Source organism: Gopherus flavomarginatus, chromosome 6, assembly GCF_025201925.1.
Source record: "Gopherus flavomarginatus isolate rGopFla2 chromosome 6, rGopFla2.mat.asm, whole genome shotgun sequence".
Lineage (NCBI taxonomy): Eukaryota > Metazoa > Chordata > Testudines > Testudinidae > Gopherus > Gopherus flavomarginatus.
This window is the reverse complement of record NC_066622.1, coordinates 123,166,145-123,238,233: the sequence shown is the minus strand read 5'-3', so window position 1 is coordinate 123,238,233 and position 72,089 is coordinate 123,166,145. Positions and strand designations below refer to the sequence as shown.

At 43.5% G+C, this 72,089-nt stretch overlaps 1 protein-coding gene across 1 annotated transcript; it reads left to right on the top strand.

Moving 5' to 3' along the window:
• Positions 1-30,447: 30,447 nt before the first annotated feature.
• Positions 30,448-54,909, top strand: BAG3 (BAG cochaperone 3). The gene is made up of 4 exons (XM_050959002.1): positions 30,448-30,723; positions 46,832-47,188; positions 49,168-49,554; positions 53,619-54,909. Exons 1-4 carry the CDS (start codon positions 30,547-30,549, stop codon positions 54,375-54,377), a joined length of 1,680 nt encoding a protein of 559 aa, XP_050814959.1. The 5' UTR covers positions 30,448-30,546; the 3' UTR covers positions 54,378-54,909.
• Positions 54,910-72,089: the final 17,180 nt, after the last annotated feature.

Here is a 72,089-nt window from a genome sequence, read left to right as displayed (position 1 = left end):
CGATGAGACCTTACATACCCAGATCTCTCTTCTTATGAGTACCAATTCTCTCACACCATGGCAGGGTCTTGCAGAGAGACCTCTCTGCACAATCTGAAGTCTGGGTCCGAGAAAGGGGTGGAGACTTTTAGTTGAAAGGCACTCTGCCAAAAAATGCAACGTAAGAAGAACCAAAAGTTTGCCACCTTGTTTAATATCATTTGTGCAGACATTAAAAATGGCTTCAGTTTTAGAGATTTTGAAATACTCTTCAAATTGCAGGCCAAAAATGGCTTTAATCAGTTGTTTCGCAGCATATAGAAGGCTGGGAGGGAGAGGAAAGAGCGAGGAGGAGGCATGCTTGGGGAGGGAAAAGGTGGAGGTGGGGGAGGAGAGGGGACAGGAAGAGGCGGGGTAGGGGTGGGACCTTGAAGGAAGGGGTGGAGTGGGGGCAGAGCTTTGGGCACAGCTGGTGGTCGAGCTACCCCCAGCACATTGGAAAGTCAGCACTTGTGCCCCTAACCGCAGAGGCGGCTCTAGGTATTTTGCTGCCCCAAGCACGGCAGGCAGGCTGCCTTCGGTGGCTTGCCTGCAGGAAGTCCTCGGTCCCGTGGATTCAGCAGCATGCCTGCGGGAGGTCCATCGAAGCCGTGGGACCAGCGGACCCTCCGCAGGCATGCCGCCAAAGGCAACCTGCCTGCCGCCCTCGCAGCGACCGGCAGAGCGCCCGCTGTGGCTTGCCGCCCCAGGCACGCACTTGGCATGCTGGTGCCTGGAGCTGCCCCTGCCTAACCGACAAAAGTTTCACCAAGAAAAGCACAGTGTGACAGTGCTATGCCCCTCACCGAGCTGGTTTTATGATGTTGATGGGAGAGCTCGGCATAACGGGGCTACATGAGCGCTTTTACAGTGCCACAGCTGTGTCAGTACAGCCGTAAGCTTGTAATTGTAGACATGGACTGGGAAAACTTCCTTTATCTTCACTGAAACATTAGACTTGGGATTTGAGCCAGATGATAGTATCAAATAAGAATAACAGCAGCTTTAGGAGTTGTGAGGATCAGGAGAGAAGAACTCCAATCAGCATTGGTTGGCCTGAATTTAGATGGTACAGCAGTGAATATGAGCTATTCAAAGGGTGTGCAGGCCATGTTTAGGCAAGATACACTTGAGCTTGCTATACAGTATCTCAAAAATGTGACCCCTGTTTTAAATAGTTATACTTCATTAAGTTTTAACACTGAAGAGTGATAAAAATGTTATAATTCAGCTGTTGCCCATTTGAACATAACACAGAAACTCAGTCACGGCTGTCACAGCCCAAGCTAGGGGCATTCTATTCAGTCAAGACAGGGAAATTTGTGAGGGAAATTGTATTTCATTATGACTGAAGCCTCTTTTATTTTTCAAGGAGAGCATCTCTCATGTGTGAAGATTCATGATTTTGGCACTTACAACAAGGAAAGACATCCTGGCCCCTTTCTCTGCAAACTTATTCTTGCAGATGGTAAATCTGAAGAGAGAAACCTTTCTGGGCCTCTAGAGTATGTCTATGCTGCAATAAAAGACCCGCAGCAGTGAGTCTCAGAGCCCAAGTCAACTGTCTTGGGCTGGCAAGGCTTGGGCTGCAGGCCTAAAAATAATACCGCTTGGAGTGGAGGGGGGTCTTTTGGAGATAAATCTTCAGGAAAAAAAACAAAACCAGAAGCTGACTTTGAACATATGGGTGTCAAACTTACCAGGATCTAGTAACCACCATTCATCTGATTTCTTTGTGCTGCTGAAGCCGTGCAAACTGGACAGCCCAGGGACCAGGAAATGCCTTGAGGTCACCTTCAGCACTGCGCACTGAGCATTTTCACAGCTGCATGTCACTATTTAAATTCATTGCATAACACGTAGCATTTTATGGCTTCAAAACACTATTCGCTCATTAATTAATCCAACAAGACTCCTTCCAATTAGGTAAATAAGTGTAATTAACTCTGTTTTACAGATAGGGAAACATACAAAAGGCTTAAGTGAATTACCTGAGCTCACGCAGCAAATCAGTGCCAGAGATGAGACTAGAACACAGAATGTATTCAGCTGTTCTATTTAAATAATTATCAGTTTGTTTGGTGTGGTTTCTTTCTCCATTCTCCCCTTTTAGCTGGAACAAGGCTACTGAAAATCAAGTGCACAGAATCTTCTGTGTGATTGAGATCCTTATTCAGAAATGTCTCTAATCTCCTAATTAAATGGTGATATCTGTGAGAAAGACTTCTTCCATGGTGGATGTATCATCAATGTATCATGCTGAACCTTCGGCAGCAGAAGGCAAGCTTAGTTTCTAGGAAGCTCAGTTGGTGGTCAGCAGACCAGTGCTTCAGCGAATCAGTTACTCTGACTAATCCATGTCAGTTAGTTCTGTTTCTGGGACTAAATAAGTAGTTAACATAGTCCTGGAAATGTATCAGTCATCCAGTCCTACATGCATAGGGCCACACTGTAATATCAGTTGTCCAGCACCATTCCATATTGATTCCAATGGAAAGCTGATAGTTAAGAGTACTGCAAATCCAAAGATATCCCTGTGTGCAGATGTGGTTGTATTGTCTACCATCTTTGCGGATCGGATGCAGATCCAAATGTTTGTATCTGTGCAGGGCTCTAACGGTGATATAGAAAGGGTTCTGATGCAGATACATATAAAAGGTGGAGCAAGGATGGCGGGTCGGACAGAAGTTAATTATTGTGGATGTGGATCCAAATTATTGTATCCAGCAGGGCTCTACAGATAGTACAATAAGCCCCACTTGGGGGTACCTTCACTGGCTGACTCTACTGGGGAAATCTTATGAAGTAACTTCTTGATTTCTCTCTTTATATGTGCAGTTTAGATTATAAAACTTGTCAGGCTTCTACGCCCTCATTTTTAATTATATCTTTACCCATGGAAGCTACTTTGCAATTGTGAAATTTTGGGATGAGATGATTTCCCAGCTCTGATATCTTCTTAGTTTTCACCTCATCTCTAAAAGTGAAATGTTTGTTGATGAAACAGACACATTTCTGGTTTATGGAGGAAACTGACCCACTGCGAGGAGTTAATGTCTTGATCAAGACCTCGGGCTGGAGGCTGCCGCCCTGACATTGTCCAGTTTTTACTGCTGAGTCAAAGGGGACAGAGAGATGCCCCAAGAGAGAAACCTGGAATTCCCTTGATGTCAGGGGCAGGGGTGAAAGTAACTTAAAGGACTTACCAGTACGCTGGAATCTGGATTGGAGGTGTGGCCTCAACCAGAAGAGGCATGGCCTCAACTGGAAGAGGCGAGGCTGTTCAAGATTTAAAGGCTCTGGGGCTCCAGCTGCGGCTGGGAGCCCCAGGGCCTTCAAATTACCCCAGAGCTACCAAGCTGCAGAGGTGGCTGGGAGCCCTGGGGCTCAGGGGCAAATTAAAGGGCCTGGGGCTCCAGCCGCCGTGGAGCTCCGGGCCCTTTAAATCACCACGGGAGCCGACTGCCAGAGCTCCAGTGGCTCTTTAAAGGGCCTGTGGCTTCCCACAGTGGCTGGAGCTCTGGGCCCTTTAAATCCCTGCCCGAGCCCAGCTTCCGGAGCTCCAGTGGCACGTTAAAGCGTCCGTGGCTTTCCGCAGGGCTGGGGCCCTGGGCCCTTTAAATCACCTCCGCGGAATCTGGTCTAATCTGGCACAGCGTATTGGCTCTTGCTGGTATGCTGTACCAGACTGTACCGGCTTACTTTCTCCTCAGGGGAATCCTCAGGTGGCACAAAGCCAGCAGAGCCTCTACACCATCCGCTTCCCTCAGGCATATTGAGTGAGCTGCAGGTAAGAGGGGATGGAGTTAGAGTGTAGTGCACTTTTGTGATTCCTAGCCAGGGGAGTGGTCTGTAAGGGTCCACTCTAGCAGGCATAGTAGTGGGACTACTCTGAGGGTACTATACTACGGGATTATTCCGATTTTACATAAACCGGTTTTGTAAAACAAATTGTATAAAGTCGAGAGCATGCGGCCACACTAAGCACATTAATTCGGTGGTGTGCGTCCATGGTCCGAGGCTAGCGTCTATTTCTGGAGCGTTGCACTGTGGGTAGCTATCCCGTAGCTATCCCATAGTTCCCGCAGTCTCCCCACCCCTTAGAATTCTGGGTTGAGATCCCAGTGCCTGATGGGGCAAAAATCATGGTTCTGGGTAAGTGTCGTCACTCATTCCTTCCTCCGGGAAAGCAACGACAGACAATCATTTCACACCCTTTTCCCCTGGATTGGTCTGGCAGACGTCATAGCACGGCAACCATGGAGCCCGTTCAGCTTTTTTTTACTGTCACTGTATGTGTACTGGATGCCCCTGACAGAGGCCATACTGTGGCGCTACACAGCAGCATTCATTTGCTTTTGCATGATAGCAGAGACGGTTATCAGTCGTTCTACACCGTCTGCTGCCATTGTAAATTGGCAATGAGATGACGGTTATCTGTCGTTCTGTACCAGCTGCTGCTGTCATGGGTGCCCCTGGCTGAGGTCTGCCGGGGGCGCAAAGGGAAAAATGGGAATGACTCCCTGAGTCAATCCCTCCTGTATGATATCTAAATATAGAGTCAGTCCTGCCTAGACTATGGGGCAAGTGTACTAGAGAACCAGTGTACCAGAGAACCAGAGAGCACAGCCACTTCGTGTCAGATCCTGCAGAAATGATGAGCTGCATGCCAGTCACGGGGGGTGCCCCTGCAACAATCCCACCCATTGCTTCCCTCCTCCCCAACCTTCCTGGGCTACCATGGCAGTGTCCCCCCCCCACACACACACATTTGTGTCATGAAGTTATAAAGAATGCAGGAATAAGAAACAGTGACTTGTTAGTGAGATAAAATGAGGGGGAGGCAGCCTCCAGTTGCTATGATAGTCCAGGCAGGACATTAAACGGTGGCAGGGGAGAGGAGCCCAGCCTCCTGCTGCTATGATAGTCCAGGCAGTACAGAATCTTTTCTTTACACAAGAAAGGGAGGGGGCTGATTGAAGCTCAGCCCCTAGTTGCTATGATGAGTACGGTTACCAGCCGTTCTGTACCATCTACTGGGAATGACTGGGAGTCATTCCTGTTTTTACCCAGGCGCCCCCCCCCGGCCGGCCTCACCTGAGGCCAGACAGGAGTACTCACAGGCAGATGATATGGTACTGCAGCAATCAAGCATATTGTACCATCTGCCACTGGGGAGGGAAGAGGAGCAGCTACTGCTCTTTACTGTCGCAGCATCGCGTCTACCAGCAGCATTCAGTACACACAGAGTGACATTAAAAAAAGTCAAAAACCGATTTTTTTCCCTTTTCTTTCACGTGGAGGGGGGGAGGGAGTAAAATGATGAGCTATACCCTGAACCACGCCGGACAATATGTTTGAACCTACAGGCACTGGGAGCTCAGCCAAGAATGCAAATACTTTTCGGAGACTGCTGTGGATTGTGGGATAGCTGGAGTCCTCAGTACCCCCTCCCTCCCTCCATTAGCTTCCATTTGATTCTTGGGCTTTCCGTTATGCTTGTCACGCAGCACTGTGTAGCCTGGAGATTTTTTTCAAAGGCTTTGGCATTTCGTCTTCTGTAACGGAGCTCTGATAGAACAGATTTGTCTCTCCATACAGCGATCAGATCCAGTATCTCCCGTACGGTCCATGCTGGAGCTCTTTTTGGATTTGGGACTGCATCGCCACCCGTGCTGATCAGAGCTCCACGCTGGCCAAACAGGAAATGAAATTCAAAAGTTCGCGGGGCTTTTCCTGTTTACCTGGCCAGTGCATCCGAGTTTGGATTGCTGTCCAGAGTGGTCATAGTGGTGCACTGTGGGATACTGCCCGGAGGCCAATACTGTCGATTTGCAGCCACACTAACCCTAATCCTATATGGTAATACCGATTTTAGCGCTACTCCTCTCATTGGGGAGGAGTACAGAAACCGATTTAAAGAGCCCTTTATATCGATATAAAGGGCCTCGTAGTGTGGACAGGTGTGGCGTTAAAACGGTTTAACGCTGCTAAAATCGGTTTAAACGCATAGTGTAGACCAGGCCTTAGACAAACTGAGGACTAATTCAACACCAGGTTAATCCAAGAATCCCCTTTTCTTCCACCCCAACCTAAGTCCTGTACCAACTGAAACTAGGCTGGACCTGGGGATCTGGCCCTTTCTCTTAAGCCTAATTACTTGTGTAGATATTCCCTTCCCAACTGAACTATCCTCTTAAAAGACACCACATGCAATGAGATATAACAAAGCTCTGATAAGCAGCAAAGAGTCCTGTGGCACCTTATAGACTAACAGACGGATTAGGGTTAGTGTGGCCGCAAATCCACGGTATTGGCCTCCGGGCGATTGGCCCACAGTGCACCATTGTGACCGCTCTGGAAAGCAATCTGAACTTGGATGCACTTCGTCGGATGTATTCACGCATGAAAGCTCATGCTCCAATACATCTGTTAGTCTATAAGGTGCCACAGGACTCTTTGCTGCTTTTACAGATCCATACTAACACGGCTACTCCTCTAAAGCTCTTATAGTCTGTGAGATCTCACAGTAATAAAAAAAAAAATCTAGTGCCTGAAGTCCTTACATTGGTTTTACTTAGTCCGTATTCACACACACTTCTATGGAAGCTAATAGGAGTTTACCAGAGTAACTATGGAGTAACAACAGAAAGGAACTTGGACTTGACCTCTAATTAGGAAATTAAACTCTGTATACACATCCTCCTCCTCTTCTACTGCATACAAAATGATCTCTTTTTCTTGATCACACTAAGAAATCAGAATGCTTGATTTAAATCAAATATCTTCTGAGATCAAATTTATGCTATATGTTATTCAAGTTAAAGGCTGACATTTCTCTAAAGAGTTGGGGCCGGTAGCCTGTGATATTTCATTTTTGCAGTACGCACGCAGATACACACACCTCTTCTGAACTAATTGCTTTCCTAAATGCAGGTGGGTAGGAAGTCACAGCTGGGTCAGAACATGGAACTGAATATTCTGAGCTGATTAGCATTAGTGCACAAGAGAGGGGGGAATTAATTTGCAACTGTTTGAAGATTAAAAAATTTAAAAACACAAGAAGGGTCCAAACTGCTGCCTGCAGGCACTGTTTTCCTTTTGCCACCAATTACCTTTTGCTTTGAGGAAGAAACTTGTCTATAGAGCAAGGCCAAAACAAGAAGAATCATAACTCTTCTAAGTCATCTGGCCATGATGACAGATAGCAATGAAAGCTGCAACGTGGACAACAAAAATTACTTTTGGATCTTATGGTTTAGGTTCAGGTTCCTCCAGACATCCCACAATACATAGCAGGAGTCTGTGGAGAAGACACAGGATCTTTGTCTCCTGGTTATATCTTACATCTTGATTTTAGTAAAGCTTATGACACAGTCCCACATGACATTCTTATAAGAAAATGAGAGGGAATGTGGTCTAGATAAAATTACTCTAAAGCATGTGCAAAACTGGTTGAAAGACTATAATCAAAGAGTAGTTATCAATGGTTCTCTGTCTATGTCCTGAATCTGGTACTATTCAATATTTTCATTAACAATTTGGATAAAATGGAGTGGAGCGTATATTTACAAAATTTGTGGATGGCACCAAGCTGGGACAGGTTGCTAGCACTCTTTGAGGACAGGATTAGAATCCAAAACAATCTTGATAAATTGGAAAACTGGCCTTAAATGAACAAAATGCCATTCAATAAAGACAAATGCAAAGTACTACACTTTGGAAGGAAAAAATAAAATGCACAACTACAAACTGGGGAATAACTGGCTCGGTGGTAGAATTGAAAAGGATCTGGGGGTTATAGTAGATCACAAATTGAGTATTAGTCAATAATACAATGCAGTTGCAAAAAAGGCTAAAGTTGTTCAGGTGTATATTAAGGCGAGTGTTGTATATAAAACATGAGTGGTAATTGTCCCACTCTACTTGGCACTGGTGAAGTTTCAACTGGAGCATTGTGTCCAGTTCTGATTGCCACGCTTTAGGAAAGATGTGGACAAACTTGGGGAGAGTCCAGAGGAGAGCAAAAATTATAAGAGGCTTAGGCCTGGTCTACACTATGCGTTTAAACTGAATTTAGCAGCTTTAAACCGATTTAACCCTGCACTCGTTCACACAATGAGGCCCTTTATATCGATATAAAGGGCTCTTTAAACCGATTTCGGTACTCCTCCCCGATGAGAGGAGTAGCACTGAAATCGGTATTGCCATGTTGGATTAGGGTTAGTGTGGCCGCAAATCCATGGTATTGGCCTCCAGGTGGTATCCCACAGTGCACCATTGTGACCACTCTGGAAAGCAATCTGAACTTGGATGCACTGGCCAGGTAGACAGGAAAAGCCCCGCAAACTTTTGAATTTCATTTCCTGTTTGCCGAGTATGGAGCTCTGATCAGCACGGGTGGCGATGCAGTCCCAAATCCAAAAAGAGCTCCAGCAAGGACTGTACGGGAGATACTGGATCTGATCGCTGTATGGAGAGACGAATCTGTTCTATCAGAGCTCCATTATAGAATACGAAATGACAAAGCATTTGAAAACTCCAGGCTATGATAGCCAGAGGCCACAGCACATTGCTGTGTGACAAGCATAACGGAAAGCCAAAGAATCAAATGGACGCTCATGTGGGGAGGAAGGGGGTACCGAGGACTCCAGCTATCCCACAGTCCCCGCAGTCTCTGAAAAGTACTTGCATTCTTGGCTGAGCTCCCAATGCCTGAGGGGTCAAAAACATTTTCCTGGGTGTTTCAGGGTATAGCTCGTCGATTTACACCCTTCCCCCCCCACAAAAAAAAAGGGAAAAAAATGTTTCTCGCCTTTTTTCAATGTCACCCTATGTCTACTGCATGCTGCTGGTAGATGGGGTGCTGCAGCGCTGAACACCAGCATCCTCTTCCCGGTGGCAGACCGTACAATATGACTGCTATCCATCGTCATCGTCATCCCGTGAGTGCTCCTGGCTGGCCTCGGTGAGGTCGGCCGGGGGCGCCTGGTTAAAAATGGGAATGACGGTCATTCCTGGCAGATGGTACAGAACAGCTGGTAACCGTCTTCATCATAGCAACTGGATGCTGAGCTCCATCAGCCCTCCTCCCCTTTCATGTCTAAAGAAAAAATTCTGTACCACCTGGACTATCATAGCAGCGGGAGGCTCGGCTCCTCCCCCCCACTTTAATGTCCTGCCTGGACTATCATAGCAGCTGGAGGCTTCCTCCCCCTCATTTTATCTCACTAAAAAGTCAGTGTTTCTTATTCCTGCATTCTTTATTACTTCATCACACAAATGGGGGGACACTGCCACGGTAGCCCAAGAGGGTTGGGGGAGGAGGGAAGCAACGCATGGGGTTGTTGCAGGGGCACCCCCTAGAATGGCATGCAGCTCAACATTTCTGCGGTATCTCTGGGGCTCTGACATGGAGCAGCTGGTTCTCTAGTACACTTGCCCCATATTCTAGGCAGGACTGACTCTATTTTTAGACAAAACATAAATAAGGGAATGACCCAGGGAGTCATTCCCATTTTTGTCCATGCACCCCCGACTGACTTCAGCGAGACCAGCCAGAGCACCCATGACAGCAGCAGATGGTACAGAACGACTGATAACCGTCATCTCATCGCCAATTTACAATGGCATGGCAGATGGTGCAATAGGGATGGTAACTGTCTCTGCTACCTTGCAAAGGCAAATGAATGCTACTGTGTAGCACTGCAGTACCGTGTCTGTCAGCAGCATCCAGTACACATAGATGACAGTGACAAAAAGCAAAATGGGCTTCATGGTTGCCATGCTTCATGGTTGCCAGGGCAATCCAGGGAAAAAGGGCGCGAAATGATTGTCTGCCATTGCTTTCATGGAGGAAAGATTGAGTGACGACATTTACCCAGAATCACCCGCGACACTGTTTTTGCATTGGGATCTCAACCAAGAATTCCAATGGGCGGGGGAGACTGTGGGAACTATGGGGTAGCTACGGCATAGCTACCCACAGTCAACGCTCTGGAAATCGACGCTAACCTCGGTACATGGACACACACCGCCGAATTAATGTGCTTAGTGTGGCCACGTGCACTCGACTTTATACAATCTAATTTACAAAACCAGTTTATGTAAATCGGAATAATCCCGTAATGTAGACATATCCTTAGAAAACCTGACTTATGAGGAAAGGTTAAAAAACTGGGCATGTTTAGTCTTGAGAAAAGAAGACTGATGGGGGATCTGACAGCAGTCTTCAAGTATGTTAAGGGCTGTTATAAAAAGATGGTGATCGATAGTTCTCTGTGTCTAGAAGGTAGGACCTGACATAATTGGCTTAAACTGCAGCAAGGGAGATTTCGATTAGATATTAGGGGGAAAATTCTAATTATAAGGATAGTTAAGCTCTGGAACAGGCTTCCAAGGGAGGTTGTAGAATCCCGTCACTGGGAGTTTTTAAGAACAGGTTAGAGAGACACCTGTCAGGGATGGTCTCGATTTACTTGGTCCTGCCTCATTATCGGGCGCTGGACTAGGTGACCTCTTGAGGTCCCTTTCAGCCCTACATTTCTATAATTCCATGACTGTTTCCAATACCAATTTCCTCATCACTGAAAGTGTTATTCAACAGGAAGTATAATTTAATAAGGAAACATCTTCTAAAGCCTTTATGCCTCTAAAGGTCATTCCACCAAAATAAACATCATGATTTTGACAGTGTAAATGAAAGTTGTCTGTGCTTTGGTATCTACTGCTTCCAATAACAACAACCCCTCTCCCCAAGACCCAGATCCCACAAATTACACAATACCTTTTGAGATGCAGTGTTGTCCCCATCTGATCACAGCCTACAATTTGGGGAAAAAATTAACTTGGATGCAGAGTTAACAGAACCAAAATGTGATCTGCCAAAATCAGTGAGCTAAGTATATTAATAGACTGGTGCACTTTTGCTTTCCTGAACGTAAGAAAAAAAAATTGCAGGACCACATGATGAGTTTCTGCCTTAACAGATTTCAGGCTCCTTCTGTAGCATTAGCCTAGTCTCAAATATTAGCAGGCTCACAGTTCTTTAATTTATTGTTTTGTTAAACCCAACTAAAACAGTCTCACAGCACATGATCCCCTGAAAATCTTGGTTCTCAGCAGCACATCTGCAGAAATATTACTACAGATCTATTTCCAACTAATGGAATATGGACCAGATCCAAAATAAAATCTCTTATTTCAGTGTACAGCTACTAAAATCCTAATGGCGTAGGCCAGTTCTAATATGATCAGAACTTAGATGTGGACTGCTGTAACCTCATGTTCTTGGCTCTAGTTTCAAGTAATCCTTGCCACATGTGCCAACATCTGGCATATTATTTCTCCAAGTCTGATTATAAAATGTACATCTGATATAACCCCAATCCCTTTGAAAATCTCGTGACACTTGATCTGGATATTGATCTTCTTAGCCCTTCTCTTCGAAATGTTCCCATATCTTTGGATATATCGTTCTACTGATTTTTAAGAACTCCCCATTGAAGTCAATAGTATGATATGGCACTGTAATGAGATATGCTCTTATTTGATTTTATTACACTGTTCAGGACCATTCCCCAAACTCCCAGGTTTAAACCAAGATAAGTTTAAAAGGAGACTTGTATAATATGTAATATTTATCAAATGGATTTGTTTCTATCATGTGTATTTCATATTTGTTCTTGCCATTTTTAATTATGAAAAATGTTTGTAGCATCCAAAGTGCTGTACTGAGTTCAATTGCCTTAGTTATACTCCTTCCTGATTAATCCTGCAGTTAAAAAGTAACTGGTGATTCCATTATTCCCACAAAGGCAGGTACTGTAATATTATAAATGCATCATATTGGGCCAGATCCTAAGATGGCATAAATCAGCCATGATTCCCCAAAATCATGCAGAGGTACTGGCCTTGTGATTTCAGTGCTGGATCAGGCAGAAAGAAAAGCTGGGTTGTGAGGGAAAAGGCTTTAAAATGTACACAACCCAATGGCTTACAAAATAGAAATGGGAGCTTAAAACGTTTCTGGCATTGTTCTGTGTATGCTATAAAAGCAGCTGTGTTAAGAAAGCATGCAGCTTTCATAGCTAAGCACTGGAAAGTCAAGGAAAGCCACAACTTCTAGTTATCCATGTGCAGCATCTTTACTACTCCCTGAAGAGGCACAGGGGTAAAGTTACATGGAACAGCTTATAGGATTGGGGCCTTAAAGTCTTGATACTGTTACCATTGATGTCAACGGCAAAACTCTCATGGATTCAGTGGTGCAAAATCAGGGCCTTAATGCGTGATTTTCAACAATGCAAGCTAATACTTCATTCAGTGCACACCTTTGGAAATGCACAGTTATAGAGCCCATCTTCTGTGAATACTTGTGTATTCAGCTAAATTAGCCACACATACAGAGCACCCTTTCCTTCCTAGTGCTCAGTGACCATTACCAATATCACTGTCATAAAAAAATTACTGGGCATGCAATTTTCAAAGGCTCATAATTCAGTTGTATTATAACTTATGTATACTTCACACTGGGTTATTTCTCTGCCAAACTTAATTTCTCTGCCATTTTGGTGCAAGAGCTTTTTTTTAAAAAAAAAATCATCATTTTTATTTATTTATAACAAGGAAGATTATTTTGTAACTTCTTTTGTAACAGCTGAATCTTTTTGGCTCCAACTTTAAATAAAAAAATTCAACTTCAGGCAGAGATAAAATTTGGTAAATTTCAATCTTCTGGTCAAAAGTTTTAGAAAATTATGAATGACTGAAAAGATACAATGGATATATTTAGCAGCTTTAACTATAGCTGTTACTAGGGCTACAACTATAACAAATATTCTCTTTTCCCCCTTAAACTTGTCCTTTTGTGGAAGTTCCTCTTAAATATATTTTGGGTTCCTTCCCTTGTTATTGACTAAGGCCTTGTCTACACTGAAGGGAAAAGTCAATCTAAGCTATGCAATTTGAGTTACATGAATGGCGTAACTCAAATCGATGTAGCTTAGATCTACTTACCGCAGGGTCCACACTATGCGATGTTGACGGGGGATGTCAACTCCCCTTACTCTTCTTGATCAGGTGGTGTACAGGAGTTGACGGGAGAACAATCAGTGGGTCTCCCACTAAATCGACCGCCGATGCAACGATTGCCACAGTGTCAATCCTCTGGTAAGTGTAGACAAGCCCCAAGAAACTGAAATTGGTGGGACAAATAAAGTTGAATATATTCTAGGGCAGATCCTCACCTGGTGGTAAATCAGTATGCTGCCATTTTGTTCAATACAGCAAAGTTAATTTACTCCAACTGTATGAGGACTGGGTTCTCTGTCAGTGAGCTGTGCACTGCTGTACAGAGTTTTTAAACACATTTTTCTGAGAACAGAGCAATTCAAGAGGAGGATGAAGCAGTGAAAAAAATGAGTGAATGTTTGCATTAGTCAAAATGATCTTGACAAACTGAAGACATTGACTGAAATCAATAGGATGAAATTCAGTACGGACAAATGAAAAGTATTACACTTAGGAAAGAATAATCAATTGCACAAATATAAAATGGGAAATGACTGCCTTGAAAACATTACTGCAGAAAAGGATCTGGGGGTTATACTGGATTACAAACTAAATATTAATCAACAATGTAATATTGTTGCAAAAAAAAAAAGTGATCATCATTTACTGGGATGTATTAGCCAGGGCCGGCTCCAGCAGGGCCGGTGCAACCATTTCGGCAACCTAGGCGGTCGCCTAGGGCACTGACATTTGGGGAGCGCCATTTTCTTCAGCAGCGACAATGGTGGCCGGATCTTCGTCCGCCCCGTTCACCACAGGCATTTAGGCGGAGGGAGCTGGGCAGGGGGCTGCAGCAAATAAGAGGGGGGCGGGGGGGCGGCACGCAGGGGAACTCCCCTCCCCAGCTCACCCCTGCCCCGCCTCCTCCCCGAGCACGCCGTGGCCACTTCACTTCTCCCGCCTCCCAGACTTGCGGCACCAATCAACTTAGGCGCTGCAAGCCTGGGAGGCGGGAGAAGTGAAGCAGCCATGGTGTGCTCGGGGTGCTCGTGCGTGGAGCAGGGGTGAGCTGGGGCTGGGGGGGGGTGCCTCAGGACAGAGGGTGGGAGGTGAGGAGCTGCCGCAAGGGGGGGTGCCTCAGGGTGAGTGGGAGAGCTGCCGTGGGGGGGGGCGCCTCAGGGTGGGGGTGTGAGGGGGGGAGGGCGCAAGGTGGAAGTTTCGCCTAGGGCGTGAAACATCCTTGCACTGGCCCTGGGCTCCAGGCACCAGCTTAGCAAGCAGGTGCTTGGGGCGGCCACTCCAGAGAGGGGCAGCAGGTCCAGGTATTCGGCGGCAATTCAGCGGATGGTCCCTCACTCCCGCTTGGAGTGAAGGACCTCCCGTTGAATTGCCACAGATCGTGATTGCAGCTTTTTTTTTTTTTTTGGCTGCTTGGGGCGGCAAAACCCCTGGAGCCGGCCCTGGTATTAGCAGGAGAGTTGTAAGCAAAACACAGGAAGTAATTCTTCCACTCTACTCAGTGCTGATAAGGCCTCAACTGGAGCACTGTGTCTAGTTTTGGGCACCACACTTTGGGAAAGATGTGGAGAAATTGGAGAAAGTCCAGAAGAGAGCAACACAAATGATTAAAGGTCTAGAAAACATGACCTACAAGGAAAGACTGAAAAAATTGGGTTGGTTTAGTTTGGAGAAAGGAAGACTGAGGGGGGACATGATAACAGTCTTCAAGTATGGAAAACGTTATTATGAAGAGGGTGATAAATTGTTTTCCCTAACCACTGAGGACAGGACTAGAAGTAACTGGCTCAAACTGCAGCAAGAGAGTGTGACACTGTATAAAAAGGAAGTTGACCATTTCCACTAGTATTTTTACTACTATCACACAATTGCATTAAATCTTGTACAAAATGTGCCATATAAGGTATCACTGGAAAAGTTGTGATCTGTTGAACAGTGATATCTTGTTGAAATGGGTATATCATCATTGGATATGAAGTAATGAAATTTTCCTGTTTGCTTGTTACTAAACATATTGTATTCGTGGGTACACTCACAAGACAGATTTACATCAAACTAGCCAGCCATGTGTTGATGGACCATTAAGGAGAATCAGGGCTGGCGCTTCCATTTAAGTGACCTAGGCGGTCGCCTAGGGCACTAGGATTTGGGAGGGCGGCATTTTGCCACCCTTGGCGGCAATTCAGCAGCGGGGGGGTCCTTCAGTGCTTCAGTGCTTCGGGCCTTCGGCGGCAATTCTGCGGCAGGTCCTTCACTTGCTCCGGGACCCGTCGCCAATGTGCCCTGAAGACCGGGAGCCGCGGAAGGACCCCGCTGCCGCAGAATTGCCGCCAACGACCGGGAGCGCGGAAGGACCCCCACCTAGGGCTCCAAAAACCCTGGTGCCACTCCTGAGGAGAATCAACTCTTCCAATGGGCCCCTTTTGAAGACACCTCAGGCCATGTCTATACATAGAGCACTGCAGTGACGCAGCTGTACCAGTACAGCTGCACACTGCAGCACACGTGGTGAAGATGCTCTATGCCTACGGGAGAGAACTCTCCTGTCAGCATAAAAAAACATTGCCAGTGGCTGGAGCTATGTCAGTGGGAGATGCTTCTGTGCCAACACAGTGCTGTGCACATGAGCGCTTATGCTGGAGTAATTTATGTTGCTCAGGGGAGTTCTTTATTCACCCGAGTACATAAATTATGCCGTCATAAACTGTAGCATAGACGTCGCCTCAGAAAGCACAGAGAAAATGGATACTCCATGACTCAGCAAGGTATGCAAGACATGTGACCTATGATGCCATGTTTGAGCCACTAGTTTTCTGGGACTATACACTGGGGATGGTGTCATCACTTCCTTGCCTCATTCCTGCTCCACATTTCTGGACTGTGATTTCTAACAAAAGGGAGCTTTGAATAATGGACTGAGGATCCCAATATTTAGGCGGAACTTACTGCAAGTTAGCAAATTTAACATCACTGCTGTTACCCTGAAATCAACTGTAATGTTTATAACTCACTTTAACCTTTTAATAGCTCTCTTCTCTTTTTTATATTAATACACCTTTATTTTTTAGTTTACTAAAGGATTGGCTAACAGCATGGTTTTTGTGTGAGCCACTGAGGACGTGTGGCCAATGGAGCCGTGCCAACAGACTGCGGTAGGAAATAGCTCAGGGGAACCAGACATTAGGCCAGCTGTGCTGCTAGGAAGTGAGTCAGTGGCCTTGGCTACACTGGCACTTTACAGCACTGCAACTTTCTTGCTCAGGGGTGTGAAAAAACACACCCCTGAGCACAGCAAGTTACAGCGCTGCAAAGTGCCAGTGTAAACAGTGCCCCAGCACTGGGAGTGCGGCTCCCAGTGCTGCAAGCTAATCCCTATGGGGAGGTGGAGTACCTGCAGCGCTGGGAGAGCTCTCTCCCAGCGCTGGCACCACAACCACACTCACACTTCAAAGGGCTGCCACAGGAGCGCTCCCACAGCAGTGCTGTACGGCTGCAAGTGTAGCCATACCCAGTGTGTTTCGGCTGTCTGACCTACTCACCCTAGACCAGAAGGCCTGTGCCTTGTTTGTGGCCTATCCCAGCCAGGAGGCTCTGGGCCCCTAGACTGTGATTGCTGTCTGCTCTAACCCAAAGGCTGAATCTAAAGACTGCTTGCTGCTATGCTCCACATAGAGGTCAGAGCCCCAAACTATTACTTGCTGTCTGCCCCAGGCAGGAGGTTTTGGGCTGAAAACTGCTCCTTGCTCTCCCCCGCCCAGGGGGCCAGAGCTATAGACTGTGTGATGCTGTCTGCCCCTGCCAGGAGGCTTGGGCTAAAGACTGTGTATTGCTTGGCCCTGCCTAGAGGGCCAAAACCGCTAGATAATATACTGGCTGTTTGCTTTCTGACACAGTAAGGCAGAGTGGCTGCTCTCCTAGCCTGATAGTGAGGGACCGCTGAAGTCAGTATAGGTAACATAATTTATTTGGATTGTAAATAGCTGATAAATTCTATCATAACCGACTATTCAGAAAAATAATCACTGTGTAAGGAACAGTCTTGTTGGGGATTAAAAGCCAATTATGCACTGAAAACATAGAGAAATTGTACTGTGCACTGGATTGTAGAAAGGACTGGATCATGTTACCACCATTTATAATAACTGTAGCTCTGAAAGCTAAGATAAGGGTAATCTAACCTGCATGTTTCAGCGAGTAAGTTCATTACTAGGGTCAGAAAAGAATTCTTCCCCTGTGTGCAGCAGTGAACAATCAGCCAGGTGAATTAGCAAAGCTTTAGTCTGCCCTTGAAGCACCGGTTATTAGTCACTGCCAGAGATAGGGTATGGGCCTTGGTGGACCATATGCCTGATCCAGTATGGCATCTTATGTTCCATTGGCAAGAACGTCTAGGGGCAACTGATTAAAGGGTAGGTAAGGCAGACATTCCCTGGTCAGAAGGCCTTTTGCAAGTGCTAGGTTTGCAGTTCTGCTCAACCAACTTCCACTTTGGTTTCTAAAGATTATGTAGATTGAGATTTCTTGGGTGGATTCCCTAACTGCTAAAGGATCCTGATTACAAGTCACTGATAATAATCACTTATTTATGAGCCTGAAAATCTGTTTTTTGTTGTTTTTTTTACAGCCTGGTCTACACTTAAAATGTTGATTGACCTTGTCATGGTACAATTCCCCACTCTGAACCTTAGCGTCCAAAAGATGGGGTACCAGCATGAATTTCTCTAAGCTCAATTACCAGCTTAGAACCTGTAGCGCTGCCACCAACCAGGAATTCCAGTGCCTGGTACACTCTGGTCCCCACAAAACCTTGCCCGAGGACCCCGCAAGACCCAGACCCTCTGGATCTTAACACAAGGAAAGCAAACCCTTTCCCCCACTGCTACCTCTCCCAGACTTCCCCTCCCTGGGTTACCCTGGAAGATCACTGTGATTCAAACTCCTTGAATCACAAAACAGAGAGGAAAATTCACCGTCCTCCCTCCTTCTCTTTCCCCCTCCCAGACTCTTCCTGAAAGAGAAAGTAATCTTGACACAGAGAGAAATTAGCCTTTCTCTCCCGCTTCCCTCCTTTCTCCCCACCAATTCCCTGGTGAATCCAGACCCAGTCCCCTGGGGTCTCACCAGAATAAAAAAACCAATCAGGTTCTTAAACAAGAAACTTTTAATTAAAGAGAGAAAAACAGTAAAAATTATCTTTGTAAATTTAAGATGGAATAGGTACAGGGTCTTTCAGCTATAGACACTGGGAACACCCTCCCAGCCTAAGTATACAAGTACAAATTAAAATCCTTTCAGCAAAATACCAATTTGAACTCCTTCCAACCAAATACACATTTGCAAATAAAGAAAACAAACATAAGCCTAACTCGGTTTATCTACCTAGTACCCACTAGTCTGAACTTATAAGAGCCTGTATTGGAGAGAAACCTGGTTGCACGTCTGATCCCTCTGAGCCCCTAGGGTGAACAACAACCAAATTCTAACAGCACACACAGAAACTTCCCTCCCTCAAGATTTGAAAGTATCCTGTCTCCTGATTGGTCCTCTGGTCAGGTGACAGCCAGGCTTACTGAACTTGTTAACCCTTTATAGTCAAAGAGATATAAAGTACTTCTGTGCTATTAACTTTTCTTATCTGTTTATGACAGACCTACCTGTCTACCAAATGTTCACCCCACAGAGTCAACATAAAGGGGCCAGAATCCACTCTGGTAAGTTCAATGGGACTACTTATGAAAGTGTAATGTGATGTCCCTTGGTTGTTTGTCACCAGTGGGAATTGAACCCTAGATTTGGATCTAAAAACACGCGCCTCTATTGCCTAAGCTTAAAGACCCAGCTCTGTCAGAAACAAGTCAGGAGCTGACTCATTTGAACACCATTTCTATTTCCAGACCTCAGCCAAACAACCACCCCATGCCCAAGAAAACCACCATCCTACCTCAGCCAGAGCTTTGACCCTGAAAAGGGTCTCAGAGACTCCAACAAGTCAACTAGAGACTTCACTATTGATATTGTGTGAACGGCACTCAGATACTACAGCGATGGGAAGTCGAACAGAACACTGAGAGTCTTAGTGTATGTACAACATGCCTCTGGTGGCCGCCAGCTGAGGAGGTGCCCAGCACGCAACTTGTGGTAGGTAGTGACCCAGGGAAGGTAGTAGAAGCTTATGCCTGAACCCCTAACAGGGAGTTCCCTGACTTCATAGGGCCCTGGGTTGGAACCCGGTGGAGAGGGCAGGGTTGCATTTCCCCTACCACCTCCACGGGCCACCAGGTGTGACTGCTATCTGCTCTATGTCCCAGCTCTGAGGCATAGGGGCTATAGACTGTTTGTTTTGCCCTGCCCAAGGGCTACAGACTGAGTGCTGGTGTGTTCTGCCCCAAAAGGTCCAATTTCCCCAATTACTACTACCCGCCCCACCAGGAGGCTTAGGGGCTATAGACAGCTTGTTCATTTTGCCCTGTCCAGGGGCTACAGATGGATCATTGTTCTGCCCCATCCAAGGGGGACAGGACTCCAGTTGTGAGTGTCGGTCCCAGCCCAGAGGCTCAGGGGCCATGGATTATTTGTTTAGGCAGCCCCACCACGGGGCCGGAGCCTACCTTGCTGCAACTCCCTGTAGTAGCAGGAATACCTGATGATAGTGTGTACCAACCCTGCATTGGGCCAATGGGGGCGGCCTGGCTTGGCACTCAGAGCCCCTGTCACGTGCTGGTCTGCATTTTTCTGGATCAGCCTTTCTAGAGGCACCACTTTTTATCCATTCACAAAAAGAAGTCACTGTTTACAACTGTGCCAAAGTAGCAAAGCAGAGGCCAGAGCAATAGCAGTGACTCTGGCAGCTTCCAAAAAAAGATTTTTAAAATTTACTTCCGTAATAGGTAGATCAGGATTTTGAATTTGGTGGATAAGCTGAGAGAAAGACACATACATTACTGTTGGGTCTTGTGCTTCTACATGTGGCCTCCTGCTGTCACTACTTTTAATGATGCTGAAAGAAACCTCTCACTTTCCCTTTTCAACTGGTTGTCATTATTGGACCTGCGTCTTTCTTAAGGCAGTGATATCTCCACTATTGGGCATGCTGAGCTCCTGCAATAGTTCTTTTGCTTTGGCTGGGACAATCCAAATGTGCAGTAGTCTCCTGGGATGGCAAAAACAATTTCTAATTATTTTAGCCAGTTGCAGTATGAGTATAGAATATCAATCTATCCACTAGGTGGAGGCCTGTAACACTAACCCAACGCTGGGAATCTGCTACCTACATCTCATTTCTTATGAAAGATGGCAGATTTTCCTGATCTGTGTGTAGGCACAAATACCTCCTCCTAAGTCAATAGTTGGCTGAGAGAGTGCAATGCAAATTATCCAAGATGAAAGGAACACAGTCAACCTAAAATTAATATATTGTAAACAAACACATTAATTGACCTCTGTTATTAATAACATCTTACATTAGTAGAATGAAAGAATTTCAAAAATCCAGAGTACTTTTCACTGCCAATGCTGTTTGTTTACTTTTTGCATTTCTCTGAGTTTAGGCAGTCAGTTTCACTTTGACTTCATAAATCAGTCAGTTTTACTTTGTTCGCAGGCTCACTTTCATTATCTGAGTGCTACAGTGAGTGGGCTGCAAATGCTGCAACACCATGTTAGTTTGTTTTTTAAATTGCAGTGGAAACAAACATAGGAAATATTTTGTATAGCTCTTGGGATATTTTCTACTGGAAAAGCTTGATTATACAAAAAAATCTGAAATTTGGGGCTAAACTTGAGCTTCCCCATACGCTTTTATTAGGGGAAGCTGTGTACATGTGCTGTAATTACAACATGCAGCCTGAACAGCTTTGTTCCTGTGCAGTATGTATACTTGGGTGACTAGTCCCCCTTTAGTGTTTGTGCAGTTCCCATTAAAGTTAATAGGAGTTCTGTTCAGGCATTAATTCTTTTACAGCTTTACTCTTGTGAACTGGGAGCATGATTAGAAGTACTAGTATTTCAAATGAGGGGCACCATATACATGTTGCAACAGAACACCATGGTGACAACAGACTCCCTTAAGGTAGTGATCTGCATTCATAATTATTCAGCATTACAGTGGTTGTTTGTAAAAATAAACAGTTAAAGCCAAATTGTGCTGCTCTTAGGAACACTACAGAGAACAATGGGGTTACCTGGGGTGCAAATGGGGCAAAATGTGGCCTTTATTGTAGACCAGGAAGACATTTAGAACAGTTGTGCATCTTTTATGCTATTTAAAATGTAGGGACAAATCAGCTTGATGTCCCTTTAAAAAGAAATGTAAGAATAATCTTTATATTGTAGAGCTGGATTCCCCCTTAAAACCCCATAGAAGGAGATTAAAGGGGTTTGAAATCTCCAGGAAGACCCTTCATGTATTTCATTCTCAAATATTGTGTTGGAAAGTAGGGTTTGCCCCCATGGAATGAACCACAGAGCCAGCCCTTAAATCAGCAAGGACCAGGGCTGTTCATGCAAATGCCCCATCTTTCTGCACTGGCTTTGCACTACCCAACTCCCTGACAATGTGACTCTAATAGACCCATGTGTCTACAGTATCCCTATGTCAATAGCTGCCACTTGGACCCTCTTAAAGTGACCATATGTCTTGATTTATCATATGTAGTTCCTAATGTCTCAGGAACTTTTTTTCAGGACAGAATTTGTCGTGTCTGTACAAGGAACAAGCTGTCCAGAAGAATGAGTGTTCAGTGTGATGAAAAGTGTTTGAAGTGATGGAGACTGCCCAGGGAATAGGTTACAAGAGTTGAAGCAATACAGATTAGCAATGGAATGAAATTTGTTTTGACATTTTCTGCATATGTTTTATGAAGCTATTTTTAAAGAGATTTAATTTTCTCAGTGGCCTGCTTATAAGGCACACCAAGTAAAGTGTTATCTGTAGAACCCTATGGTTCAAATCGTGCTGCAAATGGGACTGATGGGGCACAGCCTTTAGTCTATTCTCTCCATGATGAGTGTGTAACTCTTACTAGCATCAATATACGGTATTCCTGGGGCTGGAAAATATGCCTGGATGTAGACAATGCAGCAGTATCCTGATTATCTAAAGGTTTCAGGGGACAATCAAAACCATCAGATAACTGTGATTCAGTTAATCCAGGAAGCCTACCTGGAGTTCCCCTCAGTTCCAGGAAGCACAGCAACTCCTCTTTAGCTGTCCATCCTTGGGGCTAGGAGCACTGTCCCTCTTCCTCTTCAGCTGGCCAGCACAGTAAGCCTCTGGGGACATACTGGATCATCAGACTGATACCAGATTCAGATTAATCTTCCAAACCTGATTCTAAGCTTTATTTAGTTAGCAAAGGACAAAACCCATCAATATAGTGAATATGACTTCATCTTCTCCTTCCATCTGTTCTGTTTTCTCTCTCTCTATTTTCCTGCTCTCAACAGAGATTAGTACTGTAATAAAACTAGATGCCTGGATACATGTAGAAGCAGAAGGAAAGAAGGGGAAGCCAACACCATGTGATCTGGCCTGCCTACAATGAGCGACCAAAAGGCTTGGCATATTGACTTTACTCCTTCTTGAATCATCTTCCTGTGGCAGTATTGCCAAACCCAAGCATGGGGCCACATTTTACTTTCCGTTACACTAGCATAACAGCCTGGTTCTGCAAATACTTTAAAAGAAGGTTATTTACTTTACAGTAAATGGAGTTTTTCCATATGCCTTAGCCCTCACAAATTTCACTATATATGTGTGCACCTCACGAGAACAAGCTGGAAATCTTTTAGCCAATAGAGTCCACTGGGGCTACCCTCACAGAGACGGTATAAAAGGCATCTAGAAGAACTTGTTACTGTAAGGTAAGTAACCTATTTTTCTTCTTCAAGCTTTTGTCCACACGGACCCACTCTAGGTAAGTGGCTAGCAACTACCTTCCAAGAAGGTAGCTCATTGAATCCCTATCAAAGTACTGACTATACAACAGCTCTGCAAAAGTGAGCATCTGATCTACAAGCTGTGACAATGGAGTAGTGACAGGAAAACATAGGTACCTAACTCCAGGTAGCTGCTCTACAGATTTCAGGAATAGTAACCTCTCTTAAACAAGCCACAGCTGTTGACTGGTACCTAGTAGAATGAGCCCTAACTTGGAATAGGAAGTTTGTGCAGAAAGGCAATCTTTAATGCAGTCTGTAATTCATTTAGAAAGTATTTTGAGAGGAAACAGCTTGCCCTTTAGACTTATTAGTAAAAGTCACAAAAAGTCTAGGTGATTTATGAAAATACTTCATCCTAGAAAGACAAAAGGACATAACCATGTATACATCTGGTCTGTGGAGTTTAATCTCCCCAGGAGAATTGTGAGATTTAAGAGAAATCACTAGAAGGTATATAAACTGGTTCATATGAAAGTCCAAGACTATTTTTGCCAAAAAGCACTGTTTATGGTTTGAGTGTGACTCTGCCTTTATGAAAGACAATATATGGTGGCCCTGCCATTAATGCTTGAATTTCTCCCACTCCGTGGGCCAATAGCTACTAGAAACACTGTTTTCACAGAAGGATGAAATAAAGAACATGTTGCCATTGTCTCAAAAGGAGGGTCCATCAACGATGTGAGTATTACATTCAAGTCCCAATGGGGCAATGATTCTTTAATTGGTTAAAACACATGAATCAGACCTTTTATAAATCTAGATACTTCAGGGTGAGAAAAAATTGAATGACTGTCTGCAAGTGGATGATATGCTGATATAACAGCTAAGTGGACCCAGCTGAAAATCTAAAGACAATAACACAAGAGAAAGTTTAAAGACAATAAATAGTCCAAGCAGGGCTGGCTTTAGGCCGATTCCCCTGATTCCCTGGAATCGGGCCCCATGCCTAAGAAGTCGCCGTGCCCGCACCTAAGAGGGCCAGGCACCTTTTAAACTTTTTTACTCACCTGGCAGCGGTCCAGGTCTTCGGCAGCATTTCAGCGGCGGGGGGTCCTTCAGTGCCACGGAAGACCCGGAGTGACTGAAGGACCCCCCCCCATTGAAGTGCCACCGAAGACCCAGACCACTGCCAGGTATTGGAATTGGGCCCCAGAGTTCGTAAAGCCGGCACCGGTCCAAGATGGGTGATATAGAAGAGTCCAAGGGTTCTTGGGTGATTCTGAATACACCATGAAGAGAAATGTTTCCACTTCAAAAAATACATCTTTCTAGTAGAGGGGCCTTTCTCATGGGCAGTGCACAATGGAGGCTGGGGAGGCTAAGCCTCCCCAAACCTTGAGCCACCGGAAGAGGGGGACAGTGGCAGATTTGGGGCCCCTGAGCTCTTGGGGCCAGGGCGGGGGCACCGAGCTTTTCCAGTCTTGGGGCTACAACAGGGGAGAGGTGCAGGAGCGAGCGGGGGTGGAGCCTCGGGGGGAAGAGGCAGAGTGGGGGCATGGATGTGGGGAATGGGCAGAATGGGAGTGGAGCCACAAGGGAAGGTGCAGAATGGAGTGGGGCATGGGTGGGGCCCTGGGCAGAAGGGGCAGAATAGGGCAGGGGCTCTGGGCTCAGAGCTCCAGCCAGGCCCAAAGCTGAAAGCTCAATCCCGGCCAGGGCTGCATTCTTAGCCTTCACCATGGCCCCGACCAAGCTCTCAGTCCACCCTCCCCCCTGCCCCCAGGCTCCAACTGAGCCACTGGGGGAGTTAAAAACAGCAAGTGAAGGTGTGGCCTCAACCTGAAGAGCCTCGGCCAGAAAAGGCAAGGCAGAAGGTTAACCTCCCCAAAGGGAAGCTTCATCCACCGCCCGTGGTCTTTCTGCTTTGTATCAAAATATCTTCATACAGCTGATGAGCAGGATCTTTCCACAGAATTCAGCCAGCCAGATTCCATGCTGTTACGTGTTGAGATTCTGGATCAGTTGAAGCACCAGGCCTTGTTTCTGGGAAATTATGTCCAGTTGGTTTTTAAAGTGGAACTGACTGACTGCTGCCTCAGATTAGAGTACCAGAACTAGCACCCAGACTGAGGCTATCATTACCACCTGAACTTTGTCTTAGCAAATCTTTTTAAAACTTCTGGGGACTAAAGGGACAGGAGGAAAGGCATAAAGCAGATCATTGTCCCTTTGGAACAGAAATGCATTTGCAATAGAACATGGGGTTACCTCCTCTCAGGATAAGAACACTGGATATTACATATCCATGTTGGCAGTGAACAGTTGTCTCAAATGAAGACCCTAGTTTTGAATACCTGATCCAGTTCTTGATTGTCAGAGCTTTTTCTGCTGAGGTGTTCTATTAAATTGTTTTGGGTACCTGGCCAATGGAGAGCTACTAGGTTGAACAGATGTCGGATACACCAGTCCCAGGGGTATATTTCTTTGTGACATAACAGGGATGATTTTGCTTGCTCCTCTCTGTTTATATAGAGCATACCAGTCATATTGTCCATCAGAATATGAATGGTGATCCCCTCAAAGAGGGGAAGGAATGCCTGGCTGGCTAAATGAATGACCCTGAGCTCTAGTATATCTATGTGCAACTGAGACTGTGCTCAGGACCACATTCCTTAAATTCAGAGAGAGTCTAAATGAGCATCCCAACCTATCTTGGACACATCTGTCACCAGAGTACTTGAGGTGTGTGATGAAGTGGGACTGTTCTTAATGTTTCCTCTGAATACTGTAGGGATGTCTCAGTTTCCCCTATGCATTTCTTAAGTCTCTAGGTGGTGGGATAGGAAGGTGTAATTGTTGCAGAGCAAAGGGCCATATACATAAACGGCTGACCCTCTGTCTCCTGGCAACTAATGGCCTGGACCCTCCCCCCCGCAAGGTGATAGTTAAAGGTGTTTGAGAACAAAGGAATCAGGTGACCTCCTGGCCCAGGAAAGGGACAAGGCCCAGAGGAGGAGAGGCTGGAGGATGAGTCAGTTTGACGCTGGCTGGGGACGTGGAGTGAGGTGCAGACTTGGTTGTCTGGCTCACTAACCCCCAAAATGGATCTGGCTGAGGGGTCCTGTTCTCTGTACCTACAAGCTCTGCTTTAGACTGTGTTCCTGTCATCTAATAAACCTCTGTTTTACCGGCTGACTAAGAGTCACGTCTGACTGCGAAGTTGGGGTGCAGGACCCTCTGGCTTTCCCAGGACCCTGCCTGGGCAGACTTGCTGTGGGAAGTGCACGGAGGGGCAGAGGATGCTGAATGCTCCAAAGGTCAGACCCAGGAAGATGGAAGCCATGTGAGCTTCTTGCCCTGAAGACAATCTGCTCACAGAGAGGAGACTTCACCAGAATCCTGAGTGGCTTTGTAAGGAGAGCAGTTCCAGAGCATCGCCTGGGGACTCTGTGACAAGGAGCCTGTAGATGAACCCAGGGTTGTTAGTTCAATCCTTGAGGGGGCCATTTAGGGATCTGGGGCAAAAATCTGTCTGAGGATTGGTCCTGCTTTGAGCAGGGGGTTGAACTAGATGACCTCCTGCAGTCCCTTCCAACCCTGAGATTCTATGAAACAGAACACATTGGCAGACATTTAAAAGATCTGTCTACCAAACAAGCGTTGATAGGATGTGGTAAGAAACTTCCATAGTTGCATATGTTTGGCTGACGACTGTCATCAAACAGTCCAGAAGATCCGGTCTGGCAGGTTTTTTTATTGCAGTGTAGACATACCCTAAGGCTTCCTGAGCCCAGCCTACAGCTCTTCCATTTTCTCTCCTTTTGCACTCCTTTCCTGTACCTTTGTACCCTCTGAGTTCATGAGATAATTAGCTTTTAACTTTCTCCAGTTTATCCTCAATCTATCAATTTGGCACAGTTCCCATATTCAGGTGTGAGTGCTGGATCACCTGCTGTTGCCCAATGCCCTGTCACAATATTGATATGAGAAAGATGGAGGCTCGACCTAGAAAATGAATAAATCTTGCTTGCTTCCTCTTATGGACAAAGAGACCAGAGCATCGCCCTGGAATCCTTCAGACCACAGAGTGCCTCATTGATTTGAGAATTAAACAGATCATAAACATAAAAGGTAGGTGTCCAAATCGTGGCCCAAACCTCTTTAGGAATTCCTGATGACTGCAACAAAGATGTTCTTCTCATAGAGACTGCAGTGGCCATTGATCTGGCTGCAGTGTCAGAGGCATCCAATGAGGTCTTCAAAGCATTTTTTGTTACAAGTTGGTCTTCTGAAGCCTCTTCTCTCAGTTCATCTCTGGTCTCCTAAGGAAGTTTGTCAGATACTTGCAGAACTTTGTCCTCATTTGGTGCCAAGCCCAAGCTCATCAATAGAGCTCTGTCCCTTCCTGTCTTGGGTAGCAGGAGCAACTGACTCACCTGAGAAGGGCTGAGTAGGGATAAGCAGGCTCTGAGTGTTTGTCAGCAGCAGGTGCTCTCTTAAAAGCAGATCTCATGTCCTGTAGTGACACCTCTTGAAGTCAAGGCACTTGAAGAAACTGACTTCACAGGAAGAATTGGTTGCTCTTGAGGAGGGTACTGTGGAGTCAGATCTATTTCACATAGACTTCTATATACAAAATAACTGTAGAAAGGCATCACAAGTACACTGTGTGCACTCAGAAAAAGAGCAAAAACTGGCTCACTTATTAGGTATGTGTGATTCTCCCAAACAATAAGCACTTTCTTAAAGTGTGCATCATTAACAGGCACAGCAATCTCAGAGGCAGGTCAGATTTTGAAGTCCAGGGACCTGCTCTGCACCTCAGACCTATTTCTTGGTGCTAAGGCAAGACTAAAAGGTTTTTTTTGTTTTTAGCCAATGGGCTTAAGTAAAACTTATCAAACTCTATACTAAGGCTTGGGCTACACTAGCGGGATAGAGTGGGGGGTTTGACTTACCCGGTAGTCCTCACGGCGGCAAGTCGACTGCCGCGGCTCCCCAGTTGACTCCACTTACTCCTCCTGCCGAGGTGGAGTATGGGCGTTGATTTGGGGATCCATTTATCACAGGGGTCGGCAACTTACGGCATGCATACCAAAGGTGGCACACAAGCCGATTTTTCATGGCATGCAGGCCTGGCTGAGCTGCTCAGCCCGCCGCCGCTCTGGGGTTCCCGCTGCTGGCCCCTTGCCAGCCGGGGTCCCATTCAGCCCAGCTGCTGGCCTGGGGGAAGGAACCCCAGGCTGGCGGCAGGCTGAGAGCACAGTTAGCAAGAAGCCAGCAGCCGAAACCCCAGAGCGGAGGCGGGCTGAGTTGCTCAGCCAGCCCCGGCTCTGAGGTTTCCACCGCTGGCTCCTGCCAGCCAGGGTCCTGCCGCCGGTCCCACTCAGCCCAGCTGCTGGCCTGGAGGAAGGAACCCCAGGCTGGCAGCAGACTGATACCCCAGCTGGCAGGAGGCGGTGGTGGAAATCCCAGAGCTCTGGCGGTCAGCCCCCCGCTGCTCTGGGTTCTGGCTGCTGCCCCTTTGCCAGCAGGGGTCCCCTCAGCCCCACTCACTCTGCTTCCAGTTGGAGTTCCAGTGCAGGCCCCCTGCCAGACAAGGTCCAGGCTTCCGACCCTCCTCAGCCCTACCAGCTGCCAGCTCCACTCACCTCAGCCGCGGATCAGGGGTTCCAGCCACTGACCTTCTGCCAGCCAGTTATCAACTTATATCTCAGAAGCCTGTTTGCAGCTTAAAGTATCTAAATAGGTGCCACCAGACACTGGAAAACTCAGCAAGGAAAAGCAAGGGCAAGGATCACACTAAACTAATGAGATCTGAATTTTAAATTAATTTTAAATAAAACTTCTGAAACATTTTGAAAACCTTGTTTACTTTACATATAACAGTAGTTTGGTTATATATAATAGACTTAGAGAGAGACTTCTAAAAAATGTTAAAATGTATTACCGGCATTCGAAGCCTTAAATTAGAGTGTGTACATGAAGACTCGGCACACCGCTGATGAAAGGTTGCCGACTCCTGATTTATCATGTCCAGACAAGACACGATAAATCAGACCCCGATGCATTGAACACTACCCGCTGATCTGTCAGGTAGTATAGACGTACCCTAGGCTATCTTACTAACTATAGTCCTAAACTACCTAAGAGCTACAAGGAAGCAGGACACTGTGGGATCCCACTTGCTACCGTGGTTGGTGAGAAGGAACTGAATGGGGGTTAGGGCTGCTCCACAATTTATACCTTTGCTACGGCAGGTGCAGGAGTGTGCAGAGTGTATGTGTGCACAGCCCCAATGGACACAGCTGGCTAAAACATTCCAGGCTTGCAGCATCATGCATGAGATGCATACACATACAGTGGAATCTGCATGGACAAAGGCAGCTCAAAGAGTAAACTTAAGCATACACATACACATTTCCAGGATAAGGGCCCCAGTAGCTCCTCTGAAGTGAATGAAGTTACACCTTGTAAATGAGAGAAGAATCAGGCCAAGTACCATTATCCCATGTGCACTGGCCACAACGAAGTTACTCCTAAGATGCAGTTGGTCCAGCGGGGTTGCATAGGTGTGATTCAGAGGAGAATATGCCTGTTTTAGATGTGTAACATTTGATCTATCAGAAACTGCTGGTTTATTGCTGTATGCAAAGGCAGCCAGCACCCAGATTATTAAACATTTACATTATGGTAATGCCCAAAGACCAGTGCCTGTACTAGGCATAAGCAGACTAAACAATTGTTAGGGCCCTGGGTCAACTCAAATCAGGGGCATCCAGAGGATTCAGGGGGCCTGGGGTATAGCAATTTCAGGGGCCCTTTCCATAAAAAAAAGTTGCAATACTATAGAATACTATATTCTCGTGGGGGCCCCTTCAGGGCCTGGGGCAAATTGCTCCACTGGGCAGCCCTGGCTCAAATAGGGGTCCCTCTATTTGCTTTTTATCAAGCTTAGGAGTTGATCACAGCAGTCCTGGATTCTGGAACTTTTATATAACCTATATGATTTCAGCCTCGGCTGCCACTGTTGGGGGGGGGGAGGGTGGCAAAATATTCCTGTTTATGCCCCCTGTAGGCTAGGGCCACCTCTGCCAAAGCTCCCGCTCAGGACTGTGCTGGGCACTGTGCAATCACAGAATTGAAGAGGCAGCCCCAGAGAAAAGGATGGGCTGGGATGTAAACATCTGTTACCCTGACCCCATGACTCAGAAGTTACAAGTGTGGGAAAGGCGTTCAGCCCTTCCCCCCGGCTCTCGCAGCAGGCAGCCCGGGGAGGACAGCGCTGCGGGCTGGCCTGCGCTAAGCACAACGCGCATTAGCCATGACGGTGCCCAGGGTGACTCAAGCAGCCTCTCTCCGCCCAGCTGCCGCAACCAAGTTCTGCTCGACGCAACCAGAAGTTTCCAGCCGAGCCGGCCAGTCGCTCCGTCTCTCCACCTCCTTCTCCTCCCCCTTGAGCTCCTCCTCCGCCTGGCCCCTTTGCAGCTATTTCCAGACACTTCCACCCCCTTCGCTGCCCCCTCCCTCCGCCCATTGATTGATAAAGGTGCCGGCCTGGCCGGCTTCCCCGCCTGACTCCACAGTGCATGGCAGAGCGGCCGCCGCGGGAGCCGCAGCATGAGCGCCGCCGCTCACTCCCCCGTGGTGCAGATGGAGGGCAGCGCCGAGCGAGAGCCCCTGCCGCCGGGCTGGGAGGTTAAGATCGACCCGCAGACCGGCTGGCCCTTCTTTGTGGATCACAACAGCCGCACCACCACCTGGAGCGACCCGCGGCTGCTGGCGGAGCCACACAAGGTGCCCGCTGGGGAGCCCCTGTGGGGCGGCGGTGGGAACTTGGTAGTGAAGGGCCCGGAGCTTGCTCCCTGCGCAGCGCCGAGCACGGCAGAGGGCAGAGCAGGGCCGGGGGCAGTGGGGGGCGAAGGGAGGGGCTGCGGAGCCTCCTCGTGGTACGTGGCCATAGCGGGGAGAGAGGGCAGCCTTCCCCTCTCGGTACAATTGCGGGAGGAGGCACATGGTAAAGGGGGGGGGAACAGGCCTTCCTCTCAGTACCTGAAATTGGGGGGGGGGGGGAGCCGTCCCTCCCCTCCCCTCCCTACATGCAAAAGCGGGTGGGGAGCTCTTCCAACTGCCTTTCCCCTTGGTACGTGCTAATTTCGGGGGAGATCGAGGGGCACTGGCAGAGCCGCCTGCCCTCTCCTCAGTACATGGTAGTGCAGTGGGGGTGAGGGGCAGTGGCAGGGCCATCTGCCCTCTTCTCTCCTCAGTACATGGCAATGCAGTGAGGCCAGGAGCTGCCTTTTGTCTCTGACGCACTGCAGTCCTTTTTTTGTGCATTAAATCATTTGATACCTTAGCCCTGTAATGTTTATTTAAAGTTGGTTAAGTCCACCCAGCCTGCCTGGGGAGACACAAACTCTGATTTATTTTGCAGACGTGTATAGCTTAAACAATGGACATTACTAAAAAAAAACAACCTTCCTTGTCAAGGAGTTTTTTTCCTTACTAACTGGCTCAGTAATTTTGCGCTCTGGTTTGGTTTTGTTTTAAAGCATGCTTACAGGAAACCCATCTCTCACTCCAAATATGTCCATGTAAAGAGAAGCAGCTGAGAGTTAAAGAGCAGTCATGATTTTTCTAGGTGCCCTCATAAGTGGATCTTCGAAGTAAACCTGTCTTAGTTTAAAGAAATGCTGAATTTATAGTGTCCCTACATTTAATCAGAATTAGTGTTTTTTGTTAGATTTAGGCAATAACCAGGAGAGACTGAGCTGGAAACCCCCTAGATGAGCTAGGAAGTTTTTAAGAACCTGATGGAAAATAGAGTTTGCCAGATGTTTGGTTACTTTGTTTTAAGTTCTGATATGCTTTGTCCCTGCCTTCATTTTTGACACCATATTACTGATGATCATAAAACATTACTATCATAGGACTAAGATAGGATAGCAGAATTGGGCCCTTAGACACTGAGTTCCAGAATTAAGCCTACATAGACCAGGGCTGTACAGAACTCTGCAGCACATCAGAGGAAAGAAAGCTCCCAATAAAATATGGAAGGTGCTGTTCAGGCCAGTGCTGAAAGAAGTTTGGTTGGGCTCTATGTTACTGTATATTGGACTGAGTCTGAACACATGATTGCTTCAGCTGCAAGTGAAGGTTCCTGACACTTCAGAAATCAGCTAAAACTTTCAACTGTTGCCTTAAAAATGGTGTAGTGCTGGTGGTCTGAAACTTTAAAGGTAGCAAGTTATTGTAGAGCACCAAAGCAGATAGATCATTAGGACAACATTCAGTTCAGACTAATCCTGCAGGTAACTATTGTTTCACCATTTTATCAGCACACTGGGAAGACTTAGGGCCCTGTTAGTGACAGTATTGTTGTCTGTGTTGATATATAAGCAGAAGCCCACTGTAACAACATTTATTTGTTTTTGAATTATATTTGAAATACATGTAAAATAGACAATTCTGTAGAGGTCTGGAATGCATTTTTATAAACCAGCCCATGGAAAGTGATTTGGTTTTTTTTTTTTTTTTTTTTTTTTTTGGACTAACAACCATTTTGTGTGCAATTTGACATTTGTAACATTATTCATTAATGTAAATATTGGAGCTTCAAACACTAAATGTAACAGGGAATACTTTTTTTAATTCCTCGGTTTTAGAATGATGATTGAATAGAATTTGTTATTACTCAGTTTGTGAATGCAGGTCACAACTGAGAACTCGAGTACAAACAATACAGTACTTCAGGGAAGCCAGAGGGACTGATCTTTCCTCTTACACTGGTGTGAATCAGGAGTCACTCCACACAAGTCAATGGAATTACATGGGTATAGAACCAGTGTGAAAGGAGATTGTGTATTTAATCCAGATTTTACAAAACAATTTTTTTTCATTTGTTTTCATTTTTGTTCTTCTCAAATTCTTTGATGGGCACTGTTTAACCTAATGACAAAGTAAATTATCAGGAGGTAGCTGTGTTAGTCTGTATCCACAAAAACAAGAAGTCTGGTGCCACCTTAAAGACTAACAGATTTATTTGAGCATAAGCTTTTGTGGTTAAAAAACCTCACTTCTTCAGCTGCAGTAAATTATGTAATTTTGGTACTGTTGTGAAAATCTCAGAAATATAAATCGGTCAGTATTAAACAAATAATATATAAACAACTTTAGTTCATCTTCAGACAGACTGTCTGCATAGAGTAGTGGGGTCCCAGTCAGGATTGACACTACTGTAAATAAATAATAGATGTTTTGTGTAACCATAACACTTTCTTGAAGAGTAAAGAGTGCATTTTTTGAATGACCTCTGTTATAAATTTGCCATCTCTTGGGAAATTAACAAATGTCTCTTCTTACTTGTTTAAGATAAAAAATCAGGTTTAAGCTGCTTTTGATAATCCTCTGAAAACTGGAAAATTTTTAATGATAGTGGATCAGAGTTCTTCCTTTGTGATTGAAACAAAATAAATTATCTGAGGTGAAATAAATTTATCTGATGTGAAATCTGTGGTAATGGAAAGTAACTCCCTAAAACCTGTTAGGAAAGGATTATTTTACAGATCCGTTTGAAAGTAGTTTTGGGAAAGAATGTACAAGCTTCTATATAAAAAGAAGAAACAATTGCACCTACCTTTGAAGAGATATTATTAAATAAAATTTTCTATTAGGAAAACTTGGAAAATACTCACAAAACCAGGCATTTACATGCTTTAGAACTTCTTGTCAAGGTTAATGCTTCCTGAGAAGGAAAGGAAAATTGTTTATTTAATGCTCTATTCTGCTCCTGACAACAGACACAAACTCCAATTGATTTCAATACAAGTTTTGCATGAATGGCCTGATAAGGCCCTTGGAGTTTAGGCCTGAATTTAGAATTACCTATTCAAATTAGGGGGCAGATTCTGGCACCTTCAGTCTGGTTTAAGTAGCATTGTTTCACTAGTAGTCCTATTGACTTCACTGGAACTATTTGTGGAGTAAGGTCATAAAGGTTTTAAATTCTGGCCCTCAAGAGATATTGCGTGTCCCTAAATAAGAATTCTGAGCTGTCAGATTTGCTACTTAGTTGGCATAATTTAACAAAGAGAACAAATAATTAATCTCTGGCTTTCACATTCAACTGGAAGTACAGAACTATTTCTGGAGGGGTATTAATTAATGATTCTTGTGTTCATGAATGACTGAGATCAGGTTTTGTATGCAGGCAGGAGGAGGAATACTTTCAAACAGCTTCCTTGTTTTCTCCCTCATTTACCTAGTACAATTCAAATAGAAGAACAAGTTTTGTTTTGTTCTCAGGGATGAGCTGAGGAGGTTAAGAGCTGAAATGTTCATTCTTTAGCCTGCTACACTTGGATAATTCAAAAGAGACAAAATGTTTTCTGAGATTTCAGTGATGCCCTGTTCTTTTGGAAAGCTCATAAAAGCAGACACTGAAACCGCTGACTGTGGATCATCCTGGTATTGGTGCTAAAACATCAGTTTAAAATTATCCTCATCCTCTTGATAATTCATCCCTTTGAATGACCTGTGCAGTGAAATTAATTTAAAGGATTACAGCAGTGAAATGGAACACAAAGTGTGAAGTCATTTTCTAGCTAACTGAATAATAACTTTTGTGAGACCATTAGTGATAATGAAGCCCCCTTATTTCTGTCATGTTGGGCATGATTCTCCTTTCATTTATTCTGGTTTTACACTGGTGTTACTTCATTGATTTCACCCTTAAACCCCTAATCCAAGCCCCATTTAAGTCAACTGAATCAGGCCCTCAATTACCAGTTAACTGTGGAGTACAATACACGGCAGCAACCACATGAAGATGTTCTGGTTATTTTCATTATGTACTGTTGCTCTTTCCCCACATATATGAAGAACAGACAATATGTTTATTAGGTTTTGTGGGAGGGGTGGTGGTTGTAGGTAAGTTTCTCAACTTTAACAGTTTATGGCCCAGTTATTTGTATGGAATCATGGAATTTGTAAGGAATGGAATGTCAGAATGGATTCAAGACATTGTCCGGAGATCAAGGAATATAAAATCTCCAACTAGACTGAAGTGAACAGAAGTAATGTTTTTGGTAATGACTGAAGAGCATTTAGAGTATTAAGGCAAGTTCTTTAATAGTTATTTTCTCCCAGGATACTAACTACTAATTTATTGAATGACTTGCTGGAACTTTCAATAGTGTGGACCACATAACTTATTACATTTCTACTAGAGAAGTGTTTTCCAACAAATGCCATTGCTTTTCCTTTAGTTTCTTTGTTACAACCATCTTCCCTTGGGCATGCATGTCATTTGTTTTTCTGAGTAATTAATGTCAACTCAGCATGGCTTTTGCCAAGATTATTTGAAATGGTGGGTCAGTTTACTAAATTGTTCAGTGGAAGTCCCCGAACTTTAGAAAATGGAAATGGACCAGATTTAGCTGCGGAGGATGGTTTCAGGGAAGGGCTGAATCCTTTCAGGAAAGGGAACACATAGACAAGGCTTAAATAAGTGTTAACTAATGCCGCCACTCCTATATATTCTGTTTACATGGACTACTCCCCTTTGATATTTGTTTTAACTAAAGATGGGTCTTACGTGTTAACAGGGAAGAGACATTCACTGAACAGATGTGAGGGTCATCAGTGGCTCAGAGGCATAGTAGGTTGGGGATTGTGGCTACCTTTCACAGCTAGACGTCTGTCAATCCCTAGATGCTTGTCACTTTTATGGTGATGCCATTCAGTGCAACACTTCTGAAAGCAACCCTTCTAGCAAAGATCTCACATCGTTGGACAATGCTGATTGCCTTGAAATGATGCAAACAAACTGTCTGCATTGCTTAGAAAGACTGACAGGTGTATGCAGCTATCCCCCAGGTGCTTGAATTACCAAAGTCTCCCACCCCACCACTATAATTAATTTCTGATTGTATTTACCTTTCTCCCTTCAATTCCTCATCAAACTCCAATCTTGGTTCACTATACCCACACATGGGTGGTTTTTTCAAAAATGCTCAGCATTATACTAACGCTTTTCCCATTCAAGTCAATGGTAAAATTCCCACTGACTAAAATAAGGAAAGAATTTGGCTGGTAGTAAACAGTTTTGAAAATCCCACCCACTGGTTCTGCTTCTCTGTTACCTTGCACCTCTTACTGTCTCTTACTCCAGTCAAGGTAAGTGCACAGTGGCTGTAAAATACTACCAGATTTTATTTTGCAAGTGTTTTACACTGTTTGCACTGGTGTGAGTGACTGCACAAGGCAATGGAGAATTAGGGCAGTGAGGATACACAGATTCACACCTCTAAGGGTATAGAAGCTGTATTTTTTTTGAAATCCCTAAATTATACATTTTGGAACTGGATTAGTAGTGATATACCCTCTTACCTACAGATGTAGGAAAGATCTGTGCCAGTGTTCCTCCTAGTGAAGAGTCTTGTCCTTAACACCTACAACTGATACACAAACATCACTGTTCATTATGTCTATGTGATAAACAGCATTGTATTTGATTAGACAATAGTAAACCAGGTGTAGAAAAGTTTGGGCTGGAAGGGACCTTGTGAGAATAATTAGTCTATCGCCTCACATTGAGGCAGGACCGAGTATACCTAGACTGTCCCTGACATTCCTATGTTTCTTACAAACAGAGATACTAACAGTACCATTCTTCTATGTTATGAACCCCCTCTTCACTCCTCTTCTGTGGCATCAGTACTACATTCTTGCCCAGTTTTTACCCCAAATTATACCTCCTGATTCTGCTTCCAAAGAAAATATAAAAATAAAAGGGGCTGCAAGCCCGAGAGGTGTTTAAAGAGAGGCTTTTTTTGCAACTGGTGCTAGGGAAATCTTATCAGTAAATAGGGTGTGGCATAACAAGTGTTTTTACAGTGTGGAAAAATAATCTATGTGGATGAAATGCTATTTTAGGAAGTGATACCAGAGGACTACCCTATGCACAATTAAATCAAGATGGAAATTCAGGCAGTAGAGATGTCCTGTGACGTGAATGACTGACTGGTCACTAGTTCGTTATTTGCTTTCCTTTCATGAGTGGCAGCATGTTGCTGCTTCGTGAGATTCATTCCATCACTTATGCTCTGAGTTCATGGGGCACAGCCAGTATCTGGAGCACAGAAAACAGACTGGCCACCTGCTTCTTAGGGAAAATCACGTAATGAACAGAAGTAGCTTGGTAGAGCACGTTGTCATTCTTATGATCTTTGGCAAGAAAACTCCTGTTGGCAGAGTCTTAGTCAGCTTTACTTCAGATCTATCCCTCTCTCTCTTTGTGGATGTCATTGTTTTCTCAGAACATGTTCAATTCAGCCCAACTGACGCAATCTTCATGCGGGCCAGCTTCTACTTATGGACATAAAGGGCAAGTGTCTTCATGTTCTGTGGAAGTCCAGGATGTGATAGCCTAAGAGGAATCTGCTTGGTGAGCAAGAAAACTATAGCTATAATTCCTAAAACAGGATTAGGTGATACTACAGCCAAGTTGTGACTTTACAGCTAGAAGCATGGATCTCTACTTTTGAACTACATAGCACTTACTCATGGTTAGATTGTTTCCTCACTTTTTTTTGATCCACATCAGCATATTGTCGCTATCCATCAGATAGACTATACATAAATGGAATACTTACAAGGTATATATTAACTCCTTTGGTTAACAGACAAACAAACCATAAGCCTTATTTGCCTGCACATGTGAAAGGCATGAAATAAAACCTCAGCATTAAACAAATAAAGCATCAGCAGCAAGCAGCCTGTTCTATAAATTATTATGTGACTGATTTGATGCCTTATTAAGACAAATTCATGAGACTAAACACGTTTGAGTTATCCTATCTTTCTTCAGTCATTAGCTGATGATGCCTCACTCAGTATATATGAACACCAACTGTAAGTGAGTGAGAGAATATGAAAATCCTGAGTAGGTAAACTTCTGAATTACAGCAGTAGAAGCAGTATGCTCCAGTGGAGTGAGCATTGGACTGGGACCTAGGAGATGGTAATTTTGCCCTTAAGTGGCTATATGACCTTGGTGAAGTCAGCTAACCTCTCTGCCCCTCTTAACCACTTTGTAAAATGCTCTGAGAACTATGAATAAAAAGCACTCTGTAAATACTTATTATTAATAATCCATGGAAACATAGAATCGCTGAGGAAACTGGTTAGATTAAAGCTTTTAATTAATATTTTAAGTAAATTACTGTTGACTAGTAGCGCCTAAACTTTTGATTCAAGGGGGCTGGCCCAGGCTCCCCGCCGCACCCCCTATGGTGGCACACCCCACAGTTTGGGAAACGTTGGGGCAGATAGTCTGGGGTGGATTTCTACTTTTAATAAAGACTTTTAACACTGATGAGTTAGCTAGCTAGATCAATTGTTATACAATTTTTTTTGGGAGGGGGTGGGGAATATTGGTTTGGCTATAACTTAATTCCAAGAGGGCAAGCAGTCAGGATTTTTCTGAGTTGCAGCCACTTCCTATAAGGTAAAAATAGTCTCATGTAAATGGAACTGGTGCCTCCTCCTTAGTTCAGAATATGAGCTACTATTTTCATCATATAATGACATTTCTGTTTGAAAGTGGAATAGATATATGTACAAAGAATACTAGGTTACTAAAATGTCACGATCAATTTTGGCAGGCACTTTTCAGTTTATTTTATATCATTCTCCTGACCTATGGGACTCCTTGCTCCCTGAAAACATGGGACCAGATCCTGCAACTCTCACTCATGTGAAATATAGCTTAATCCTGCGTTCATGGACTTCAGTGGGTGCAGAGTCAAATTCATAGTCTCCCTGAAGCCAGTGGCTAGGGTTACCAGAGTGGATTCAAGGTCTGCAACATTACTTAAAAAACTTTCTCCTTTGGTGACCTTATAAGAGAAATCCCAGTGCTTTCTGTGAACGTTCATATAACACAGACACATACAGTACATACATTTCCCCTTAGTGCCTATCTGTTTCAACCTCTGTGTAAGAGCTGTGGAAAAGTTAAGTATTATAATGAATATGTAAGTCTTAGAGGACCTCTCTTCTTTAGAACACAGCTTAAGAAAATGTTACTGGCCATGTGTTCTGCAAGAAGCAAAAATGTTGCTTTTCAACCTTTTTCCTGTCAATCCTTGTAGCGTACATTTTGGAGTTCAGTCTTACTCTTTTTACTCATGCAAATCGTCTCTGATTTAAGAGACCTGCAATAATGACGTGTTATAGTTTGCATCCAGCATAGTTTGGAAAATTTCAACATCTGTTGATAGAACAATATGGAAGAGTAAGGAGTGACTGAAAGCTCAGGCATGACCTCAGGATTTGACTAATTATGATAATTTTGGCCTCTGAGGAATGCTCTGAGGAATCAGCTTGATGTGTTGGCCTTACCTCATCCTCCACGCCAGGAAGAGGGTGCTAGTGTGTAGAGGCTGTCGGTCATAAGGATTCTTTCCCTTCCGTCATGCCCTGCTTGCTGAGGGAACTCATTTAAAAGCTGGGAGTAAGGTAGAGAATCTTGATGTCACTTCTGACCATACCTTCCGCATCGGAAGCCAAGAGTAGGATGTGGTGGCATGAAGCATTTGTGCTGGCTGCACTTTTATTTATCCTGGTGATGACCTCACAACAGCAGCATATGCCCTCTTCGCCAAGAGGTGTGATAATTGTAATTGCCCTTTAGCAGAGCTACCAGCACTATGGATCTCTTTCACTTGCAGCTTGTTTGAAATGCGGCAGCACATTTTCCTTGCTGGTTAGTGCAAGCATAATATGATCATGATTGTTCAATGTTCTTTAATGTGGTTGCCTATAAAGTGGTGGATTGACTCTAAATTGCCACTGTTGATTTTAAAGCCATTTATGATGTAGGCTAGATTTAAAATCTCTGAACCACTTTCTGAAGGATTTTGCATTCACATTTCCCCTGCTTTTCAGGTCCCTCCCATCACATATAAGACAACAGATGGTCAGGTTTATCCTATGCCTTTAAGACCACTGTTGGACCTTACTTTTTAACCTTCCTTTTATTCATTTATCTTGAACTCCTCTCTTTTTAGTTTTGAGATGATTTTTTTGAAATTATAATATTCATTTATTTTTCAAGTACTAAATGTTAATCTGCCCATCCACTACTGGGGATGGGGACTTTTAATAATAATAATATTGATAAAATAGTTGCATACTCTATGGCACATTTTACCTTTGGAGCAGGGAGATGAGAGAGCAATTCCTTTTAGTCCATTATGCAGCATTGGTGCATAGGACTTGGATTTCTGCTTGCTTTATTTGAACAAGGAAGGTCGTGGACTAAGTTTTTTATCTCATTGTATTTTGTTTAATCATTTCTTTTTATACATGTGTCTTGAATATGAACTCTGGAATGTGTAAACGTCTGTGTTCAGACATTGTTTATTGTGAGGCAAATAGCACATAAGAACTGAATATAAAAAGTATTGACAAGCATGATTTCTTCCTAAGCTGAACCCTGAGACTGAACGTCCTTTAGGGGGTTCTCATGCTCTCACCTTCATGATAGTCCAGTGGAAATTCTGTGGTTGCTAATTCCCCTTCTCTTCCCCCATCCCAGTATCCTAGCTGGGATGTTGTTCTTTTTATATGCTAGAAGATTCCTCTGTGTGAGATGAGAAACTTCAGCCTTTTGTGCATAGCACTGTGAACTGCAATTTCAGAAGATCCTTTTTGACCTAAAAACCCAGTTATTGAAATTTCTGTTCTTTTAATCACTTACTGTGATTCTGAACAATAATTAAGGATACGATTCTGTCACGGATTCCATGACTTTCTGGGACTGCTTTTGAGGCAGCCCCGGGGCCAGAACCGCTGACCAGCAGTCAGCCCAGAGTGGTTGGGATTTGGTCAACTCCCCTGGGGCTGGAGCAGCTGCAAGCTCCAGCCGTGTGCTGTTCATCTCCTCTCCCCTCCCTCCCGCTCCAGGTATTCTTAGTAAAAGTCAGGGACAGGTCATGGGCTTCTGTGAATTTTTGTTTATTGCCCATGACCTGTCCCTGACTTATTAAAAATACCCATGACAGAATCTAACCTTAACCATAATAAAAGGCTAGCTGTGCAATGGAACCAAAATCAGTTTGCAGTGATTTAATTTGAAAAAGCCTGTGCTCTTTCTGGGATAGTGTTTTGATTCCCTCCGGATAGATTTTAAAGATTTTTTTTTACATACTTACAGATTTATTTTTATGTTTAAGGACTTCTCTTTTTACTAAGAAAAACTTTTTTTTTCTAGAGATTCTGAATTAGAGGAATAATCAAGGATCTGATGATTATCATTTAGATCTCATCTAATTTACTATGCTAAGGCCCAAACATCAATGAGAGAACAGAATTGGACCTAAAAGTAAGTAGTTCAGGGCAGATCATTCTATCAGCAGACTGAGGTCATGAAAATTCAGAGTTTTGTGCTGAGTGACTAGTCAAGAGAGGACTGATGCCTCTGGCATCATTGTTCTCTTCCCTATACTGCACAAAAGCCTTTCTGCAGAGATGACATAGAGATACAGGTCATCAGGTCTGGAGGGACAGATGTCAGCAAATCATTTCACCACTCACCCTCCCCTCTTCCAACCCTGCAGTAAATCCCCCCTTCAGTTAATATTACTAAATGCTATGGAATTGTCACTTAGCATGAATTCTGGGGGCATCAGAGAGAGGACATAGTAGAATGAAGGTTTGCTACTATCGGGCCATTACAGGCAGAAAGCCAGGACAGAGGCTGAAACTTCAACATTGATGGTCCTTAAATTCATTCTCCACAAATGTAAAAGAAAGCAGCTGTGAAAGGAATAAATGCAAACAGATTTTGGGTCCATTCTACATCTGGGGTGAAATCCAGTCTTTGCTGAAGTCAATGACAGACCTATTGCTACAGCAGCACCATGATGTCACTACTGGACTTCATGGTTCAAAGTGACAGGAGATGCTCATCTCAACAAAATAAATGAGTTTTTAAGTGGAAGAATCCTTTCAAATTGAAATAAATGAGAGTTGGTACTTAGCACCTTCCAGGAATGCTCAGACTCTTGTAGGATTGGGCCCTTAAACTGGTGCCTATACCTATTATTAGACCACTGAAAATCTAGAAGAGGTATCTCATCCTTCTCTTCAAGGATCTGCGCTAGGTTTTTTTTCCATTTTAATAATGCTGCAACTTAAGCATAGACAAGGCCTTATTAACACAAGGCCATGCTAAGATACTGAATTAGCTGGTTGCTGATACCACAGACCATGCAGAGAGATTTCGGAAGACCACAGGGAAAAGGGAATTTTTTTTAATGTAAATCCATGTTTATTTTTATATGAAAAGAAAGTTAACTGTTTGCACCAGGAACAATAGCTTCAGACCAAAATCAGCCACTTGTATTGTAAATAATCTTCCAGTATTTCTAGTTAGTTCAAGAAAAGACATCATTTACAGTTTGCTTGTACTTTACTTATTAAAAAAAACTGTAGTGGTTAATTATTTACATGCTGCTGCTATTTGTTGACAATGCTAGTTTAACATTTTATAGCAATGTGTGTGTCCTTTGTTTTGAGGGCTGAGAATTACTACCATTTCAAAATCACAAATCAGTAATAACAAGTTTTTTAAAAGTTTCTGTAATCAGTTTTTAAAAAAAATAGAAATTAATGCACTCAGTTTGATGATTTCTAGAGGTTGTACTAATGTTAAGCATCCTAACACCCCAGAGACAGGAAATTGTTTTGTAGACAGGGAAACTTATAAAGGATAAAGGGAAGTGACTTTGTGACACACAAGTGAGTGGCAGTTGGAAAACAAGTTACATCAGTAAGATTGTGATTGCAGCTAGTTGCATTGACTTCTTGGCGATGCATCATACATCGCATTTTACTTTATTATTATCTGAGGTGCAGTTGCCGGGGCAAGTCAGAAGCATAAGGAGAGATGAAGAGTGGGGAGGTAATGAAATGATAGGGATAAAATGAGGGAAGGGGAAGAGAAGCTGGACTGAAGAGAAGATGCTGCCGCTGTGCCACTGTAGCACTTCAGTGTAGACTAGGGGTTGGCAACCTTTCAGAAGTGGTGTGCCGTGTCTTTATTTATTCACTCTCATTTAAGGTTTTGTGTGCCAGTAATACATTTTAACGTTTTTAGAAGGTCTCTTTCTATAAGTCTATAATATATAACTAACCTATTGTTCTATATAAAGCAAATAAGGTTTTTAAAATGTTTAAGAAGCTTCATTTAAAATTAAATTAAAATGCAGACTGGTGGCCAGGACCCGGGCAGTGTGAGTGCCACTGAAAATCAACTCGCGTGCCACCTTCAGCATGTGTGCCATAGGTTGCCTACCCCTGGTGTAGACACTCCCTATGCTGACGGGAGAGTCGTTTCTCACATCAGTGTAGGTAATCCAGCTCCCGAAGAGGTGGTAGCTAGCTTAACAGAAGAATTCTTCCATTGACCAATCACTGTCTAAACTGGGGGTTAGGTCAGCATAGTTACATGTCTCAGGCATGTGGATTTTTCAAGATGTAGCTATGCAATGGAAGTTTCCAGTGTGGACCAGCCAGGTGTCACCGACTAGTAAACTTAAATTTAGTATAAATTAAATGCTAAAAAGAATAATCAGGATGACCTTCCTTATGTTTGTTGTGATCTATGTAATTCACAATTCATGCTATTTCTGGACGCAGACGGGAACAGAGAATTTTGTTGCTTTTGTGGAAGGTGCTCAGATACTAGTGTTGAAGGCCATATAAATACCTTCATAGATAGATAGATATATACATACATACATAAATCTAGCTACCGTTTTTGCAATTGACCATGAAGAGAATTTGAGTACAGAGACTAACTACATTTGTAATTTTCCACAGGATGTACTTATATTTATTTACAGCTGTAAATATAATGACAGATTACAGGGGTACAGTTCATGCTGTTCTTTTTAAGGTGGTGTCAATGTTTCCATTATAAACCCTATTTTCAGGGTTTATAAGCGTGCTATAAAATTTCACTCCAGGCAAATCTTGGCATTTTAAAAAAACCCACACAAACACGCCTCTCAGCCTCTTTGTTGTTAGGCTAGTTGTTTTGCATTTCCAACCAAGGTCTGAGCTGTGGAAGCAGGCTTTGTCAGATAGCTGAGATGGTTCACAAATTTAGGCAGTCTAAAGGGCCTGAAAATAAAATTTGTAGGGCCCTAACATGATCATCTAGGATGAGATAAATCCTATGGAGGGTGGTAGTGATAGAGGAAACTTTTACAAGGATTCACCTCATTCCAGATTGCTCTGCTGGGGGTTGGAATTGAGGTTGCAAGGCTCACCCCCAAACCTAGCGGACTTCTGAGATTCCAAGGAAGATTTTGCCTCTGTACGGTGCCCCTAGCAGCTTTCTGATAGGGTGTCTCAATTGGAGCTTTGCCAACAGGGACTGCCCTGCCATAGATATTCCATGGGAAAGATCCAGTGCAGCTTAAGAAAGCATATTGTTTGGGGTCCTCCTGGCCTACCCAGGCTCTAACCTCTCCATAGCAGTGATCTCATACCCTGTGGGTCATCTTCTACAAGGTTCACAGGAGGAGAGGACAATACCACAGAGGTGGACAAACCTCCCTTCCATGCTAGAGTGGGGAGATCTGCACGAGTCATCCCAGCTGTGTAGTATAATTCAGGCAGACATATCTAGCTACCCGTAGATCTCTCTATGGCAGCGATTTCCAAACTGGGTCAGGACCCCATTAAAATGGGGTTGCCAGAACTGGCTTAGACTTACAGGGGCCCAGGGCTGAAGCTGAAGCCTGAGACCTACTGTCTGGAGCCAAAGTTGAAGCTCGGGATTGAAGCCAAAGCCCAAGGGCTTCAGCCCTGGGCAGTGGAGCTCAGGTTACAGGCTCCCTGCCTGGGGCTGAAGCCCTTGGGCTTTGCTCCCCGCTCCCCCCAATCCCCCAAGTGCATTGGAGCTCAGGCTTCACTTCCCCCTCCAAGTATCGTGTAGTAATTTTTGTTGTCAGAAGGGGGTCACAGTCCAATGAAGTTTGAGAACCCCAGCTCTATGGTAAGGGAATTTTCTTCAGAAGGATTGTCTGGAGCAGCTGCTGTAAACCAGGCATGGAATCTAATGACTCAGCCTAATTAGCAAGGTGTTTCTTCCAAGCACTGAATCATCTATTTTCCTGACTACTAGGCAGCATGGTTGGCTTCACTCACTTGGCAGAAATTCTGCTTTGCACATGGCTTCAGTTGCCACTTGCTTACTGTTCTTGATTTTTCAGTTAAATCAGTTTGCCGACATAAGCGTATGTCCCTCCAGTGCCTAGAGGGGAATTGCTGCCAGTAGCACTAGGAACATACTGTGTTGATCTAGATTTATATTTGCAGGGGTAAATACATTGATATAGCAGGGAGGGTGAATTGGTGAAGAGGACCTAGTTGTTTGTACTAAGAGTCCAGCAGCCCCAAGACCATCCATATGCAGGTGCTGGTTCTGTTCTTGCATCTGTTTAAGTCTGAAATAATAAATAGTTACACTAATATAAAACCATTGTGAGATCAGAATCAGACCCATAGTCTTTAATTGTATGCAGAAACTAACGTAAAATTATAACTTTCTGGGCCTGGTTTTCCTTTCGGACTTCAGTGGAGTTTGTCTTAATTTACACTAGTGAAAGAAAATTCAGGCTCTCTGCCTCGAGCCCATTCCCTTCTGGAAGCACTTCATATATGTGGTCTCATTAACTTTGTTAAAATAATAAATTTTATTCTCTGCAATTTTATAGCTTGCTGAGTTTCTCAGTACTCTTTGTTTTAAGGAGGCACTGGCATATGGGAGATTCACTCAGTATCTGATTGGAAAATAATTAATTTTCATTTAGTGAATTGGTCTGCTTACAGACGACTCTGCTACATAACAGAGTAATTTTTCTGGTTACAACAACACTTAATACTACGATAGAAATCCTGTTATGTTCTCTTATTAAACTCTCCCTTTACTGAATAACGACATTACCCTCTGTGTGGTAGAGTGCTTGTTATATGATCTTACTCAAATACATCTGGAACTTGGCCCTTAGGAGGGCCTCAAAATAGAATGACAGTTGCAGGAAGAACTTTATAAGAGGACTTATGAGGAAGCTTGGTACAAACCACTTCCATCTTATGCAGAGTATTAGCATAAGCATAATCCAGCACCATGTACTCTTATCTTCATTCCCTTTGTTAGATTTCCTTTTGGTATCCTCCTTTTATTACCCTCTTCTTTTGTTGTTCTCCTCTTAGCAGCTATTACAACTGAATCACATTTAGCTGAAAGCAGATACAGTATCCAGCATCAGGAACACTCTTTTAATAGCCAGTGGAAAGAACAATACTGACGAACATTGCTTTTCTGATAATCTCCTGTTTTCTTGAGAATTTCTTTGTCTATAAATGGGCTTGATTCGAAAAGTTGCTGAGGGATTTCTTTCTGATCTCGCACTGCTGTAAATCAGACATGTCTCCACTAAAGTCAGTGGAGTTACACTAGTATAAAGCTTCTTCTGTGTGTCAGATCAGAACTGCAGTTATGAAATGGGAAAAAATTGGATATGTTTAAGCTTAAAGTTGCTATCAGAAGTGAAAACTTAAAAATATCCCTAGACAAATAATTTGTTCATCTTTTTTTCCCTACTGCACACAGTTCTGAATGATTAGCAGCTGTAGTTAACCCCTGCATTAGCATGTGATACCAGTTGCTCATGCAAAGGAATTTACTTAGAAATAAAGGAAGTTTTAAGTTCTGACATACAGTTCCTTCATTGCTTTGAAGTTGGAGGTTTAAGATTACTTGTTCTTATGAGTTGCATTGGTCCTAACTTCTAAACTTTTCCCATGGTGTGTTTTTAATTTTTAGGAGGGCCAGTCATCAGCAAATGGTCCTTCTCAGGATACTCCAAGGCAGCCCCAAGTAAGAGAAGGAAGCATAGGATACCCTCAACTTCGTGCTGGCTACATCGCTATTCCAGTTATGCATGAAGGTGCTGAGAACAGACAGCAGCACCCGTATTACTCTGTTCACCAGCCTGGCATGCAACGATACAAAACAGAAACTGTTCCCACCACAAAGCGGGCACAGTCACCTTTAAGGGGGCCCTATGCCCACTCGGAATCCCCTGCTAGAGGACCAGCTGAAGCTGCTCAGACAGATAAACAATGTGGACAGACAACAGCAGCTGCAACAGCCCAAACTCCAGCCTCACATGGGCCTGAGGTAACTTGTCAGTAGTGCTGGGGTGTGTTCTGCATTACTCTCCAATATTTGTGACCTAGAATGGCATTACAGCTGCCAGAGTCCAAAATTACCATAGAATTACATTTCTCCCTCCCCCCTCAATACTTTCAAAGTATTAATACAAACTCAAAAATGCACTTTTTAATGGTTCTGCAGACAGTCACTTCACTATAAATGCTTTACATTTTATCTAGCATCACAGTGTCTCACTCACAAATGACTGTGCAGAATGAATTGCACATAGATTGATTCTGTCTCTTGTCTCAGAAACAGAGGCACATAAAGCCCGATTCTCCTCTCACACTGGTTGACTTAATGGAGTTATTCCTGATTGCACCAATGTAAATGAGAGCAGAACTGAGCCTACGGTGTCCTGTGACATAACTGTGAAACAATGTAAGTGAAAACGCTAAAAACAAAGCAAACCAGATAAAAAATAAAGGCTGCTATTGTTTCATTGTTAATAAATGAGACCATTTTACAATCCACCAAACTGCACTAAATGCAGCTGAATGTTTTTAAAGTGCATATTATTTTTAAATGTATATATCACTTGAATTCATTTAAAAAAAAGCTTTAAAGAGGAACTGAAATATTTTTTCTGCCCATGCCTTTTACTAATTTGTTACTATATATTCATAATCAAAGCTTGTTCATAAAAAAGATTCTGCTTGCTTTGTATCTCCGAAGTACCAGGCCTTGGTTTCCTATTTTCTCTGGAGAGCTAGAGTTGAGATAATAGCCTCACAACAGATTGAAATCTGAGTTTGTGTTTTCCCAGCCCTGAGTTGAGTGGGGAGTGAATGCTGAATTTGAGCCATATGACAGCTTTTAACTGAGTTTTTATGCAAATAGTGGCAGGATTCACTCTTAATATGATTGGCCCATACGCCACACGATCTTAAAATTCTGTGTTTTTGTCCCTGAAGCCCAGGGTGGCACATGATAGAATAATGAACCAGCTACTGGGTTTTGGGTTTTTTGTTTTTTGTTCAGTGTTGCCAGGACCCATAAGCCATATTTGTGTAACCACTTTGGCCAGTCCTCTTTCCTCTCAGTACTTTGTGCAAAAGAACTTCCAAAAGTATATTGCCCCGTGTAATGTTGATGCCACTCAATGTGCATGTCTTCCAAGCAGTATCTCTTATTGAAGCACTTTGGGTCAGCTGTCCAGATTCTCAGAATTCCTTGATACAAACAGTAGTTGTTCGGGATACACAAAAACATTGTGGCCACAAACTAAAGTGTGTTACCTGTAACAAGATAATGCAACTGTGCCTTTAAGTATGATGTCGCCAAGGCCTTATTTTCCTAAAATATCCAGCTGGTGCAGCTCTACCGATAGTACCAATGGTGAAAGCGCTGGTAGACAAGATGCCACCAGCATTTTAACTGTCATGTTACTTAGACTCATTCTGAGCAGTGTTCAGACAACAGTGCGTTAAAATGCTAAGAGCACATTAGTATTGCTACCACCAGTGGAGCTGCACCACTGGGAAATTAAGAAAGTCATTCTAGTATTCACAGCCTATCCTAACAAGATACAAAACCACAGGAAGAAGTCCTAGTGTGACAAAGGCAACATTGTTTATGTGATTGTGGTTTTTTTTTCTTTCCCCTTTCTTTGCTTAACTTTTTGCCTCACGTCTAACCAGTTTTAATCAGACTATCTGAAACTTTGTTCTTGTTTAATGTCCCCTCCCTCCTCAGGGAATGCTGCAGCTCAGGTTTCACCTATTACAGTGATGCTTTCTCACTAGTTCTGCAGTTGTTCAGCAGGTCCCCTAGCAAAAACCAGGGAAACCAAATCTTGATGTTCAAACAGATTCCACCACTACTCTCCATTGTCTCCCCCTCTTTTTGGGGGGTGGGGGAGAAACAAATGTTGAGGTTGCCTTTCAACATATTAATAAAATAAAAATGTGACACAACACTAATTAATAATCTTGTTTTTACAGCAACCTCAGTCTCCTACAACTTCTGACTCACAGTCAGTTTCCCCTCAGTCATCAGGTAGACCCAGTGCAGGAAGCCATCAGGTCCGTCGAGGTTATATTCCAATTCCTGTGATCCATGAGGAAAAAGGCCTCAAGCAACCATCACAAGTATATCATCAAGCACAGAAGACACACTACCCTGCCCAGCAAAGTGATTACCATGTCCATCAACCAGTGTATCACAAAATTCAAACTGATGAACGGGAGCCCAAGCCAGCACGAGAGCAGTCCCCATTCAGAATGTCTCAGAAGGGTTCGTCAAGTCGTGAAAGTTCACCAGCCAGAGTTACCACTCAGATTCAGTCCCCAGTTCCCATCAGAGTACAGACAGTTGTGGACAGACCCCAGGTATGCGAGATGATCCATAAAATCTGATTTTTCTATAGTAATTGTACTTTGTGTTAATATTTAAGTTAAAGATCTGGATTATGCTAATAAGCACATAGAATTTCACAAATGTAATTCCAGCATCAGATCCTTAGCCCATGTAAATCCAGTTTATACCAGCTGTGAGGCTCTGGCCTTCAATATTGTTGTTGACAGTGCCACCATGTTACTGAGGCACTATATTCTCATCAAGGCTAGCATTTCACACAATAGGGTGCTAAAATCCTCATTCTCACATGTGAAACTGTCAAAATTAGAGATTAAATGAAAAAGAAAAGTTCAGGCATATACTCTAAATCAATTCTGATTGAAACCCAGAACCGAATTCTCTTTTCACTTGCACCCTATGTAAATCTCAGTCAGTGGTGTAAAGGAAGTATATGTTAGAGAATCAGGCCCATGGGCTTTATAGTAACAATGCAACTTGGTCTCATTCATCATTGATTACAGCAGCAAATCCAGAGAGTAACCATTATATATCATAATGAAAGGGGATTGGTAAAATCTACTCTACAATCTGTTTCTACATACAGTACTTTGTCACTAAACTTGATTCATTCAGGGACAAATTTGTCCAATTCTGCAATTTGTTCAAGATGGTGAAATTCCGCCATACAGACAGAGTTTTCTATAAGGTAGTATCAGTGTATAGTATCCTAGACAAACTCTAAAATATAATACTGTTTAGTGCTTATCATCCAAAAGATTTCACAACACGTTACGTTCACCAATTAAGAATCACAGCTTCTTAGTCAAGTAGGTATTATAATATCCATTTTACAGATGGTTAAACTCGCATAGCAAGACAGGACTAGAAACTAGGAGTGCTGACCAAGATTAGTGCTTACTAGACTACAGTGCTTTTTACATGCTTTTTCTGAAGCATAGTCACATGTCAGTCAGAGTGGTATCTGATTTAGTGAAGGGAAGGACTACATTTTGATTAGATGCATTTCCTGAAAAGAGTTGCATTTGTTTGATTTACAGTCAGTCATTCTGGAACAGTACGTGGGGTCAGACTCTGCCCTCAGATACAGTTGCTCACAATATCTGAAGATAGAATTAGGCCACTTGTACTGAATATAATTAACATGCAAAATGTAAAATAATATTAAGCTTCCTACTGAGGCCACAAAGCAAGGACATTTTGAGTCGATAAGACTTCAGCATTAAACACAGGTTGACTTATTCTAAGATTTCCATCACTTAAATCTGTAAGATAACCCTAAACCTCTCAAAGGTGGACTTTTCCCATTGAAGTCAAAGGGAACAGAATTAGGTCAATGCTGAGCCCTTTTGAAAATCACACCTAGAACATGAACAAAATAGTTAAGGGGGTTGGGGGAATCAAAACCCAGAATTAATGACGTACTAAGTTTCACTGCTTGCTTTTTTTTCTTTCTTTCTGTTTTTTAGGGCCAAACCTTAAGGCACTTAATTAGATTTTATCCAGTCTTTACTCAGGCAGAAATACTGTCCTCAGTGTATCTGAGCTCTGAAAATTGGCCCATTTACTTAGAGACTCTACATCAGTATTTAAGCACCTAACTTTAGGCACCTATATCCGAAATAATTGGTCTGAGACTTTCCCAGTGCCACACCATGAATCAGTGAAGGAAAGGGGAAAAGAACTCTGGCTCTCGTGACTCCCAATCCTGTGTCCAGACCACAAAGCCTTGCTACCTTTGGTTTTTATGGCAATATATTGTAATTTGTTTTGATGCCCTTTTGTCTCATTCTGACAATTCTAACTTTGTAGTGCTATCTCCCTTATAGATACATTGTAACAGGTTTTGCATCTTAATCTCCTCTTGTAAGCACTCCACAGCAGAAATGCTGTCAATAAAATAAGTGTTACCAAAAGGTTAAAGATCTAGGAAGGTTATTTTCAAGTCAAATTAACAGAAACAAGAAAGGGCATAGACTGTTAAAACCTGACAACTCCTGCACTTCCAGAAAATACTATCTCAAGCCGTGGCAACAGTACACACCTTTCAGTGGAATAGCTGCACCGATGCAGCTGCGCCACTGTAGCACAGCTAGCACAGACACTCTAAGCCGATGAGAGAGAGCTCTCCTGTTGACTTACTACTCCAGCCCCTGCATGGGATGGTAGCTATTTCGCTGTCCATGCTAGCACTTAGGTCAGTGTAACTTAGAGGGGTGGCTTATTCACACCTTGAGTGACACAGCTTATTCCAAAGTAAGTGGTAGTGTGCACGTAAGGTCAGTTTGTTAGAAGTTAAGAGTGACATTTTGACTACATTGACGTCAATGGCAAAACTCCCACTGATTTCAGTGGGGTCAGGATTTCACTCTAAGAGCCCAATCCTGCAACCCTACCTTGCTAGGGCCTCTCATTGAAATCTATTGTTTCAACGTGAGTTCAGCATGAGGAAAGCTTGTAGGACTGGGCCTTAATATCTTTGAACCAGTTCGTATAATAATCTCTAACAATTTTACTTTGAAAGGCAGTCCTTTGAATAGTATTTTTCAAACACAAAATGCAGCAGTCCTCTGAAAGGATAAAATGCATTCAAAGTGTTTTTAAAAGTATAGGAAACTAGATTTTAGGTAAAATTTGACTAAAACATCTAAAAGCAGGGCACAAGAGAATGGAAGAATTTCAACTTTGCAGATAAATTTTAATATTGAGACTACATAGAATAAGTCACTGATTCCTCTTGTAAAAATGACAGTCTTCTACAGTAGTGTTCTAAATAAAATAGTCAACACTAATCTATGGTCAGGGATTGTAACTTCAGTGTTGTAACTATTCAAGGTTTTGCATCATAACTTGATAGAAGCTAGGCGGAGGGATGGCCAGGCAGCTCTGACTGCTGCCTCCACCCAGAGCACTGGCTTCACAGTCCTATTGCCTGGGAACCACGGCCAATGGGAGCTGCAGGGGCAGTGCCTGCTGGTGGAGGCAGTGTGCAGAACTGCCTGGCCATGTCTCCGCCTAGGAGCTAAGTCAGGGGGATGTTGCTGTCTTTGGGGAGCCCCCCAGGTAAGCACCACCCAGAGCTGCCTCACCCCATCCTGTGCCACAACCGTCTGCCCCCTCCCACACTCAAACTCTGCTGCTGCTGGGGTGGGCACATGAGGCAGGTAAGGAGCCTGCCGGCCCCGCCAACCCACCCCTCCTCCAGCACTAGTGGGGGTCCTGGGGCACATGCTGCCACCCACACCCCTCCCCCGCAGCACCCGGGCTGCCCACCCCCAGCACCCGCAGGGCCCCCGGATAGCCCCCCCCACCCCCACCCCAGGTCACAGTCCATGAATTTTTGTTTACTGCCTGTCACCTGTCTATGACTTTTACCAAAAATACCCATGACTAAAATGTAGCCCTAATTATAGAATATGAGCTTACTTATTTCTTGCAGCGGATATCCACCATATTCCTTCCTGCCCTTGGTGCATCCCCCCCAGGCCCTATGCTGAGTTGAGATTAGGGGGTAGATGCATGGCCCAGATCTTGCGGAATGGATAGGGGGACTCTGTGCTGGCCCATTGCAGTCCATGTCTGGGCCCACTGCACTTTGAATGATGCAAAGGGGCTGGATCTGAGTAGGAGAACAAATCTCCCAATGAAAAGACCAAGTTAAAGCTAATGACCTTTGGAAATATTCTTAGGTTGGTAATGGCAATGTTTGCAAATCTGGATTTTACCAGTGCTAGTTGTCTATTAAGAAGTTGGTGTTAATACTAATATTTTAAGCAGCATCTTTCAATTAAGCCTCAGTATGATGGAAAAGATTTGAGACCTAAATTTTTCACAAGGGACTAGGTGCCTGAGTTTTTTTGGATACCTGACCAGAGACACCTTAAAAAGGCCTGATTTTTCAGAGCATTGGTGCTCATCACATTCTGAAAATCAGGCCAGTTTAAGGTGTCTCAAATTGGGCAGCCAAAATCACTAGTCACCTTTGAAAATCTTTTAGCCTGAAAATTGTAATTTTTGTTTACAAATGAAGTAGGATTGTTTTCATGTCTCACAATAATAAACTTTCTTCCTTCTTCAGGCTTCTCAGCAACAAATCCCACCCCAAGAAACACTACATGAAAACATACCTGAAAACAAGGTAAGCCCATCAGCAACTGAGATGCCTTCATCTTATATCCCAATTCAAGTCATTCACAAAGAACCAGATTCTAAACCACCACCACAGAAACCTCCACCCACTGCAGAAAAGGTTGATGAAAAGATTCCCTGTCCTGCTAAGAGTGCACCTCCAGAGGAGAGGCTTTCTTCTGAAGAAACTTCACCACAGAAGATGATGGAAGTGGAGGAGACACAGAAGCATCCTGGGGTCTTGAAAGTAGAAGCAATTCTAGAGAATGTTCAGATGCTTGAACAGGCAGTTGATTCTTTCACAGGCAAGAAAAATGACAAAAAATACTTGATGATTGAAGAGTATTTGACCAAAGAGTTGCTAGCCCTAGATTCAGTGGACCCAGATGGTCGTGCAGATGTGCGCCAGGCCAGGAGAGATGGTGTAAGGAAGGTCCAGAATATTTTGGAAAGACTTGAACAGAAGGCAGAAGACATCCCAGAGGTAGTTCAAGTTTATGGACTTCAGTCAACCTTGATGGAGAATAATAAGCCACCACAGGAAATCATGGAGACTGATCCTGTGGCAGACAAAACCAGGAAAGATACAAGTAACGAAGATGCCAAAGAGCAAACCAGAATGGAAACGCATCAACCTGAAACTAAGGAAGAAGTATTTACAAATCTTGCCAGCACAACAAACACAGTTAATAACCCAACTGAACCATAGCCACATGCTGAACTTTAAAGCTCTCAGACTTTATAACTTGAAGTGTGTTTTAAGTGAATTTTAAGTTGCATGCATTTCAGAAACTTTTCATCAATTGGTTTTTAAATCAACATAGCAGCTTGGGACACACACACTTGTGGGGCAGGGGGAGAGGCTATACAGAAATTGATGCATTTATCCTATATTCTTACACTTTATAAAGAGACATGTTTCAAGAACGAGTCTTGTTCTTAAGATACTTTTGTGCAAGCTGGATGCAAAAAATGCCTCCGGGTTAACATTGATACGTGTTGTATTTTAATGTTTCTTCTGCAGGTAATTTTTGTAAAATCAAAGCTCTGCCTCACCAGAATACCAAACCCTTCTACAAGTGTAGCCACTCTAGCAAGAATATTTTATTTTTAATGTTCATATATGGGCACTTTAAGTAAAGATGCATAGAAAGTGTGTAAGAAATTGTAGAGCTATTTATATGTGTGAAGGACTTCAGTGCTATATTTTAAAAGGGAAATAAAATAATATAGAAATCTGACTTAGTCTTTTGGTTTATAAACTAGAAAGCTGAGTATTTGGAAACAATTACTGCCTTCTAAAATAGATTTTTTTTTTTTTAATATCCTATTCTGGTTTAGGTAATGTCTGCTTACACCTACTTTGCCTAATTCCCTCTTTCCGCTGTATTTATCAGCTGTCTGCACTTTGTTGTATGGAGACTTTAGATTTGTTGCTTGACTTGCTGGTATTAATAGAGTTAGTGCTTTTAGAGTATATTTATATGAAACCTTGCCAAAGCAAATCATGTCACTAACTGTACAGTCATCTCCACTACTGAAGTTCACTATCACTTCACACACTGTATTCACATCCAGTTTCTGTAACAGCAAATCAATGGGATCAACAAAAATCCATCTTCTGTTCAGTGAGTTTATTTCAGGGCCAGGTACACACATTGTGTCTGGCAAAACAATACAATACAAACACTTCTCCAAGCAATCAGCTTTCCTGTATAATTTAACAAGGGGCCTAATTATTTTTTCAGATACAACCATGTAAATTGGAAGTAAATCCACTAAAGGCAGCAGAGTCCAATCAGTGCAAGTGAGAAGAGATTCAGGCCCAATGAGTTTTCAGATGTCTGTTCTCAATATGTCTAAGACTTGTTCTTTCAAATTATAAAATGGACAAGAAAAAAATATTTTTTTATAAACTAACATTTTGTATTTACCGTGTGAGAGACCCTCATCTAGTGCAAATGATTAGTGTGAAATCAATTGATCAAAGTTGGAAGGGGATTAGATTGGCAATTAAGATTGTGGCATAAATTAAATCGGTTTCAAATCTTGATTATGAAAGGCTTGTAGCCATTAAGAATTTGGAGTTGTCATTATATAATTTATTCTAACAGAATTATATAGCCTGTAAATTGCAGAAAACAGGTCTCTTAAAAAATCAAAGCTAAAGTCTATGATCTGTCTACTGACTTCTTAATCTATAGGCAGATTGTTCATGTTTGCTTTAGTTTCATTTTGATGATCAACCCCATCACATAAATATGCACAATAATTTGTAACCAGTAGCTATTCTCAGCTTTATGACCAGCATTGTAGTCATTCCAGTAAAAGAGGTGCAAATTAAATTAATCTGCCTGCATAATTCTTGCAGGAACTCACTTCAGTGGCACATCCTCCTGCCGGATTACATCTCTGAGGAGACATACCTCTGACATCATAAAACACAAATATTTAAATCAGGGATGCTTCTAGAAAAGCAACTATAAACAAGAGTCTTTCGAGTTAGACTCCCCTTTTTTTTCTTTCCCCTCAGTGGGACATTAAAAAGATCTTAATAGTAAATGTCATTGATTAGCTAGCTGAGAAAGTAATCTGAGAATTTAGGCTGTTGTCATTACTGAAGCATATTATTTCTTCACTGGAAGTTAGATACATTAAGGTTATAATTACCTTTGAAATAGAGGCATTACACTGCCTATCAAGCATGTAATGAGTCATGTAATGCCATTTAAGATTATTCAGAGTGTGCAGAGTCAAAACTTCATGACAAATATATTGACAAGTGGAGCAGGAGCCAGACTTTGATTCCCCTATTGACAATGACTAGCACTCTGTTCCACACACAATTCCATTAATGTCAATAACACTATTCATGGAGAATGGTATTGATCATCTGGCTGTACTCAGGGGTTCTCACACTTTTGTACTGGTGACCCCTTTCACACAGCAAGCCTCTGAGTATGACCCCCCCTTATAAATTAAATACACTTTTTAAAATATATTTAACCCCATTATAAATGCTAGAGGCAAAGTGGGGTTTGGGGTGAAGGCTGACAGAACCCCTGGGCTAGATCATGAGAGAAGGGTCTGTGCTGAATGAGGGGCAGGGCATTGTGTTGTCCATGTGTAGGCATCTCCCTGCCAGTTCCCCTGCTGCTTAAAGAGGGAGTAAACTGCACCCAGCATGAGCATATGCAGCCTGACATACCAGCTACCCAGCATATGGGAGGAAGTGGGGAGGAAGCCAAGCTACTCATTCCAAGTCAAACTCTGTCCCTCTTGCTCACTTGGAGCTCTGCAGAGCTTCAGTTCCTGGGTTAATAGCCAGAATGTTGGTAGCCAGCACAGGAGAGTAAGAGAGTGCCTTACATCCCATTATGACTGCGCTATCTTACTAGGGCCAGAGGGTGACCCTGCTAAGTGATTAGTTATGGAAGTTTGCTATTGACTTCCACAAGCAGCAGTATCACATACACTTGCCCTCGCCACTCAATCCACAGTACACTCCAAGTAGTGCTATGCTCAACAAACTGGGAATGTGCTTTGGAATGCAGAGTGTATGCGGTTATTTATGTTAAAGGGTTACTCTGCATGTGCAATAGTCATTTTTGAAAATGAAAATATCCAGAGGTTTTACAGTAACAAATACAAAGTTGCTTAGTATTTACTATCAGCTACTGGCCACTACATTTAATTTTGTTAAAAAACAAAACCAAACTCTCCAAAACAAACCCCAAAATCTGAGAAGTTCCAGTATGCTTCTCCCCCTGCCTCCCCCCACCCCCAAAAAAAAAAAAAGAGTAGTGATAAGAATATATGAAGCCTTAGACAGAATCACAGTCAAGGCTTGGGCTATTTTCTGATTGCACTATCTTGTCCAGCCAGTGATATTTTAAATGCCAGTAGTGGCCTGTTTTCTATATTTAAACCACTACCACAGACAGGCATTGTGTTTCTCATAAACATAGCCTTTTGACTATTTACATATGGCTACAGCGTATACTCCCAATCTACCCTGAACCAGGGGCTGCCTGCAGTTAATGCTGCCCAGGAGTAGACGAGGGAGTACATTGTGACACAATTCATTGCCTAGTTTCCCCTTACTCCCGCGGGGAAGTAAGTTTCACCAGCCCTTTTCTTAGTGCCAATTATTCCCCCCCCTCCATGTTTGTTTAGTTGTGCTTGGAAACTATTTCCACTCCTCACCCACAAGAAGGGGAGGTCTCATAGCTGCATGGCAGTCTACTACAGAAAGTGCGCTCTCTCCCCCACACTATGCCCCAGGATGCGGGCAGCCTTCATAGGGGACCAAGGGGAGCACTTTACATCTTCTTACTTCCCTGCCTGAGGACATAACATGGGTCACGATTTAGTATTTTTTAATGTGACAACTCAAGTAGAAGTCACATGGATTTTTTTAAAAAAAGTTGAATGTAGCTGGCATTTAAAACTATATTTAAAAATAGTTTTAGCCACAAATAAAATCATTCTGTTAACACTTTTTCCCTCCAATTTGTATTGACAGAGAAATTTCAACATGTCCATATGAAACAAAAAGTCTATGCAAAAGACGTTCCTCTTAAAAAGGGATCCTATGCATGAAGAACACATGAACACCATAAAACATGTTATTTGTGCTGCCTCGGAAAGCTGTGCCTCTTTAAATCAGATTATTTTTAGAATTTCTTGGCAGTTAACTCTACAGAAGCAACACATTCTTAATACTGTATTCGTGTATCATCCCATAGGCCACTATGCAAACTGAATGGTTTGTCCACTGTTCTGTAACACTAGATACAAATGTAGTCATATGGCAACTAACGGAATCGCAAGTGGGAGTTATTTTAGGAAAGGCAGGAGCCTAGTGGGAAAACAGCGAACATGTACTGACTCCCTTTGTCGAATACTTTTCTTTCTTTGTTCTAGAATGTTTCAAACTAATCAGTAATTTCAAAGACTCAAAAAAGAGAATTTGGGAGCTAGTCCTGCATTTCTTGCACACTCAAACTAACCCTGTGGCCATTGGTAATCTGGGCATGTGCAAAATGTTGGAGCAGGCCTGATCTTCTGGAGCCCAGTACTGCTAGGTGCTGAATACCCACAGTCCTTTGCAGAACTGGAACCACTTTTTTTTTTCAAATAACGTTACTATTACGATATTACCAGTTTTCAGAAAAACGAAGGATGGGCACTCTCAAACTCAGAGTTCAGAAGAAGTTTCTACACATCAACTATCAATTCATTTTGAACAAAAGCACAGGATTCTAATATTCCATTTCTTTTACATCCGAGAACAAAAACCACTTATTTCCATGCTCACCCCACATCCTGTTTATAAAGGGGTACTGCGTGATTTGGGATTGATTTGGACTATGGAGTTTTTCCACATTTGGTCAGGAATTCAAATCCTGCCTGGGATGAGAGTCTCCTACCATCACCACTATGCAGTTGTTGTACAGTGTTCTGTGAAATGAGTCAGTGGTCCGATTCTAACTCCACATCACAAAAAAAAAAAAAGTTAGAATTTGCATTAATTGATACCCTCATTGACAGGCTCAGCTGAGAGGCCACCGAATGAACAGACCTGAAAATGAAATAGCCACTCACCCTTAGAAATGGTGTCTCCACTCAGGGTTGAAGTGCATGGGCAGGGCAGTATGAAGAATCTTGCAGTGTTGTATCTGTTCAGTGGCTAAATAAAGGATCACAGTCTCCAGGGCTTCACAAAAGTCATTTTTAAAAATTCATGGGTATTTATCTCAGTCTTAAATCGAGGAGGAGAAACTCATATTTAGTAACTAAAAGACTTAGAACTGTATGCCTGGTTGGTATTTTCCAGCAGCACTCAACAACCAATAGATCTTATTTGCATAAGAGCCCTGATTTATTGCTTGTAATTAATTGGCAGACTCCAGGTTCCCAACATTTCCATCTTGTCAAGGTAGCTCAGCTGCATTAACTCTCTTGGGAAAATTTTCCCACAGGGATGGTAAGCAAACAACATACATCCCCCTCAACCATGTTCCCTCCATGCCTGCAGATCTAAGACAAGATATATGAAGAGGGGTTGGACACCCCCTTCTACCTGGAAAACAGGGAGATCTCACTTGCCAAGGGTCATCTCCATACACAGATCTGGGGGGAAGAGATCTGGTGAGTAGTAAGGACCACAGGATTTGGACCAGTGAGAGTTTTGAATTTTACCTCAGTAAGCACTGAGCATAAACAGAGTGGTATCAACTGCCAGACATACTGCAACTGTTGCTCCCTGTGGATTACTGGAGAGCTGTCATGCGACAACTTAAGTAGCCTGTTAGGCATACCACTACTCAGACAAATGTTTCCTCAGGCACTAACACTAGGTGGTCTCTAGGAAGCACTACACCAACTTCCATCGGTGCCACGTTCTGCCCCAAGACATCCTGCCTCTTCTACCTATTCTTCCCAATTGTCTGCTCAACTGCTGTGGAACCTTTCCCTCCCTCTTGGATCACCAGCCTCCAGTCAGAAGCGAGAAGACCAACAGCTAGGGTGATCAGACAGGAAATGTGAAAAATCGGGATGGGGGTAAGGGGTAATAGGCACCTATATAAGAAAAAGACCCAAAAAATCGGGGCTGTCCCTATAAAATCGGGACATCTCATTGACTCATAGACTTTAAGGTCAGAAGGGACCATTATGATCTTCTAGTCTGACCTCCTGCACAATGCAGACCACAAAATTGCACCCAACCACTCCTGTAACAAACCTCTGAGCTATGTCTGAGGGTATGGCTACATTTGGAATTTCAAAGCGCTGCCCCGGCAGCACTGCGGGAGCGCTGCCGCGGCAGCGCTTTGAAGTGTGAGTGTAGTCGGAGCGGCAGCGCTGGGAGACAGCTCTCCCAGCGCTGCATGTAAACCACATCCTTTACGGGTGTAGCGTGCAGCGCTGGGAGCCGCAGTCCCAGGGCTGCCGCCCTGATTACACTGACGCTTTACAGCGCTGTATCTTGCAGCGCTCAGGGGGGTGTTTTCTTCACACCCCTGAGCGCGAAAGTTGCAGCGCTGTAAAGTGTGAGTGTAGCCATGGCCTGAGCTATTGAAGTCCTCAACTTGTGGTTTAAAGACTTCAAGGTGCAGAGAATCCTGCAGCAAGTGACCCTTTGTCACCCTGCTCACAGCAGACTCATCGAGTGGCCCTTTATGTTGAGAGCAAAGGCATATTTAGGCCTGACAGAAGCTTGCTGTGGATTTTAGTCTGTTCTGATCACAGTTAACAGCGTAAGCATAAGTAGAACTGTGTATTTGTAAGAAATTGCAGGATAATCATGTTTAGTGTTGTGCATGTGTAAGAAACTGCTGAGTAATCATGTTTGTGAGAATAAGAAAAGACAAAGTAGCTAAAAAGCTAGAAAACACAGGTTTGAACTAATGCTAAACTTGTAATCATGAGGGAGGAGAATTAACATGGAAATGAGAGACTAATACATATGTATAAGAAAAGATGAAAAAAGTGTAAGTAAGTTTGTGCAACAAAGGGAAGCTGAAGCTGTATTGTCCAATGCTGGTGGGGACTTGTCATAAACAGATAGTTAAGGGTTAATAGAACAGGAGTACTTCATGTCTCTTTTGCCTGTAAAGGGTTAACAAGTTCAGTGAGCCTGGCTGTCACCTGACCAGAGGACCAATCAGGGGACAGGATACTTTCAAATCTTGAGGGAGGGAAGTTTCTGTGTGTGCTGTTAGTGTTGGTTTGTTGTTCTCTCTGGGTTCTGAGAGTGACCAGATGTGCAACCAGGTTTCTCTTCAATCTCCCTGATACAGGCTCTTATAGATTCAAAATAGTGAGTACTAGGTGATAAGGCAAGTTAGGCTTGTGTTTGTTTTCTTTATTTGCAAATGTGTATTTGGCTGGAAGGAGTTCAAATTTGTATTTTGCTGAAAGGATTTTAATTTGTACTTGTATACTTAGGCTGGGAGGGTATTCCCAGTGTCTATAGCTGAAAGACCCTGTACCTATTCCATTTTAAATTTACAAAGATAATTTTTACTGTTTTTTCTTTCTTTAATTAAAAGCTTTTCTTGTTTAAGAACCTGATTTTTTTTTTTCTGGTGTGAGACCCCAGGGGACGGGGTCTGGATTCACCAGGGAATTGGTGGGGAGAAAGGAGGGAAGTGGGAGAGAAAGGTTAATTTCTCTCTGTGTTAGGATTACTTTCTCTCTCGGAGAGTCTGGGAGGGGGATTGAGAAGGAGGAGGGAATTTTCCTCTCTGTTTTAAGATTCAAGGAGTTTGAATCACAGTAATCTTCCAGGGTAACCCAGGGAGGGGAAGCCTGGGAGAGGCAATGGTGAGGGAAAGGGTTTACTTTCCTTGTGTTGAGATCCAGAGGGTCTGGGTCTTCGGGGTGCCTGGGCAAGGTTTTGGGGGGACCGGAGTGTACCAGGCACTGGACTTCCTGGTTGGTGGCAGCGCTACAAGTACTAAGCTGGTAATTGAGCTTAGAGGAATTCATGCTGGTACCCCATCTTTTGGATGCTAAGGTTCAGAGTGGGGAATTATACCATGACAGGACTGTAATGAGATTCCCACTTGTGAGTAAGTGATCACTACTCACCGAGTGTTTTGCCTTAATAAATATTTGTTAGACCCATCTGCTGAGTAAGTGAACCCTTAATCCAACACTTTGCTGAACCATTACTGCTCAGCAGATTTATCACAATATTATTTCAAAAAGATTAAGGGATCCACGATCAGTGCTTCGGTCCTGTGCTGTTCAGGCATGCAAAGGGAGGAAAGACTATCTGCATACAGTTCCTTTGCTAGGAGCTCCCCAGCAGCAGTGTTCACTTCTGTGCCTCTCTCCCTGCAGGAGAACATGTAGGGGACAGGAAGGGAGAGTGGCCATAGACACCTGTGCAAGTTACCTCCGCTCCCAGGCTGCTTTAACCTGCAACATGGCGGAGACAGACAATCAGGGAATTGTAATTGGTTGTGGGTTCTCAGTTTCTACACCCCACCCCAGCCCGCCCTCCCAATCTCCCCCTGGTTGCTCTGGGTGACCATATTGGGGAGGAACACCACCTTTTGCTAGGCACTCCTCAGGGCTTAGGCAGAGCCAGTTGAGTTCCTATCCTGCTCTCTTTGGGGCTTTCACAGCCCAGCAAGGCAGCTGCAATGGAGCAGCTAGAGCTATTCTCTGTTTCCTCTTCTGCGATGTAGCAGGCAGCCAGCAAAGCAGCTGCAACAGAAAAGGGGCAACAGAGCTGCTCCTGGGGCTTGAAGTGAGGTGGTTGGAGACAACGGGGGAAGCAACAGAGGGGTTTCAGAATCAGGATTCTGGTTTCGGCCCTTATTCTCAGCTGAATTACTCAAAGACACCAGAATTTTGTACTCTGCATTCTGCACACACACCCCCACATACACATACTAAATGTCCCAAAAGGGAGAGAGAAAAACGTTGGCAATAGATAGTGGAGAGGCACATGTACCTGATCAATTTTAACGAGTCCTTGTTCTGGTTCCTGTAAACATCCCCCAGCCTTAAGGTTTCACCAGAACCGACTATTGAGATAGCATCCCAAAAGAAAGCACACAATAGTCTGAGCCTCAAACATTCCATAGCACCATGCAAAGCAGCACAATATGACTGGCCATAGAGTAAATCCTCAACCTGAAGCGTATATTTTATGATGATTATCATTACATGGCATTAGTCACCCTACACTATGGAAATATAAAAGTAATCTCTCTATTTTAAAATACCAGGTCTGGAAATTAAAAATCCATAGTGCTCAGAATGTCCTATCTCTATCAGGCTGGGCAACGGATTTCAGTTTTGCATTAATTTACAGGGCAGAAAGGATTGCATAATAATAACAAATACTGCTGCCTAGATACTGCAGTTATAGGTATATTAAAATATTTAATGTACCTTAGAAACTAGCCATGTAATCACAAGTTCCCAGTCATTTGGAAGGGAGTGTATGGTATTTACTTGAAGGCAGATGTAACAACAATCATTATTATTAGGGCTGCAGGTTTGTCATTGTGGGAAAGACCTCATGGATAGCTCATGCATTTCTTGTCCTGGGGAGCTGGACCCAAAGCCTGTCCTGCTCTGGGTACTGAGACCTGGAATATGAGGTCACAGCAGCACTCAGGTTTGGCCCAGTCACCCCGTTATGATCCCTCCATCATGCATCAGGTCAGAACACCCAGACTGGGGCACCAGGCCCAGACCCACAGGACAGGAGCCACCACTGCCAAGGCTTGCTCTCCCATCCCCACCTAAAACCAGCATTTGGGTTGCAGTGCCAGGAAAGGGTGCTGCTGCGGGTGGTCAGTGCCCAATCTGCCAGGCGAGGAGGGCACTTTTTAAAGAAGTCACAGTAAATTTACTCACCCATGATTTTTGCCAAGGTGGCTTTTCTGTGATTTTTGATACAAATAATGCCGTGGCATGTCTGCAGCCCTAATTATCATTATATAATATTTTCAGTACAGTAGCACCCAATCAGGCTCAGGGCCTCATTGTGCTAGGCACTGTACAAACATATCTGGAGCCACAGTCCCTGTCTTGGAGAGTTTACAGTCTCATACAGAAACCACCAAGTGCTGACTATGACACTAAATATTTGAGTGGGAGCATGACTAATGGTTAAAACAGAGGAAAATGCTGTCAGAGTCATTGAATTTACATTCTGGCTCTGCCACTGAATTACCATGTCCCCTCAGGCAATTCACTGAAGTCTAAATTGTCATGCCAACAATTAGGTAAAAGAATCCCTATTCCTGGTTTTCAGTAGTGCAGATCACCTACAGCACTCACTGACGTCAGCGGGCGTCAGTGTGTGGCTGAAAAGCAGGCTGCTTTTGTTTAGGTACCTAAACATAAATTTACAGTACGTGCCTAACTTTAAACATCCAAGTTTGAAAATTCTGGCCTTACCCTATTTGTAAAATGGGGCTAATACAGCTGCATCACAGACATGTTGAAAGTTTTAATTAGTGTTTGTAAAGTGCTTTGAGAGTCATTGATGAAAGGCAACATAAGACCAGATGTTATTATCATACCTTCCAAACCCACACCTGTCCCTGAGATCTAAAACTACAAGGTCTGTGGTGATGCATCTTTGAGCTTCTTGGAACATCAAGTATAATTACTAAGAAATGAGGTAGAAGATTCCATTGTGATGCAGCTACACAGAGCTGGAGCCTGCTGTAGGCTGTGCTATGACACAAGGATTTAAAGGGCGTAGGCAGTTCCCAAATCCTTTGTAGTCAGCATAACACTTTTGTTCTATATGTACAATGCTTACCACAATGAAGTCCTGGGCCATAGCTAGGGCTCCTATGTGGTACAGTGATATAGATAATATTAACCACTTGGCAAAATTATTATTTTGTTCTGTGATAGCAACTAGGATCCCACAATGTCAAGTGCTGTACAAACAGAAAGAAGGTCCCGCCCCTATCTACACTTACAGAGAAAGTAAATACCTTCTGGGGTGCATGTCTGTACTAGGAACTGGAAGTATGTTCAACAAACATGCCTGGCTGAGGACCTCCATCTGATGCAAGCACCAGTGCCTGGGGCAGTATCGTTTGTGGGCGACAGGAATATGGTTTGCCCAACAAGCCAGTGAACAATATTTACCAGCCACCATTATAATCATAATACAAGCTAGGTATCTAGCTACCTGTACATTTGGGGAGAAGTCTCAGAGGTATTAAACTTACAAAGCATCTGCAATTCCTGATGACTCCAGTGGAAGACACAGATACTCAGCACCTCTCAGATTTAGCCCATAGTTAGACGGCAATCAGTTTGAAACAACTATTGATATTAGAGGCCAAACTGAGGTCTCCTTAGACATTTGTCTCTAAATGCATATTTGGAACCAAGATCTCTGGCACTGGTGAGTTAAGGCTGGAATTTTCAAATCCCAGCTTAAAATTGCCACAGAAACTTCCAAAGCGCCAAGGGCTAATTTACTAGAAGAAGAATCACAATTAAGTGGCAAATGTAGTTCTGATGCAACATTGCATTATTAGTACCTGAATGAAATCATGGCATTCATAAGTATCAAGGAGCCTTCCGGGAAGCCTATAGCAGCAATTAAAAGGCACATTTCAGAGTGACGAGGTGAAAAATGGCAAATATAAATTGAAAAACATTGAGCAAGGTTCTAGTTTCAGTTTCCTCATTATTATTAAATGGATAATAATGCCTGTTTACAACCCTTACAAAAGTGTTGTGAGGACTAGTTAACATCTACATGGTGCTTTGGAAAAGTAAAGCACAGTAGGCCTAATGTTTAGAAATGCTGAGCCCCCGTACCTCCTATGGAAATAAATAGAATGGGAAGGTGATCAATACTTTTGAAAATCAGGCCCTATATAAATGCCTACTGGGCCAAAGCCTATAGTCCTTACTCAGTAACTTGAATTAGAAATTTTACAGAATAAGTTCTGTAAGATTTGGACCATTAGTAAACATGAGGACATTCCACCAGATAGGAGCTAAACAGAGAAAGTTTGTCTGATATACGTAACAGAATAATATATTGGACTGGCAATTTCCATGGAGCAAGTGATGCAACACCCACACACTCTCCCCTCCCCCTGCCCCGTGAGTTTGGTTAGAACCTGCTGTGGGCATTGCGCTATCTGCTTCTTTTAGAGGGGCTGGGAAGGAATTTTTCCTTCACCACCAGATTGGCCTAGGTGGATTGGGGGTGGGTGGTTCGCCTTCTCCACAGCAGGTTCTGGCCGGGCTTTGTTGTGGTGAGGAGTGAAGGGAGTTAGGCTATACATAGCAACTCATGATGTAAGTGTGGGGTGGATGTGCAGTGCAGATACTCCTTAGGGAAGGGATACAGTGACCAGATAAATGGCTTAGTAAAGGATTTTTGAAGGAGCTGTTGGTTAAAGGAAAGGGGGTGTTTCAGGGCTTCAATGAATGGTATGGCAGGGAGCCTACCCCTCTTTCTTACAGCCCACCTTAACCCTTGTACGAGGTGGGGATGGATGGTATGGTCCCAGCAGTGGGTTGGCTGGGGCATGTGGGCAGAAAAAAAGGGGGGCCTGGCAGAAACCACTAAGATAGTTATTGAATGAACATGGAGTTACCTGCACTGTACACTTTTATCTACTGGGTAGTCCCAGACATCTAACAATAAAGTTGCGGCCTGATTAAAACCATATCAAGTGTCTCCTGTCCTTTCAGTATAACTAGACAACATACTGGGTTGGCAACTGGTATTATAAAGGGCTAGTATGTTTTGACTGCCTGATGTCAATTCATCCATAAGGATGGAGATTGCACCTACGTCTTATACAGAAAAGCATTCACTATTATCAAAATGCCCTATGACTAGTTAGTCTCTAGTGCTGATGTGCCCCTATGCTTGCAAATGTTATCCTGTAACAGTGATAACTATCTACTCACTCCCTGTAAACAAATGTCTACTGACTGAACATATTACTAAATGAATTCAGCTCCAGCATTTCCCATTGCCATAGTGTGTCATTTCAAAGGATCCATAGGAGTAAGCCTCTTAAACATGCTGAGTGGGATTATGTTGTTACCACTCTGTGGTGTCCCATAAATCAACAGGACCAGTCTCCAGGCTTTTATTGGATTCCATTACTACTCTTGTGGTGTGGTTCCTAGGGTGGAAGCACTGCCATACACATACCAGGAGACAGGCCTCAATTTGATGTGCAAAAGGTGTAAGACAAAGATATTATAATAGACTCAGAATAAAACAATTTTATATGGGGGCCATCTCATGATAAGCCAACAATGTATTTATTTACCATGAATAATGTGCTTTCTCAATAAGTCAGTTCCATTCATTTAAGTGATTCTTCCCTAAAATATATTATATTTACTAAGAATAATCTATGGTTTTTATAAGCAGGGCCCTTCTCCAAAGCACTTTACAAACATTAAAAATTGTTATATAATTCCCAAACTGCCCTTGAACTTTGGTGCTTCTGATAAAATGGGACCTGGATCCAAACCACTGCTGATTCTGATTCGACAGAATCAAAACTCTCTCTCCTTTTGCTTATCCCTAATATATGCATAAAATATGGAAGAAAACATCATTCTCCAGCTCTTTTCTCTCTTCTCCAATGCTGCCTCCTCACCTGTTTCAGGTTAACATAAAAAAGAAATATAAATCTGCATAAAAGGAAAGTTGAAGTTAATGGCCTTGCTCTTGGCATCTTCCCTTCTTAAGTGCCATCCAGTCTTCATATCCCAGCATCTTTCAGGAAGACACCATACTGCACACTCACCAAGTCAGAGCTGCTAAATTGAAGCAGGAGTCATGCACCAGACTCTCACAATAATCATTTAATTATAACTAGTGAGCATTCCAAAGTTATATTTTGAATACAAATCTGTTTCTTACTGTGCTTCAGTTTCACAGATATCACAGCCATCCAAACAAGTAAGTCTAGGATTCATCACACACTACAGCTGTGCCAACATTATCCCTTATTTCTGACCCTATTCTGTTATATATAGGCTTTTTTAACCTCCTTATCACCTTAGTATCCAAGTACCTTCCTCTAGTGCATTAAGGGATGTGACTAACAACTGTCACATGTAGCTTGTCTCTCTGATCCTCTGCCCAGGGACAGCATTGCGTGTGCAGTGGAATGTTTTGTTTTGATAGGGTTTGGGTACCCCTCCCTATAGCCCCTATAGGGAAGTGTGAGAGCAGGTGGTATTCTCCAACAGGTTTTCTGCTGGGGACTCCACAGGATCCTACAAACAGAAATTGCTGCAACAGTGCACCAAATCAATGCATCCTTTGCCACACTTGATATATCCCTTGTTGGCTGACTAGCACCATCCGCTTTCTGGGTTACCCTGGCTGCGTAAGGCCTGCTCCCACTCAGTAGAAGGGAGGTCAGGATCATTTTCTACTATAATCTCTCATCTTGATCCTGGCCCTATGCCTGCAGATTTTCTGCCTCCATTGTCCTGTAGCAGAAGCTGCCTATGTTGGCAGATGCTGGCATTGACCTGACGTAAATTTATGCCAGTAAAGCAGAGTGGAGACGGTTTTTAGTGAGAGCACTTATTGCCATTTGAGTGTGAGTCTGTAAGTGGATGATGTGCTTCAGATATATCTTGGCAAATCAGTTCCTGGGCTTTCCCATTCAAAACCTAAAAAACTGAAAGTCAGTCATCTGTGTGAGCAAAGTAGCATATTTCTAGAGCACTTTATTTGCTGCAGGTTACCCTGACAATGCAGACATTTAGGGCAGCAGCCAAACAGTGAGAGAAGATTACTATGATGTATTTAGTTCAGTATTCATGTTTAGCCAACAGTTAAATAAAGAACAATTGACTATAACAAATGTCTTCTAGATAATTCTATACAATGGACAAAAATCTTCTTTTCAGTTATGCCATTGCAACCCCATTAACTTCAATGGGATTGCACTAGTGTAACCGAATAGAGAATATGGCCCTTTGTCCTTATAAATCAGTGAGTGCTTAATAATTATGCTAGTAGTATATCGGACCTACCATCAATCAGACGTATTCACCGTCCCCTCACCTCTCAGACCCCTCCCACCTTGTCTACACTGCGACGCTGTCAACAAAACTTTTGTTTTTATGGATTCTTAAAAAAAGCCCCCCGTGAAAGACAAAAGTTTTGCCAATGTAAGTGGCAGTCTGAACGAGGCTTTGTCGGCAGGAGCGCTGCTCACGGGACTGGAAGCTAACGCCGCATGCGGGCCTGGAAGTATTTTTGTTTTCAAAAGTGCCGACAAAGTACCAACAAAGACCATTTATACACGCTGACTTTTAGCAACAAGGCTGTGTTGACAAAGCTTTGTCGTTAAAAGCTGCATGATGTAGACAAGCCCTGGGACTTGGATATTACCTCCAGGGTCAAGATGGACACATGACTGGAAGCAAATGATGTCAAATGACCTCTCTGAGAACTCCTCCCACCGCTCTCTACCAATCTGGATGGGTTTCACCCCCCATAGGACTGCCCTGAGAGGAGATTTGACCAAACAGGGAGAGATCTGTGATCCATGCGGAAGTGGGACATGTGATCCCTCTAAGAAATCCTCCTATCACCTTCTACCAATCAGGATGGGTTTCAGCCACAAAGGACCTCCCTGAGAGTGGATTTGACCAATCGGGGGGAGTTCCAGGGTGGGGTGACCCATCCAGAAGAGGGTAGTGTGACCCCTCTAAGAGCTCCCTCTACTGCCCTCTACCAATCAGAGTGCAGCACCACCCCTGGAAGTCCCAGCTCCATATGGAAAAGGCCATTTCATTCCAAGAATGCATGCTTAAGAAATCATGGAAATGCTGAGAGGAAACATGGACTCCTTCACCAACCCAGTGAGAACTTCAGACTTTGTTTTGGCTCTGAGGGCCTTGGACCATCCAGGGAGGAAGCACTACATCAGCGACAGTTCCAAAAAGGAGGAGGGAGTGGCCATGGGGAGCCCTTTGACCCAGCTGTTAATGGATATACTGGAACCTGATCCTGAAATCCAAGCACTCGTGAGGCAGCCCGACAAGCATGAAGGCCTCTCGTTGTCCACCCCTATGGAAGAAGGTGACCGTTGCTTATGGGAGTCACTGGTGGACAAGGTGAAAGGAAAAGACGTCGCTCAGGTAAATGAACAATTAAGAATTGATGGTCAAGGATGGGGTGTAATGGGCTTAGGAACCAATCCAGAGTTGTGTAAATCTAAAAACAAGCAGTGGGCAGCTTACGCTGTTTCTTTTCTGAAAATCTCTCAACAGCTTGACGATGCCTTTCTAGAGGCCTTTGAGAACTTACACATCGGTAGCCCTGTGGGAGTAAATCTCTCATGCATCAGCTGTTTTTGCTCATGTCTGAGACACAGATCAAGAGGAAAATCCGGAAAAGGACAAAATGGAAGAATGAACCAGCTCAGATTCCCTAATGGTAGGGGTCATGGCATCCATTTTCACAGGTGGCTGTAAAAAGGTGTGTTAAACCAGGCAATTAATAAAACTTGTTTAAATTTGTCAATATGAATGTGTCCCCTCCATACATGTATTAGTAAAAGACAATACAAGTAACAGTCATGTCTATGTAAACAACTCTGTTAAAGAAAATATATTATACTCCCGGGGAACTTGGGAGCTACGGTGGGGTGAACCCTCTTTTTCAAATGGCCAAAAAGCATAATAAAATATTGAATAGAAGACAGGTAACAGCTTGGATTTCAGATCAGGACGCTTACGCTATACACCAACCGGCTCGAATACATTTTAAAAGAAACAAGATCATTGTTTCAGATGTGGAGACACAATGGCAGGCAGATTTGGTGGATTATTCACCAGTTCTCCAAAACCAACAGTGGTTTTAAGTACATCTTAACAGCGATAGACATTCTGTCTAAATATGCCTGGGCCTTAGGCCTAAAAGACAAGGCGGGTGGTGAGGTATCCAAGGCCTCTAAAGCTATTTTCAGCAAAGGTTGCGTGCCTCAAAAATTACAAACTGATCAGGGGAAAGAATTTTTAAACAAACCTTTAAGCAGATTGTTAAAGCGGCATGGCGTTCACCATTTTGTTACCAATAAAGAAGTCAAAGCAGGGGTTGTGGAGCGATTTAACAGAACTTTAAAAACTAGGATGTGGAGATATTTTACAGCCCATAATACCTTTTCCTACATCAACGTGTTATCTGACTTTATAAAGAGTTACAACCGGAGCTTTCACAGAACTATACGTACCAGACCCGCTGATGTTAACCCTTCATATTCTCTGAAGGTATGAAAATGGTTTATGGAGACAATTCTAAAATAAAACCAGTTGTTTCCCCTTTTAGAACATTAGACTATCTAACACCAAAGGAGCTTTTGAAAAAGGTTATGAACAAACATTTACTGATGAGATATTCATAGTGGATGAAGTGTTATCCAGGGGCCAGAGACCTGTATGCTGATTAAAAGATTATGAAGGTGAGACAGTTATTGGATCTTTTTACCCTGAAGGATTACAAAAAGTAAACCCTAAACGAGACAGAATTTACAGGATTGAAAAAGTTCTAGCAGAGAAAGGAAAACAGAAAAAAGCAGCTACTGGTGAAATGATTGGAGTGCCCAGATAAGTTTAACAGCTGGGTGGAAGCTTCTCGACTCTGTGATATTTAGACATGTATGAAAATAATTCCTCCCGCAAAAAGAGAGAGAGAAATGAACGACAGTGGGTTTTACATCACTTTGCCCAGCAATGCCAACTCTGGGGTTTTTACTGAACTTTACAATATGGCTAATTAAACCCTTCAATCTCCTGGGGGCCTGGGAGGTGAGGTTAGTGGAAATACAATACCTGCACAGCTGGAATACTATCAATGAAGACACCCCTTTCAAAATCACCTTTGGAGATATGGCGTGGAGTTTCATCCTAT

Excerpts from the sequence above, each read along its gene's own strand:
- BAG3 (XM_050959002.1), top strand. The coding sequence starts at position 30,547 with ATGAGCGCCGCCGCTCACTCCCCCGTGGTGCAGATGGAGGGCAGCGCC. Across the intron at positions 30,724-46,831 it reads TGCTGGCGGAGCCACACAAG|GAGGGCCAGTCATCAGCAAA; the intron begins GTGCCCGCTGGG and ends TTTAATTTTTAG. Across the intron at positions 49,555-53,618 it reads CAGTTGTGGACAGACCCCAG|GCTTCTCAGCAACAAATCCC; the intron begins GTATGCGAGATG and ends TTCCTTCTTCAG.